This window comes from Coffea arabica, chromosome 3e, assembly GCF_036785885.1.
Source record: "Coffea arabica cultivar ET-39 chromosome 3e, Coffea Arabica ET-39 HiFi, whole genome shotgun sequence".
Classification (NCBI taxonomy): domain Eukaryota; kingdom Viridiplantae; phylum Streptophyta; class Magnoliopsida; order Gentianales; family Rubiaceae; genus Coffea; species Coffea arabica.
Window position 1 is genome coordinate 31,536,119 of NC_092315.1, and position 72,089 is coordinate 31,608,207.

The window sequence follows — 72,089 nt, forward strand, 5'->3', positions numbered from 1 at the left end:
ACACAAAGTCAAGTAGAGTTGGTCATGGCATGTTCCATCCCGAAGTCACTTGGACACTTTGTGAGTTTCCATGGAGTTTGTCTTTTAGGAACTAAATCTCTTTGGTATCAATTCATGGAACAATGTCCAATCAAATCTGTCCGCGCCATTGGAGGATTCATTCGAGCTCATCTTAAAAGGGAAATTCCAGATTCTACTTCTTGTCCTTTACCTATGGTTCATTCATCACCTTTGCCTTATTTTGAGCATGTTACTAGCACTAACTCTTGTTGCTCTTACGTAGATCTTGATGAGGAAGGACTAGCACTGGACTCTCAAGTTGAATCAATTGGTGGAAGGAATATTGAAGTGTCAAAGGGAGTTCTCACATTTCAATCTTGCTCTAAACCTTCTTACTATTTAGTTAATAATGTTCCCTTATTTCTTTATCCAATTTCTGAATTGTTTCAAGTTGAAGGTTATTTTGTGTTTGTAGGTTGTAAAGTTGGCCAAAATTTCCCAACTATGACTAAGGAGTTGCAACCTGATTTCGTACTTGTTCGAGAAGCATGTGGCGCGAACGCATGTGATTCGTATGGAGTGCGTCTTACTTCATTGCTACCGCTTATGTTGGGTGATGCACACAAATGTGTCAACCACAATCCGAATGCTACCCCTACCTCCCTGGGTCATGTTTATATGGGTGTACAACACGGGTGGTTCAGTGTCCTACCTCCAGCTTGGAAAGTTGAGTCGATTCAGCAATGCCTAGGGTCGAACTGTACCATCTTGCACAATCAGATTCGGGCCTTTTCTAGTCCCAACGAACATCGTTATCAAGTGCACGTGAATGCCCATACTCGAAGACAAATTAGAGAGCTTTGTGTTGCAACCTGGAACGTTCACAAGCCTTACACACGTTCTTTCTTACCTTGGCGAATGTCCTTGTTCGAGAGGCCCTTGAAGCTGACTAAGAGACATGTGCATCGAATTATATTAATCATAACATGTGCAAGTGTTATTCAATCAAAGATGGCCAATATGTGGAGATTTGAGGCGTCATACCGGCAACTCTTGTTAGTATCATTCATCTCCATCCAGATTTGAGGACAAATCTTTCTTAAGAGGAGGGGACTGATGTGTGCACGGATGGCGAGATGGATAGCGGCTTTAACTCAAGACTCTCATAGAGACCTCGAAGGCTTGAAGGATTTTAATCGAGTTATCTACACCATGACCCAAACCCATGAAAAGTCAAGTGGGCCTCCAAATGAGTTGGCCGAATAGGGCCTTAGGCCTTAGTAGTTATTTAGGAATTGATTAGTGTTTAAGTAAGAGCATGGGCCGGCCCATCTTGTCCCAATACCATGGGCCGACTTTTCCCTTTCCTAGTCCCTTTAGGGTTTCAGTCACTTTAGCCTATAAATAGGCTTGCTTTGTAAGGTTTTAGGGGTCAGACGTTTTATCAATAAAGTTTTGCATATTTTTCGATTCTTCTTGAGAGAGAGATTCGACCCTTTACTTGCTCTGGCAAGGGTTTTGAGCAGTCTTGCGTCTCGTCCTAGATTGTTCTACCGACCTATCCCGTGGAGTACCCACCTTCATTGGAGTCGTCGTCCTACTGTCTTGAATCAAATCGTGTCGTCCGTTTGGTTCTAGATCCCGCAATTCCAAGCGTTGGACATCCTCGCAAGATCCTTGGGCAAACGTGCTACGTGTCTCAAAACAAGTTGATCGAGGAACGTATCAGAAACCCTAACCACGTATAGGTTAGCGGGCTTGAGGAAAACCATTTATCTTGCTTTAATCCTAGACTAGCGGTCTTGAGGAGGCTTGTAGGTAGCTGACTTGAGGATTCAAATGCTTGATTATTGTTGTTTATTTGTTATATGAGAGGATTACGGTTAGAAGGACGAAAGAAAGTTGGAAAAACTTGTGGGATTCAAGCTGGCCGAAATTGTAGACACTAAAATTTTAGCCTTTCCTTTTATTTATTCTAGGTGATTTTTGTTTATTTATTTATTTTATTATTATTATTATTATTATTATTTCTTGCTTAGTTTATCTCACTCTAATTTTTGTTAAGAAAATTGTTTTTGTTTTTATTAATTAATCCACTGAAAAAAAAGAAAAAGGGGGAAAATCATCAATCAAACACAAAAATGTTAGCATTTTGTTTTTATCTTTTATTCCTAGTTTTATTCGATTTTATTTAAATTGCTATTTTTGTTTGTTTTGTTTCCATTTTATTAATTAACCGAGTTATTGCAAAGAAAAGAAAATCAGGAAAGCAAAGGGAAAAACAAAAATTAGGTACAGAAAAAGGAAAAAAAGAAAGAGACCCGTGCGCATGTTTGGACGTGCAGTATTCATCATCCTTCGGGTTTCATATGTAAGGAAGCAACAAGGCTCAACATTGCAGCTGGCTTTCGTTCCCATTACGTTTTTTTTTTCTTACCAAACATTCCTAGTACCAACTCAGCTCATCACTCAAGGACAAGATCAAAGGGGCAGCAATGAACCACATAAACTCATTTTTGAGCAGGGCCATCTAAGCCTTTCATCGTAGGTTTTGGGGCCTTTAAATAGATGAAACACAACCAGAAGATAGAGGGGGGCTCGGTTGGCGGCTGTGAAAAAAAAATGCTGGAGGCTACGGAGGGATGAGAGAAAATGGGGAGAAAACCAGAGAAGAGGGAGAGCTTCGGGTGAGGTAAAAACGACAGAGAGAAGGTGGAGGTTGCCAAGGAAAGAAAAAGAGAGGGGCGGAGCGAGGGAGAAAACCAGAAAGGAAAAGAGAGAGATAGACAGAAACGAGAGAGCTCTCGGCTGAAAAAAAGAAGGAAAAGAAAAAGTGAGAAAGGCTACGGGATCAACGGGAAGAGAAAACCCGGAGGAGGAAAAAGAAATCTGAGATCCAAGAGAAGGAGAGGAGCTACTTGATACGTTCCTCGATCAACACGTTTCGAGACACGTAGCACGTTTGCCCAAGGATCTAACGAGGATGTCCAACGCTTGGAATTGCGGGATCTAGAACCAAACGGACGACACGATTTGATTCAAGACTGTAGACGACACTCCGATGAAGGTGAATACTCCAGGGGAATAGGTCGGTAGAACAATCTAGGACAGGACGCAAGACTGCTCAAAACCCTTGCCAAAGCAAGTAAAGGGGTCGAATCTCTCTCTCAAGAAGAATCGAAAATATGCAAAACTTTATTGATAAAACGTCTTCCCTTATGCTTACAAAGCAAGCCTTTATATAGGCAAAACTAATGAAACCCTAATATCGCAAGGCTAGATGGTCGGCCACTCTTTGGACAAGGTGGGCCGACCCATGGACTCAATAAAAAGGGCCTACTGGTTCGGCCATCCTTAGACAAAGGTGGGCCGAATCCATGGCTAACAAAAGGACTAATCTAAACTTAAGACTCCTAACACTAAGGCCTAAGGCCCTATTCGGCCAACTCACTTGGAGGCCCACTTGACTCTTCATGGCTTGGATCATGGTGTAGATAACTTGACTCTTCATGGGCTTGGATCATGGTGTAGATAACTTGATTGTCTCTTTCCAAGCCTTCAATATCTCTATGAAAGCCTTGAGTCAGGGCCGCCATCCATCTCGCTATCCGTGCACACATCAGTCCCCTCCTCTTGAGAAGGATTTGTCCTCAAATCTGGATGGAGATGAATGATACTAACAAGAGATAGTAGCATGACACCTCAAATCTCCACATATTGGCCCTCTTAGATTGAATGATACTTGCATATGTTATGATTAAGATAATTCGGTGCACATGTCTCTTGGTCAGCTTCAAGGGGTTCTCAAACAAGGACATTCTCCAAGGTAGGAAGGAACGTGTATAAGGCTTGTGAATGTTCCAGGTTGCAACCCAAAGCTCGCTAATTAGCCTTCGCACCCGGACATTCACATGCACTTCATAACGATGTTCATTGAAACTAGAAAAGCCTCGAACCTGGTTGTGCAAGGTGGTGTAATTCAGCCCTAGGCACTGAATCGGCGCAACTTGCCACTCTGGAGGTGGGACACTGAGCCACCCGTGTTGCACATCCATAGAAACACGAACCAGTGAGGTAAGAACAGCACTCGGATCTTGATTGACACCCTTGCGGGCATCACCCAACATAAGCGGCAGGAATGAAATGAAATTCACCCCATACGAATCACATGCATTCGCGCAACATGCAGCTGGAACAAGCATGAAATCAGGCTACAACTCTTTAGTCGTAGTTGGAAAATTTTGGATAGCTTTACAATACTTCTCGTCAAAATAATGGGCTCGAATGACTCCTCCCATGGCGCGGACAGGTTTGAATGGAGATTGTTCCATGGATTGATACCAAAGAGATTTAGCTCCTAGGAGACAAACTCCATGGAAACTCGCAAAGTGTCCAAGTGACTTCGGAATGGAACATGCCATGACCAACTCTACTTGACTTTGTTTAATCTGCACAAAAGAAGAGGTACTAAACACAACACATGTTAGCTTGTTAGCAAACAAAACATCCACACTTTCAACTTTTGCGAACATGGCCAACTCCTCCTCTTTACTCAGCAATAAGGCCAAATTATTCTTGCCTTTTCCCACTTCATTCTTCTTGGACCTTTGTTCATTCATTGCACTTGAGTTCGGATTTTTATTGGCTAGCTCTTGTTCATGGCTCGGTGGCAACTCATTCGTACATGGCTCTTCAATCAACGAGGGACTAGATTGAATTTTCCCCTTATCACCACCAGTTGGCACATGGGTAAGTTGCTCCAAGTGTGAATCCAGCACTTGGCTAAGTCTTTCCATCATATCATCAATCAATGCTTTAGTCCGACTCCGGAATTTATCCTTTGATTCACGAAGCTTTGCCTCAATTCGAGAGTTCGTGAACGCCTTGCCTTGATTGTCAAGGCACTTCGTAGATGAATCTTGTTTGCTTGAGGTTGATCTCAATTTAGATGTTCGGTGCAAACTTCTTTGCTCCTTCTCATACTCATCACAATCTCGTTTATACCTTTCATATACACACGAAGCACGGTAACGTTCCATCTCCTTCCGAAGTGAGCGAAACTCACGTTGTGAACTAGATTCCATGGAACTGTGCTTGGGAGTAGGCCGCTTGGAACCCCTCCTCTTGAGAGGCTCATTCTCCAAGAATTCTTGGCTGTATGAGTACGAGGCAACTTCCCTTGGCATGATTACATGACTTGCAACAATGGTTAGCAAAGAAAAGGAGATTCCTCACGACACACAAGCTCACGTGTATGTACTCATCACTCGGTATCACTCAAAGCACTCAAATAAGCTTATCAAAATTCCTTTACTTGTCGGATTGGGTAGTTGAGAAATGCCGCACAAATCCAAGAGTGTAATCAAGAGTGTAAGACACAAATGTGGGTGGAAAATAAGGTGAAATGGACAAATTTGGAAGGGATGTTGGTGGTGGTTAGTAATGGTATGTGTGTCACAAAGAAAAGGAAACCCTAGCGTTCTAAAGTGTAGGAGTAGTTTCCTAAAGTGGATGAGAGAATATAGGAGAGTTTCCTAGAATGGAGGAAATTTTCCTAAAAATGGATGAGAGAATTTAGGAGAGTTTCCTAAAATGGATGAGAGAATATAGGAAAGTTTCCTAAAATGGATGAGAGAATATAGGAAAGTTTCCTAAAATGGATGAGAGAATATAGGAGAGTTTCCTAGAATGGATGAGAGAATATAGGAAAGTTTCCTAAAATGGATGAGAGATTATAGGAGAGTTTCCTAAAATGGATGAAAGAATATAGGAACGTTTCCTAAAATGGATGAGAGATTATAGGAAAGTTTCCTAGAATGGATGAGAGAATATAGGAAAGTTTCCTAGAATGGATGAGAGGATGTAGGAGAGTGTTCCTAAAATGTAGGAGAGAATGTAGGAGAGTGTCCCAAAATATAGGAGAGAATATAGGAGAGTGTTCCTAAAATGTAGGAGAGAATGTAGGAGAGTATCCAAGTGAAACAAAGAAACCCAAGCCGCAAGTAGAAAACCCTAGCCGCAAGGATAACCCTAGCAAGAGAAGGAAACCCTAGCAAGATAAAGAAACCCTAGCAGCCGTCACGTTATTGTTCTTGCTGCCCAAGCGACAACCAACTAACGAGACAGATTTTGGAGCAACGTTGAAACACCAACAACCAGAATTTTTTGATGCAACAAACGACTCAAACGCAAGAAACAAGTTGTGGACAGAAATTATCAACAAACTAGACACAACACAAAGGAGATAACACACCAACAGATTGTGTTCGGATGAACAGTACGTGAACAGTGTCGGGTGAACAGTACCGATGAACAGTACGTGAACAGTGTCGGGTGAACAGTACCGATGAACAGTGACGTTTTTTTTTTTAAAAAAAACAAGGCAGCGGAAACAAGGAAAACTAAGACAAAACTACGGATATAACGGAAGATACCTCCACCAAAGCTCTGAAGCCAACTGATACGTTCCTCGATCAACACGTTTCGAGACACGTAGCACGTTTGCCCAAGGATCTAGCGAGGATGTCCAACGCTTGGAATTGCGGGATCTAGAACCAAACGGACGACACGATTTGATTCAAGACGGTAGACGACACTCCGATGAAGGTGAATACTCCAGGGGAATAGGTCGGTAGAACAATCTAGGACAGGACGCAAGACTGCTCAAAACCCTTGCCAAAGCAAGTAAAGGGATCGAATCTCTCTCTCAAGAAGAATCGAAAATATGCAAAACTTTATTGATAAAACGTCTTCCCTTATGCTTACAAAGCAAGCATTTATATAGGCAAAACTAATGAAACCCTAATATCGCAAGGCTAGATGGTCGGCCACTCTTTGGACAAGGTGGGCCGACCCATGGACTCAATAAAAAGGGCCTACTGGTTCGGCCATCCTTAGACAAAGGTGGGCCGAATCCATGGCTAACAAAAGGACTAATCTAAACTTAAGACTCCTAACACTAAGGCCTAAGGCCCTATTCGGCCAACTCACTTGGAGGCCCACTTGACTCTTCATGGCTTGGATCATGGTGTAGATAACTTGACTCTTCATGGGCTTGGATCATGGTGTAGATAACTTGATTGTCTCTTTCCAAGCCTTCAATATCTCTATGAAAGCCTTGAGTCAGGGCCGCCATCCATCTCGCTATCCATGCACACATCACTACTGGAGTCTTTCTTCTTTCTTCATCGCTACTAAATTTCATCGAAATAGCACTGTAAGGTTTCTTTTTAGAATAGATAGTTTCTATGAGAATCATGGGTTGTTTGGTGTTTCTAATGGTTATGTGTTTAGGTGGTTGTATTATCTTGTTTGGTTATGAGCCCATGAATATGGCGAAAAGATTTGCAGTAGCTGTTTTCCTTATCATTGTAGCTTAAAGCTGTTGCCTTTTGCTGTTATTTTGCATGACAAGTTTGTTAGGGTTCCAAATCTGGTTGGTGTTGTTTATTTCGTTCCCAAGCTGTAATTTAGTAGCAAAGACGTTAACTTTGAAAGGAAACATGATATTTACTTGGCCAGTTCATTTGAAAATGTGTCTGAAGTCATATGTTGGATAAGTTGTGAAGGTCCCAGTTTGTGCGTGTTTTCCATTCTGATTTTTGTATGCTGAAACCTCAAGGTGTCATGTTGGCAAAATGGAAGAACGTTCGAGGATCTTGTTGCTCGAATTTAGATGGTTTACTTGAGGTTGCTTGCGCGTAAAATCGCTGCGACAGGGTTGGAGTTCTTTGCAGCAATGCCGACAGATGGGAGCTCCATCCTTTGTTGTAGCAATGGTCATTTCATTGTTGCTGAATTTATTGCTTTGCATCTGTGCTGCATTTTCGTATGAAGAAGCATTATTGGACATGTTGAGAGTAGATATGTGCATTTGTGTATTGCTAACAATACTTTTGAGTGAGTTTCTGGTCGAACGAAGTTGCTGCTAATCCTCACGTTGCTCTGCTGCATTTCATGCCTGGTTGCTTTGATTAGATCTTTTGGGGAACAGATGATTAGGTTTGGGGGATGTTAACGACAATGGGTTGAAGCCTTTGTAGTTGGGTTTGGTTGTTAAATTAGTATAACCTGCTCGAACTCTTGCTCACAAGCACAGCTCGGCTAGAATAAGTGAAACACACCAGAGATTGCAGACGCTTTTTCACAATTTGCATGTCTACATTTCTGTCTTGTTCCCTTAGCTAGCGTTTGTTTGCATTAAAATTTATCACTTGGTTGAAGATTGATTCATCATGTCAATTTCCAGTTTTCCAAATGCATGAAGAGCTCGCTGTTTGTTCTTTCTTTGTTGTTGTTCACTTGCTGCGATGAGGTTGTTCCGTGCCTTCATTCCCCTTTTGCCATAAACATTTTCCATTTGAATTCATAAAGCAAAAGCTTGGTCGAAGGTTTAAAGGGGGAGGGAGTTTTCCTGGTCTGTTGCAGCAGTGAAGGTAGACATCATTTTGCAAATGATCGAAACCTTTGTTGCTCCAAGTTCATTTTCTTTTGCTGATTTTATGTCCAGTTCCCTATTTGATTTCTGCGGGGTAAACAATGGCATTTGGGTTGATGCCTTGGCAAATCATGATTAGAGGATTGGGGTGGTTTTGTTTGTTAAAACCGTGAGTCGTGAGAAGCTGTAGGGGTTGGATAAGAGAGTTTCTGAACCATTTTGCGTGAGAATTTTCCAGAACTTGCATAATCTCTTGCTAAGTTTTTAGCCTGTTTAGATGTTGAAGTTATGTATTTGGTTGCTTAGTTTAGAGTTTTGATGTCTGGTGGAAAAAGTTTAGATCAAAGTCGTGCATTTGGACCAGAAATATGCGTTTGTCAACGAAAATGCAGCAAGCTTTCGGTTGCAGAAGCTTTCCTTGTAACATTTGCATGAAGTTTGCATGAAATGGTTTTTGAAAGTTGCACTTTGACCCATTGGCTTCTATCTAATGTTACTATGGCCCAATTCATTGGATAACTTAATCAATTTTGTCCTCTTAATGTGCCATTTTCTCTTTAATATGTTTTGACTTGTTTTTGGATAGCTTCTTAAGGAGTTTTAGGATGAATTTGTAGGTTTAATAACTTTTTATAGACTTATAGCTTTGATTTGAATTTTTAGTGGAATGTTTAAATCTTTGTCGTTTAATTGTAAAAATGGGGTTTTATTCATTTCTTATGAATTTTATCATTCGATTGGTAGGTTTCACCTTAGGTCCCTAATTTTAATTTATTTCCTTTTAGATCCTTAATTCTTATAATGATAATAAATAGACCCCTCAAAATTCTTTAATTTTTGCAATCAAAATTTCTTGAACGTGATACTTTGAGTGATTCAATTTCCTGTTTATTACCATTTCATGTGATTATTTGTTAATTAAAGTGATGCCTTGACCTTTTCTTTGTTTTTGGAGGGAAAATAAGTAATTTCACTCCATTAGGGCCCCAACTCAAGGGAGGTACCTTCTATCCCTTATGTTTACTTTATTTGACCCTATGTGTGCCTATGTGATTTATGTGTTTAATTGCATGCCTTTTGAGTGTTTTCATTTTATTTATTTATTCGCTTCAGTCGTCTTAATTTTGCATATTCATTTTAGCTTCATTTTGGTTATTTAAAAGGCATTTAAGTGCCAAGTTGTAATAGTTAGGTTTATTTTATTTTACTTTATTTATTTTCATTTCCCCTCTTAGATTGTAGTAGGCTTCCCCCGAATGTAATAGTTAGGGCTTTATTTGTTTTACTTGCCTTATATGTGTTTTGCATGTCTATGTGCTATGTGTTACCGCTTTCTTAGGGTCTTGCACCTAGATATCATGCTTATGTGTTATGTGCTATATGTGATTTATGTGTTTGCATGTTTTTATTAAGTCTTACATGATTTATTTGATTGTAATTAATGATTGGCGTTATCACACTCGTCCAATGCTAGTTGTGATTCATTTCTCGATACCACACTAGTCCCACGCTAGTTGTGGTTTCCTTGTTCGATTTCTCACTAGTCCAACGCTAGTGAGAAAGTAGAAATATGGGCTAGTCCAACGCTAGACCCTTAGGAGCCCCTTCGCGTGTTAGATCATGATTGCATGATAAAATCACTCCATCTCATGCATATTTTTCCACTTTCTAGGGCCTTTTATCATTTTGTATGATATTTCCCTTATACGTATATCCCTTATCCCTAATTTCCCTATATATATACCCCTTTGTATGATGCATGACATTAGACTTGCATTTCATTTTAGAATTAGAATTAGGGTAGTGCATTTGCTTGATTAGATTAGTGAATAGCCCATTGGATATGGGATATGGACGAGTTTGGCTTTTCTAGCATTAGCACGCTCGTATTCCCTCTATTAAAAGGGAAAATTGAGTCACGAACATTAGTCCCCCGTACCTGACATGATGCATTCCTTTAAAACATGTATATTTCTATAATTATTTTATCCTTTTCTTCTTCTTAGAGTCTCATATTCTTGCATTATTCGTGACCTCTCCAAAGAGTCATTATTGGGCATCACAATTAATGTGATTGGCACCATTCAAGCTTTGAAGAGAAATTTTGCCCCCCGGTGCCCCCTAGGTCTAGGGTTTGCATTCATATAGTACATCCAAATGTGATAATTCTTTGATTAAAACAAGAAAATCTTTGACTAAATCACGCAACTAGCCTTGGCTAGGTCGAAGGGGTGCCTTGGATTTTTATTCTTGCCTTCCCCTTCGTCAAATGTGACTCCCGAACCTTTTTCTTTGATTACAAAGACTAGGAGTCGTTTAAAAAGGGTTTTTCTACCTTTTCCTTTGAAAAATTCATTTTTAGGTGACTTGGTACACCTTAATACCAAGTGGCGACTCCGATTTTGTTTTAAAAACCCTTTTTAAACTATTATTTTGGGTCAAATCGTCGCATTTCAAGTCCCATTTAGACTCGTGCTCTTTATTCATTTTTCGAATCAAAAAATTCACTTTTTAAACCATAATTATTTTATTTTATAAAAAATGGGGCGCGACAGAAATTTCTGGTCTTATTGTTCTGTTTTCATTTCGAACTTTTGATACTTGGTGGACTGTGAAATCGATGGATATATGTAGTATATTGTGTGTATAAAGTATCTTTCAAAAATTGTATCTTTGGTTGTGCAAAACTTGAGTTTTGGGAAGAGTTTCAAATCTGGAAATTGATAACAGTGCACTCGAACAGTGCTTCTTTGTCCGAATCTATCTCTGTGTACAAAAGTCTAAATTGAGTGCCGTTAGCGGCATTCAAAACTAGACATTCATAGATTTCTTGTGACAGCCCCACCTTCCCCTAAGGCGAACCAAAGGGGTTAGCGGACTACCTGCCCAACTCTCACCAGGACTAACGGTTCCGTTTAGAGCGATCTAATACGTTCCGGAACATACAAACGCGCGTAAACAAGTCAAAATCACAAAATAAAAAAAATGACAACGGAGTCGGTTATGAATAGTAACCGACACGTCAAAATCCAACCAAACGTCAAGCAAATATTTACATCTCGAAATTAAGCATATACAACCCAAAGGGGCATACCAAAGTGACTCAATAGTGGATACATGTACGGTTTGCCAAATCCAAAAGAGAAACGGACCCCAAAGTACATTTAGGGTTTCAATCAATGAGCTATACAAAAGATATGTCCAACTACCTCAATTCCGCAACCAATTGTCAAATCCAGTCCAAAAGTATTTATTTTCCTGTAAGGAAAACAAAAAGGAACAGAAAGGGGTGAGCTTGCGCTCAATGAGGTACCAGACATATAGCAGAAAAATCATGACATTTCACATTTAACAAATCAGGTACACATGCCAGATGTAAAGTAAAGGAACCAATGATTCAAATAGGAAGGATACAGGTGGCTCTCAGCAGCCAAATTCCCATTTGCGTCACCGAAGCTTGATCGAAATAATAGTTGACACTCCGTCAACGCTAAAGGAGTAACCAATACCGTAGACTCCACTTTCTCCGATTCCTTCCACCTCACATACCCCTACCGGGCCCGAAATCCAATCAGATCAGAAATGGTAATACTCGAGTATACCGGAATCAAGGGTCTCAATATCCAAAGATCCCAAAACAGACTACCGTGGTTCGTTATCTAATCGACCAGGCCCTTGCCGGCCCGACTCGAGTAACTGGCCACAGCTGTTGAGGTCAGAGGTCACAGAAAGGTCGTTGGATACCAGCTTCCAAACGACATCAGAACAGATACAGATACAGATAACAGATTCAGATTTACATCAAAAATTAGCATATGAACAGACAAGAGAACGAGTGTAATAAAGTACACCCTCGTCTCCAACAAAATAAATAGATAATGCAGTCGTTCATATCACAGATTGCATGTACAGAAATCGAGTTAAACAATAAATGAGGGGAGTGGTACACTCACCGGTTCAAGTACAAATACTTCAAAAGTTTTCACTTCAGATTGGCTTTAATCGCCAAGAAATCCTAAAAGAACCAAAGTAAAACAATTGAAGGTTCCACTTCCAAAATCAAGTATACAGAATGCACATGTGAGGCTCAACTACCAGTCGTATGCCTCGCCAAATAAGTACTAATGCAAGAGGGCAAAAACATGATTTTTGGGAACGAAAAGGTAACATGAAGACCTAGACTCAAACAACCCACAAGCCCTTCATTTCTACCAGAAGGCAATTCAAACTTAAAGAGACTAAACGGCCTAGAAAATTGGACAGCATTTCCCCTAAATTTGCTTACTTTTCCAGCCGTCATGGCTTCATTATTTTCCTCAACCAGTCCCAAAGTCATACGAAATATAAATTCATCACAACAGTCATTCAATAGGTTCAAAGTCATGACCGGAAATGAAAGTCAAGCCCTAAAATATTCAAATAAACATAATAGGACTCGATTACAAGTCATAAACCAATTCCCAATACTATCACAATAGGGCTCCATAAGAATACATAAGCACTAGAGTAAACCAGGAAAATCCGGAAATGGAGTTAAGCGTTAACAAAAAAAAAAAAGTTTTTGACATCATTTTGCGGTTTTGGTACCAATGGCACTACGATTATCAGATGAAGGTGTAAGATCCACCGTTTCGAAGCTAAGAGATAGGGCTACAATGTTTAAGAAGGCAACTCTGTCCAGTTTCAAGTGTAACCAGGTCAAAAATGCAAGATACTACACCAGAACTGGAAAAACAGATTCACAGAACGCATTCTGGTTCAAACATCAATTGTCAGCCTACCTAAGTCCAAATCTAGAAATTCCAAAGCCATCCGAAAGCTAAGATATAAGGCTACATTTCATCAGAAGACCTCAAAAACCAATTCTGAAGCATTCCCAACCAAATTAACCAATTACAGACGCAACTATCAACTTCGGGTAAAACCAGGGCAGCAAGGGTAATTCCATCTTTTCTCAAGCTACGTTGCTCCGATTGACCTGAAATTTTGTAGGCATTTCTAAAATATCATTCTCTACAACTTTCATGTTTGAATCCAAGGCCAATTCGGCCCCTAACTATGAGCTATAGTGCCGGGCAGAATGTAAATCAAAGAACCCTAATTTTCCAATTTTCTTTCCAAAACAGAAATTGCTTGCAATTAACCACTTTTTCCACCTTCTAGCTTCCTTAAATATCATTTCCAATCATCATACATGACCACATAATCATATTCATATGAAAACAGAAAAATCACCAATAATTAAAAAACTTCACCAATTCAACCAAAATCAAGATGTAATCCATCAAAGTACATCTTAAACTACTACCAATCATGAATTAAACATCATTAGATGGAGGAAAGGGGTCCTTCACTACTCACCTTAGTAATACAAGAGAGGGAGCAACTAATCCTCTTAGCCTTCCAAACAACTCCACTAAACACCTTAATATCACCAAACTAAGAGGTTTTATGGGGAAATTTGAAGATTAAACGGTTGAATTGGAAGATGGGGCAAGATTGGAGACTAGAAAATTGAGAGCTTTTCTTTCCTTTTTGCTTGATAAGGGCCGGCCAAGAAGCTTGAAAAATTGAAGTAATTTTGGTAAATTTTTAGTTTAAATGGTAAAGTCATGAATAGTGGTCCAAAGGTCAAAAGGAAAGAATGAATCTTCAAGTGACACTTGTCACTTCATTTAATGCTAATCTATCCTTTTGTCTCTCCAACTCTTATCCATCTAGGTAATTTCTAATTATCTCTTAACACTTGATAACTTAAACCCGGTATACACAACTTAACCTAATTGGCCGAATTTTACCGAACTTTTCGTACTAACGGGTCCCACGTCCGGCATACGCTCTTAATTTCTCAAAAACTAACCGATACTAGAAAAATCATTTAAAAACTATATTTACTCATAAAATTTATTTTCACAATTTTTTGAATAAAGAAAAGGTGGAAAAACGTGTAATTAAAAGAAATTAAAACCTAGAAATGAAGAACATTACGGGTCCTCACATTTCTAACGGTATAAAAATCACCTACTGGTTCATTTTGTGTGAACCGTAGCGAGTCGGCAAAGTTGGCCGTTCTGTTTTGACTGTGTATGCGAACGAAACTGGAAGCTGCATCTTGTGGCTCAATCTTGTCCCACTTATGAAATGATTTTCAAAATGATGTCTTCTGATGAATTGTAGTATTTGGAACCTAGTTTCCAACGCCATAAACAATCTCAATTCAGAGTTGCACAGAGCTAGATATGGTTTGGTTTCGAAAATGCGATAAAGCTGGAAATTGAAGAATTTCCCTTCCTTCTTGACCGAATGGTCAAATCTGTTTTGGGATGTTATATTTCAAAACTTTTAGTGTCAATTGCTCATCAATTGCTTATTAAATGTTTCTGGAACTTTGGTTTCAAAATTGGAGCGAATTGGGGCTGATTGTGTCGGACAAAACATTTGAAAGAAAGAAAAGCAAGAGGGCAGATTAGCTTTGAAACATTTTACGAACTTTGGTCGTTTCGTTAACTGCCTTCTCGTATGAGTTTTTACCTGAATTTTGGTAGAAAAGTAGTTCATATATGGAAGTTTAAGTGTACCAGATTTGGTACGATTTCAATGCCATTTCAATACTCAAATAATGCCCCAAAAATTCTCCTCAAATCTGGAAATTCACTGAACAGGGTACAAAAACCAACCAACTTCCAACTGTTGTATCTTGTTGCTCGAAACTCCGAATTTGGTTCCGCTTGTGGTGTTTGAAACTTTGAATGGGACTCTTATTGTGTTACAAATTTCAAAGGTTATTTCACTTTCTGTGAATTTTGCCGAATTTCCAAATATTGCCGAAAACCAAGACTAGTTCTGTCTTGCCTTATTGAATCAGCAAATTTGAGCTGAAAAATGAATGCCTTCCATTTGGAATCTTTAAAAAGTGTCTTCTAGGAATTTTTAGTATCTTGAATCTAGTTTCCAATGGTATAAAGTTTTCCATTTTTGAACGTACCAAACTCAAGATCTGATTTTCCAAGTTTTGTCGCGTAAAGCTGAAATTTTCTAATTTCTTAAGAAACTAACTTTTAAGAACATTCAACTTCCTTTTGAGATTGATGGTTCATTTTAAACTTCATTTCATGGAGGATACAAGTTTTCCTTTGTACTTGATGTTTCCTTGGATTTAAATGAGAAACCTTAATGTTCTTTAATTATGCTTAGTTCTTGACCTAGAACTTGATTCCTCATGGTTTCATTCTTACTTTTGAACTTTAAGTTTGAAAAGGCTTAATTCAAGGCTATAACAACTCGCTTTATTCTTTAGTATACATTTGAGAATTATATACCAACCTCTTGTTTCTTCACTTTTTAAGTGCGAAAACCCTAAGGTCTTGTTTTTCACTTTCATATAAACTTGTTGGTTCTTACCTCAGGACTCGAGGGTAATCAATGGTGTTATCCAAGAACCGAGACATATCGCACGTAACTGTGAGTGTTCCTCGCGTGTGTGGGTGACATGAATAGTCTTACTACATGTTTACTTCATATTTATGGTGTGTTTAAGTGTTAAATGCTCCCTATAATTGCTTCTATGTAAATTTTCACCATTTTAAGGCGAGTGCGTACTTTATCACACTCGACCTATGAAAATAATAAATTTCGTGAATTTCTACCGCTTACCGGTTTATTTGAGTACTTGCGCATGTTGTAAGTTCTTAGCTGAACTGGGCCTTGCCCTTGGTTGCTAACCTGCTCGAGCCAGGACAGGGCTCGGTCGGGTAGGTTGAAACCCTGGGCCACCGTGACGGTATACTCGAGTATTACCACTGGAGGAATAAGGCGATGGCCAGACAAACCAGAAAAATTATTAGGGTTATAAAGTGCAGCTCACCGAAACAGTTATACGTGAACACCGTATCCTTTTAATGTGTGTTTATTTCTGTAAAATGATAAATATCTCATTTTAATGTGCCAATGTGAAATCTTGAACCATCTATGTGTTATGCTTAATTTACTTGATTTATTAGAACTGTTTAGGTGTTTTGGAACCTTACTGGGCTGTTTAGCTCATTCCACGTTTTTGTTTTCCTTAACAGGGTTCAAGACCGAGAGTGCTCGCGAATAGTACTAAATTATTTTCTTTGGAGACTTTAAGTTGTATTATAGCAGATGGTTGTAGTACATATTCTTTTGGGTTGTATTTAAGCTTGAAGATTGATGTAATTTTGAGAACTTGTGATGTAAGACTTGGAAGTTTATTTAAGGGAGAGATTTTTCCTTAATTCGACTTTTATTATTGGTTGTGTACCTTTAAGTTTAAATTTGACTTGTATTGAATCCTGGCGAGAGTTGGGCAGGTATTCCGCGGATACCCTTGGTTTCATCTTTGAGAGAAGTGGGGGCGTCACAGAATTTTAGAGGGATTTAACAAAATCAAAAGATTTGGCATAAGGAGACATTTCATGGCAACTTTATTTGCATCCCCAAGAACCCATTTACATCAATCAAGAACCCAATAACTAAAACGAGGATACGGCATTAGAATGACCGTCCCTGAACAATCCCCTCACAATCCCAAGTGAAAGGACTAGAAATAACCACGTCGACCAGTTTTGGGAAGGTGGAAAAATGACGTCACATAAATTAGTAATGGAAAAAAGAAATTGACGCTTCTGACGGACCTCGTCATGAAGCATTAGCTCCGTTCCACAAAATCCCGCGCAAATGAATCGTCAAACAAAAAGGTCATTTGCTTTCCCTCCACAATAATTGCCAATTTTTATTTGTCCACAACACTAGAAAATGAAAGCAAACAAAGAATACAGGAAAGTGGCTGGAAGCAGAACAAGAAAGTGGTTGGAGGCAGACTAGGGATAAGGGAAAGCAGGGGAAATACAATTGCCCTGAGGTATATAACAGCAAGAAAAAGGAAGAAGTAGCGACAGAAGAGCAGAGTTTCACATCCAGAAAAGAGATAAAGCAGGAAACACCCAGGTAACAAAACAACAACGGTATCACATAACTTTCGAAATTTGACAAGGTCGTGGAGCGATGTGAGTAGTTGTCATTGTTAGACAATGTTGTGAATGAATAGGTTAATTGATCTTTAATGATTTTGGTGGAACAGACTGTTCACTAGTCTCGGGTAGAAGAAGGTAGGTATTTTGGTAGCCAACATAGGGGAGAATAGGTGAGGAAAACTTAGTGCGCCAAGTGTTTGTAAAATCGTGTGAATGGGATGGGAAATTGCTTGGGTAATAATATAACAAGGGTACTGGTTGTTTCTATGAATTTCTTATAGATTTTATTAATTAGCAATGCCTGCGTGCAGATTATGCTTTATGTGTGGTTTGTACATACTATTCATGGCAACATACAAAGCGAAAAAAAAAGCATTACAAAGATAATTCCCTTAAAAATGCCTTTTACAGCATGTTTTATAAGAGACGTTTCACATGAATAAATAATGACGAGGAGTAAAATTATTATGTGAAGTAAAATAACATGACACTCAGATTGGTAGATGCATTACAGAGAAAAAAGTTACAAGTTTTTTTAGCTAGTAGGGTTGGACACCATGTTGAATAACTGTTACATGGAGTTAGTCAATAGTTACAATAGCAAAACTGATATGTAATATTGCGTGAACATACTGTGAAATTGCTACCTATTGTTTGTTAGTTAACTCGTATTTGCATAATCATAGGATAAATAGAAGAAAAGGTTGATTGTTTGAAACTTGATAGTTAGGGCACCAGACGACAATCTGAACAGAGTAGGCAGAATGAATAACATAGTTTTTAGCTTGGCATACTCAATGTGGAAAAAGGTTACAAATTTTACTTTGCTAGTGTGCTTGGACATGAAGTTGTATAACTGTAACACGCAGTGAGTTAGCAATTACAGTATAAGAACTGCTCTGTAAAATTTTGTCAACATAATTGTGAAATTGGTACCTTCTGGTTGTTACATTAACTCATATTTGTAGAGTAGGACAAGAAATAGAAGAAGAAGTCAATCCCATCAAACTTGATAAATGAGCGAAAGTAGATTGTAAGTGGCATTGGTGAAACAAAATAATTAACCTACTATTAATTTTGGCAAACAAAGTGTGAAAAATAAGTTACAAGTTTTCATAACTATTGTTACTAAGATTTGAAACTGATATCTTATCTATGTTAGTACTTTGTAATGCATTAAGAATAAGTTGGGAAAGTATAATGGAACTGAAGTGCAATTGTCTGTGTAAAACTCCAGTTTAAATGATAGGAAAAAATCGAGAACTTCCAGTAAGAAAGGTGGTAAAAATGAAGCAACAGGAAAGTTTGATGGCAGACAACCTAAGGCTCCATCTAAATCACTTAATATGTAAGTAGCTGGTGTTTGTCTCTCGCAACATCTATAGAACTCAATACATGAGCTTGGTGATAATTACGCGTAACATGCAGTGGAAAGAAGTTAGGGAAAAGAAGGAAAAAAAAAGAAGGTAAGACATCTTGTTCAAATTGCCTTTCTTAGTGTGGAAAAATGATTATCAGTTATCTTAGTTAGTGTGCATGTACATCTTGTTAGATAACTATTATATTCTGTGATAGAACAGTGGCAGTGGAGAAATACTTTGACACGATTGTAAATGTACAATCAACTAGCATAATGATATTAAATCAAGTCCTAGAAATTGATAATGGGACCCTTGTGAGGAAAGAAATGCAGACATAAGATTACTCTTGTTTATAAGTTGAAACCCCAATTAACTGTAGCAGACCAGTAATTGAAGCCCACAGTATGAAAGTTGATTGGCATGAATCTTGGTTCTAATGCCTATATATTGGGTTGAATATACTTGTTGTTCAAAATGTCTTGCGCATAATTGAATCTACTATATCATTACTTTATCTTAATGTAGGAATGTCTGGAGAAAACTTTATCAACATGAAAACAACCACATAGCTATACCTCCACAGAAAAATGCAAATATCAACTATACCAAAGTTCTAGAATACATGCCAGCTCACATAGCTTTTTTCACTGTGCTATTTTCAATCTACCTTTTACAGATATACACAGTCAAGTAACTAACACCTCATCGATTATATCTTATAGATCATGTATGTCTTGTTCAAAATGTCTATATATTAGGTTGAATGTACTTGTTGTTCAGAATGTCTTATTCATAATTGAATTTGCTATATCATTCTTAGAACTACTTTATCTTGATTTAGGAATGCTGGGAGAAAATCTTATGTAATTTAAATGTAACTTTTTATCACAAACTGGTGTGAATGACATGAAGGAGATTGAGAAGTTCGACTAAGAAAGCATCTAAAGAAGAAAAAAGTGAAAAATTAGGTAGTAGCGAACTTGAAGCACCATCAAAATCCTTGAATATGTAAGTTTGTCAAAGCTTTTATGTTGTACTAGTATGTTGGCAGGATAGTGAGACGTGACTGTTTGATTGATTGCAATTACGAGTTGTTGAATTGGTTTCACTTTGTTTTAATTTACATAGATAAGAGTATATGAAGTTTTAGCAAACTGACATGTGTCGAACAAAGTAAATAACCTTTACAATTTTCATGAGCAGTGGCAAGATGGCATGGAAAAGGACAAAGAAGAATCCATGTGAAAAGGAAGAAATATGAAAAGTGGGAACTCCTGAGCTTGCAGAACCAATCCCACCATTTATAATTAGAAAGAAAAAAAAAAGAAATCAACTTGAGAAGAAGAATAGAGCAAGTGAAACTCAATTAACAGCATTGTATAACTCTTTTACTTTCTTTTTATAGATTTTTGTTAGCACAATATTTGTAAATTTTCAATTTCGATTTATAAAAAATGTTATGTAGTGATAGGTACGAATCCTTGTAATCATCATAGATTTTTGTTCAATTTGTAAATTTGTTTGAATTATTGTATATATCTATTAGAATTATTGGACATATTGTTATAATTGGAGTGTATATTTGGTTTATTTTTATATGCATCATACCTAATAAACCCAAGGATATTTGTTAAAAGAGCAATTAAATGATAGATGTATGCCAAAATTGACATCCCAACCACATTTTTAAGGCTTTTAGTTTGGGGTTTGATAAAAATGAAAATGAGTGACACTATGTGTTACAATTTTGTGGATAAAACTAAAACGTGTACACTCCACAGAAAACGTGGATCAACTATACCAAGTTTCTAAAATACATTCCAACTCACGTAGTTATCTTTTACTGCACTGTATCTAATTTTCCTTTTATAAATATACAAAGTTAAGTAACTAACACCTAACATGATGTACATTTTTATAAACTGATTGTAACTCATAGATCACTCCGTGCAAAGTGCTCATAGACAACTAGTATTACTCATACAAGTAAAATTATGCATCAATTATAGGGAAATGCACAAGTTGATCAAACGGCCAATAACCATTCCAAAGTTATGTGTACCATTGCACTACCTTTCATAGATATACACAATTAAGTAACTAACACCTAACATGATGTACATTTTTGTAAACTGATTGTATCTCATAGATCACCTCATGTAAGTTGTGATACGAACGGCACCAACCTTATGATGCAACCCGTACAGAAAGGCTTGGATCTAAAAGGTAGAGACTCACGTTGAAGACGACGAACGCAGCGGATCACCTAAACCCATTGATCACTTGGCCAACGAACCTCGGTATTTGTAGAAGACGCCACAATCTAGCGCGGTCCTAGATTGATAAGTCAATTGAATACCTAAGATATAAATCTAAGATATTCAAGGTGCTTCATTGAAGCTTTGAGAGAACTCTCAATGTACTTTTACTAATCATCGAAAATTGAATGTAAAACAATGACCTAAGGCTATTTGTAGCCGTGACTAAGGCCCAACAACATATGGCCCGTAAGCGTAGGGACCCCCATACCGGCTCAGCGTAGGGACTAACTACGTGCCCACTAAAGTGCTATTGGTCCTAAGGCCCACATGGCCTAGCCCCTTGACCCAAGAACTAATAACGACTAAGGTCCAAACCACAAGCTAGTTGGACCTCTTTATTACACTCTATTAAACTAATAATGGGCCATGGCCCAGGCGAATCATGGGCAGCTAATCCTCATGGATGGCCGATAGTAGGACAACATCTCTAGCTTCGTTGAGGCCCTCAATGGCCCTTGGCTCTCCACTTGACTCACGGGCCGCACGAACCAATGTTTGTAGTGTCTCATTCGACCTCTTCGCGCGAGCTCGTGTCATAGGCCCCAATGGCACCTTCACTTGCTCCACTTGGATAGCTCCCTCGACCTCCTCATCAAGTTGCTTATAGGTAAATTAGTATTAGTCATACAAATAAAATTACACATCTACTATTGCCTGCAAGAAGATACACAACAAGTGAGTCAAAACACCAATAATCATTCTAAATATATGCGTACCATTGCACTATGCATGTGATTGCAATGACTCATTGCAATATGCATGGGTAATTACTACTTTTTGAGATTGTCATATATTGACAACTAAAATCTTACCTAAATCCACTATTTTCGTAATAGTGGTAAATGAATAATTAAATTTTTGTTCAATCAATGTGTATGTAACTTATAAGTAACCAAATATAACTAGTTTTTACCAATTTGTGAAATAAAAATCTTTATTTATTTAAACATATCAAAAATAGACTAAATAGTTTGTAAAGCATTAGCAACGGAAAGTCAATAAATACCAACATGGGGTACAATATTGGCGTGTTACTAATTAGCAATAAAAAATAAATATTTTTTTTACTAATTAATAGAATAGAGTTATTGCTCTGGATATATTGTTAAATAGATCGAGTTAACAATAAAAAATTAACAACAAATAGTACTTAAATACTAACTAAGTATACAACACTGATAAACAGAATCTAAAACTAATAATTTAACTTTTTTTCTGCTAATACATTGTAAAATGGATTGAAGATGTGGTAATGCATTAAGAACTAAATGTAAGTACATTCTAACTAGTATTAGAAGTCTAGCATAATGAACTATCTAATTGTCCAATCTAATTTCTTTACTCCACCAACATTGATTGATACCCATTGATTTGTCAAAAGAAACTATCTTTGCCCATGACACACTGCAAAATAAGATCAATAAGATATAATGTGTTAACAATTACATACAGGGTATAGTTAATCATATCCCAATTTATATGCCTATATGAATTCTATGAACCAATAAACAACTATATAGTAAATTCATTCTTACATTATGTGTATGTATGTAACAGTGGGTATGGGCTAATAACCAATTACAAATTCAAACAATAGACTAACTTCTGTAAATTTATGACCATATAAGCATACATAAGATATAACACTACTCCATACCTACTAACAACGTGTACACTCTACAGAAATATGCTAATATCAACTATACCAAAGTTTGTAAAATACATTCCAACTCATGTAACTACTTTTTGTTGCGTTATATCTAATCTTCCTTTTACAAATATACATAGTCAAGTAATTAACACCTAACATGATGTACAGTTTTATAAACTGATTGTACTTCATAGATGACCTTGTGTAATGTACTCATAGACAAACAAGTATTACTCATACAAGTAAAATTACATATCCATTACAGGGAGATGCCCAAGTTGATCAAAGGGCCAATAACCATTCCAAATTTATGCGTACCATTGCACTACCTTTCATAGATATACACAGTCAAGTAACTAACATCTAACATAATGTACATTTTAGTAAACTGATTGTACCTCATAGATCACCCCGTGTAAGGTGTGAGGACTCATGTTTTTATTTCTAAAATAGTTATTTTTATGATTATTTACCCTAATATTAGTTACTTATATTATCGTTGCAAGAATTTCTTTTAAGTTTTGTTTTATCGCGCGCGAATCGAAAGTTCGCGTTTTTCGCGTCGAAACGGCTAAGTGAAAATTTAAGATTTATACTAGACTACTAAGAATGAAAAATTATAGTGTTAAAGGAATTACATTGGAGGTTTAGTACACAAGTGAAACAAACCCGAGAGAAAACGGATACGAAACGCACGTGCGAGTACTATTCATAGTTGACTTTTGTTCAAAATTTTAACCACAAAACACTTAACCTTCCAAGAGAAGCTTCATTCATCAGCCACACTCTCTCTCCTCACCTCCATAGCCGGCCGAACCTCCAAGGGAAAAGAAGGAAAGAAACCTCTTCTTGTGTTGCTCAAATCTTGCTTCCATTTCTTACACAAATCACCATCCAATCTTCTAACTACTTGGAGAGCAACTCTAGCTTGGTAAAAGGCTCAATCTTGCAGTTTTTCTTGGGAGATTTTTGGCCCAAAATTTCTGGTTTCAAGCAAGGCTAGAGGTATACACATCTACTCACCCAATCCCTCCATTTGATTCAAGATTTATGGTTGTTTATGCAAGGGTTTGAACCCTACACATGGATTAGGCTAGAGGACTTGAGAAATTTATTTTCTTGCTTTTAATATTAGGCTAGCGGTCTTGTGGTGACCTCTAGGTAGCGGGCTTGAGGTGTAAGTGTTTGATTGTGATTGTTATGTGTGTAGATGAAAAGATTATGGTTAGAAACAACGGAAAAATCGAAGGAAGATTGCGCATGGATGATGGCCGAATCTGTCCTGTTTTTGCCATGCCTTTATTTCAAATTTTTGATGCTCAAATGACTGTGAAACTGATGTATATATGTTGTATGTGGTGTGTAGAAATTTCTACCAAAAATCATTTGAATTGGTTGAGTAAAATTTGAAATTTCGAAATGTGAAAAAACCTGAAAAATGTGTTCTGGCAGCTTGAACAGTGTCTCTTTGATCCAACATATCTCTTTGTACAGACGTTGAAATCGAGTGCCGTTTGCGGCATTTGAAACTAGACACTTGTATCTTTACAACAGTATAAAATACACTTTCTAGTTCTAAATGAGTGAACCATAGTGAGTTTGCAAAGTTACTGTCCTGTTCTGATGGCCTATCCGAGAGAAAGATAGATGCTGCATTTTGTGGCTCTATTTTCTCTCACTTATGAATTGATTTTAAAAATTTTGTTCTGATGAAATGTAGCCTTATGATTATAGTTTCCAACGCCACCAACCATTCTCAATTTCAAGTTGTATTGAGTGAAATATGGTCTAATTTCCATACTGCGACTGAACTGGAAAACCCTTCTTTTTGCTAGACGACTGGTTTAGTTGTTTGTGAGATGTTTTATTTTGAAATAGATGTCAACCAACTATCGATTGCTTATGAAATGTTTCTTGGACCTTGGGTTCACAAATGAACCAAAATGGGACTGGTTTCATGATGCAAAATGTTTAAAAAGGAAAAGAAAACAAGAAGACAGATTTGCTTTGGGAATTTCTTGAACTTTGGTAGTTTTGTTAACTACCATCCCGTACGAGTTTTTATGTGAAATTTGATAGAGGAGTATTCCTCCCATGGAAGTTGAATTGTACCAAATTTGGTTTTATTCTAAGGCCATTTTGATGCCCCCAAAATTTACTTGCAAATCTGGAAAATTCACTATTTAGTAGTGAAAATTTACCAAATTTGAGCTGCTATATCTTGACGCTCAAAACTTCAAATTTAGTTTTGTTTGTTGTGTTTGAAACTTTGATTGAAATTCTTATTGTGTTACAAATTTCAGAGGCTAGTTCACTTTTTGTGAATTTTGCCGAATTTCCAAAGTTTGCCCAAAAACATGATCGAAACTGTCTTGTATGCTCAAGTCAGCCATTTTGAGCTGAAATTTGAATGTCTTCTGTTTAGAATCTTGGAAAAGTGTCTTCTAGGAACTTTTATTATTTTGAACCAAGATTCCAACGATATAAAGTTTTCCAATTTTGGACCTACTGAGTGCAAGTTCTGATTTTTCTAAGTTTGACGTGCAAAACTAAAATTTTTCCGACTCGATGGGAAATGAGTTTTTGGAAACTCTTTCCTATCCTTTGATATTGATTGAACATTTTAAACTTGATTTCATGAAGGAAATCAGTTTTCTTTGTGTTATTAAACCCCACTTTTGAGTCTCGATTTACGAATAATTAAGGCTCTCTTTCATGACATTTCTTAGTATTGTACAAGTGTACAATCTTCCTTGTTAGCAAAGGGATTTGTAAGTAATAGTGTGTGATAGTCAATTATTATTTACTCAGGCGCTCAAGAGGACCTTCAAGAGGATCTCGAAGCGGACACTTAAAAGTTGTTTGAGCACTTACTCCCTATTTTGATTGGTGAGTGTCAAGTGTATGATTTGTTGCAATTATGTGAATTGCTTCTTATGGACTGAACGGTTTATGACTGTTGAGTCGAGTGTGTACTTTATCGCACTCGTTCTCTTTTAACTGATTGAACAACTGAATTGAACTGCTTGTAACTGAATTGTAACTGAACTGCTTGCATGTCATTGGAGTGAATCTGTGAGAACTCAAAAAAATTTCATATTTTCTCAACATTATTTTATTTCTTTGCCTACATTTTATACTTTCCTTGGAAATATTAAAATTTCTATGCATTTTTATAAGCAAGTACGGTTTTAAAATCATTTTTTCCAGTATGAGTTAGTGTACATTAATTTGAAGTACGTTATAGACGTGGGACCCGCTAGTGCGATATAAGTTTGGTGACTAAGTGATTTTTGTGCTAAGTGTTATTATTATACAAGGTGCTAAAGTTAATTGCAAAGATTAGAAATTGTTGGGGGCCATAGTGTGAGGATTAGCAAAGTAAGGGTACTAGTAATCTAAGAGCTTCTAGGCTTTTCTTATGCTCAAGTTTGATTGGTGGACAAAAAGCATACTCTGACCATTGATTTAAATATCTTCTAAGCTAGTAAATCAAAAGAAATACAAAGCAAAAACTAAGAGAAAATAGAGAGAGAGGGCCGAACCTCTTAGGAAGAAAAAAAAAGAGAGCTTCAACTTTCATCTTCCATTTCTTGCTTATAACTTGAAATCCAACCGATTAAATCTTGAATTAGTCCACAAAGGTGACATGCTAAGGGTGTATCAAGGTCTTGGTGGAGTTATTTTGGAGAAGGAACCACTAAGCTACTACCTTTCTTGAGGGGTTAAGGTATTTTGCTTGGAAACTTACTTTTGTTCCTAATAATGGTCAATTAGTGGGTTGTAGTGGCTAAGTATGTTATTTTATGGAAGATTTTATGGTTTGAGGTAGAATTAGTTTAATTTCAGATTTTATTGGGGATTTTTCTGATTTTATATGATCATTAGTGGCTGGCCATGAATAATGGTTTCATATGGTGTAAAATGAGGCTTTTATATGTTAGTTGTAGTTGGTTGCGGAAAATTTCAGTTTTGTGCGGAAATTCCAGGTTTAGGGTTTTAAATCTGCCCTGTTTTGACCGGATTTATTTGGGCATGTTAGAGACCGAATCAGTCCTTTCCCAAAACATAAAAGTTGTTGGTAATTGAATTATCTAGCTTCCTGTAAAATTTCAGGCCGATCTAAGTACTGTAGCATGTGAAATGACCGAAATACCCTTGACTGCCCATAAGCCCTGTTTCGCGGACAGTTTTCTGTCTTCGTGGAGATTTCAATTTTTGACTCTGAAAATGCATGATTTAGCTTTGGAGGCCTTCATAAGAAATGTAGTTATATGTCTTGGCTTCGAAATTCCATAAGATACACCTCAATCGTACTTCGGTAGCCTGAGTTATTGTCATTTACGTATAGTGCGGTTAACTAGCCCGAATGTGAGATTCTGGTTCTGTAATATGAAATTCTGACCTAGCTACACTACGAACTGGACTGAGTGGTCTTTATCAAAGTTGTAGGTCTTTGTCTTAGTTTCAAAATGGTATAAATTTCACCCTAATCCGATAAGTATAGCTTCAGTTGTGTCCGATATGCTAAGCGACGTCAAATCTGTCTTTTGTTTTTCAACTTAAACTTCATTTCCGCACATGTTCCTAGCTTGATTTTGTACTTATATAACTCTGAGCCTAATGAACGGCTATTATAATGAGCTTACATTGTGAATGACTTTGGGACTGATTGAGAAAAAATGAATCCATAAATGGTTGAAAAATAGGTAAATACAAAGGGCTTGCTGCCCAAATTTACGCTCGAGAACTAGGTCGATATACTTGAGACTTGAGTAAGGATTGAGAGCAAATACCACGTGAACCATCTAGGGTATTTACGTTTTCTTTGCCACTTCAACTCAAATAGCGATTTTAAAGTTTTACAAGTGAGTCTAAGTTTTACAAATATTTTACTTATGTCCTTTGGTTTCAATGTACTCTTTTCACTACCAAAATCATAATTTATACTTTGTACTAGTACGTATTCGACTTTTCCTTGACTTACTTACATCTTTGATGGTTGAAGCATAATGTGTTCGTTTGATTATATTAGGATACCTTGGTGATTGAGGATGTATCCGGAAGGAAACTTTGGACGTTATCTTGCTTAAATAGGTGAGTGTTCCTTGTTTGTTATATTTTCATTGACTATGTGGCTTGTTCTTGATTATATGGCTTGTTATGAACGAATGACAACATGTTAAATGTTTTCAATGATTGCTTAAAATGAGTTTCTAGGCGAGTGTGTACTTTATCGCACTCGATCTAAATGAATGTGAAATTTTCAATGATTAAATAATTAAATGCTAGTTGCGCATGAATGTAAGCCGTTTGGCTGAACTGGGCCCTTGCCCTTCGTTGCTGGTCGACTCGAGCCAGAAGCGGACTCGGTCGGGCGATTTGGTGACCCTTGGTGAACGTTTGGTATACTCGAGTATTACCTTGTTGTCGGGTGGAGCTTGGCCAATGTCCAGGAGGGGGTGAATGAAATGAACGAACGAATGTCAATGCAAACGAGGGTTTTATTTACAAAAATGCATTTTTAAATGATTGGAGGAATAAGGGGAATGACAGGAGAACGAACGAATAGCTCCATGTGAGCCCGTATCCTTTTAATGAATGTGTTGTTATCACTTTCCCTTGTAAATGTTTCTTGAACTGGATTGATTATTTGATTATGTGTTCGGAACCTCACTGAGCTTTTAGCTCATTCCTTTAGTTTTGTTTTCCTTATCAGGGGAAGGCGAGCCAAGACAGGAGCTTTGTATAGACTAGCTTAGGCTAGATCTCTGTTTTTGTAATAGTTCTCGCCCTAGTGCTTGGCACGGGTTGGATGTATGCAGAATTAAGAACTTTTGTGTATTCGATGTTTGTACTCCCTTTTGAGATAGCAATGTATATATTCTTGTGGTTTTATTCAGGTTTTAAGTGAGGACGGTGGTGAACGACTGAGTCCCAGCGAAAGCTGAGCAGGCGGTCCGCCGAACCCTTTGGTTCGCCTTAGGGGGAGGTGGGGCTGTCACAGAATCTCCTCAACTTATAATTGAACTGTGGGGACGTCCAAATCTCAATTGGCCGAACTTGCGACTCGAGCCAGTAAGGGCTTGGTTGAGGAGCTTGGTGAACCATGAGATAACTGTAAGCTTGATCTATTGAGAGATCTTGCTTGGCCTACTTGCGTAGTAGTGCCTTTTATTGATGTTTGGGCCCGTGCGGTGTATGGTGGATGGAATTGATGTTAAGTGAAATTCTACAGATTTAAATGCCGACCCGGTTGACGAAGTGTCATCGCGGAAAGGTATTCAATTGAGGATTGGCGAAGCAAGTGGAACTTAGCTCCTGAGAGCTCATGTATCCTCATTGAATGTGTTTAATTGAAAATTTGTGAATTGCTTGAATGTTACAGCTTTAATTCTTGCTTAAATGCCATTGCTACCTGAACTATGTGTTTTGCATGTTTTCTTGGCCTCACGAGCATTCGCTTATCCCGTTAGATTTGTTTTCCTTAACAGGAGTTGAACTGGAAGGAATTATGGAAAAGCCTATTTGATGGCTCTTTTGACTAGAATTTTGGAATGTATTTGTCTAGACATCCTTTTGGGAAGTTGTATATTTTGGAAAGTGGATGTATTTTGAACTTGTGGTGTAAGATTGAATATTTATGTATGGAAGCGACTTCTCTTTCTTACTTCGTCTTGTCTTATTAGTTATTATTGGTAATAAGTTTGAACTGGAATTGTACTGAGTCCTGACGAGAATTGGGCAGGCGTCCCGCGGATACCCTTTGGTTCATCTTAAGGAGTAGTGCGGGCGTCACATAAAGTGCTTATAGGCAAATGAGTATTAATTGTACAAATAAAATTACACAACCACTACAGCCTGTAAGAAGATGCACAAGTGGGTCAAAACACTAATAACCATTTCAAATGTATGCATACCACTGCACTATGCATATAGTTGCGATGACTAATTGCAAGATGCATGTGGACAAATAACTGCATGTTCAACAATTTCTATGCATCGTACTTGGTCAGTAACACAGTGTACATTATTTCAACCAGATTGTACATTTACTAAGTATTTATATATATATTGTGATGCCCCCACTTCTCTCAAGGGCGAACCCAAGGGTATCGGCGGGATGCCTACCCAACTCTCGTCAGGACTCGATACAATTTCAATTCAAACTTAAGGATAAATAACCGAATAATATAAGTCGAAGGTATAAAGAAGAGTCGCTTCCTTAATAAGTATTCAATTCATACATTTCAAGATACCAAGTACATCATTTTCCCCAAAATATATAACCTCCAAAAGGTGTCTAAACAAATACATTCAAAATCCTAATCAAAAGTGCATCAAGTCGGCTTCTCCATAATTCCTTTCATTTCGATTCCTGTTAAGGAAAACAAATCTAATAGGGTAAGCGAATGCTCGTGAGACCAAGAAACACATGCAAAACACGTAGTTCAAATAACAATAGCACTTAAACGAGAATTAAAGCTATAACATTCACGTAGTTCACAATTAACAATAAAACACACTTGATAAGGATACAGGAGCTCTCAGGAGATATATTCCACTGATTTCACCAATGCTCGATCAAATACTTCCTCGTGATGACACTCCGTCAACCGGGTGGGTATTAAGTCCCTAGAACTTCACTTACTCTTCCCCGTTCACCGTTACACCCCCTGCTCCTGGCCCGCACTTCTTTTATATAAGGCGATACTACTCGAGTATGCCAAACGAGATCTCTCCAATAGATCAAGCTTATAAATTTTACTCATGGCTCACCAAGCTTCACGATCAAGCCCATGCATAATTCACTATTGCAACACTTCACTTAATTCACTTAACAATTCACTTCAAGCAATTCAAATACACTTCACTTAAATGAGAACGAGTGCGATAAAGTACACACTCGAGTCGACACTTTCAAAATACTCAATCAATGATAACAATTAAGCACGTAACAACACTTCATACACTTGACACTCACCAAGTCAAAACAAAAGTGAGTGAGCAAGCAATTAGGCATCCACTTCAAGATTCTCTTGAAGACCTCCTTGAGCGCCTAAACAAATAACAAGTACTTTCACTCACAATCATGTATTAACCAAGAAAGAAGACACACTTAATTAGACTAGTCAATGCCTCAAAAGAGAACCTTAATCACTCAAAAATAGAGGTTCAAAAGTGAGGATTTATTAACACAAGAGAAACTAATTTCCTCCATGAAATCGAGTTTTAAAACAATCAATCAATATCAAAGAATAGGGAAAGGTTTCCAAAACCCATTTCCCAACAAGTCGGAAAATTTCAGTTTTGCGCGTCAAATTTAGAAAAATCAGAACTTGCACTCAGTAGGTCCAAAAATGGAAAAATTTGTACCATTGGAATCTTGGTTCAGAGTACTAAAAATTCATAGAGGACACTTTTTCAAGATTTTAAATAGAATGCATTCATTTTTCAACTCAAAGTTTCAGTTCCAGTAGGACAGGTTTGAACCAGTCTTGGTTTCGTAGTCATCATTGGAAATTTGGCATAATTCATGAAAAGTGAATCATGCTCTGAAATTTGTAACACAATAAGAGTTTCAAACAAGGTTTCAAACACGACAAATGGAACTAAATTCAGAGTTTTGGGCATCGATATATAGCAACTTAAAGTTGGCTGAAATTTGAACACTGATCAGAAATTTTCCAGATTTGAAGAGCCAACTTTGGGGCGTTATTTGGATATCGAAATGGTATTAAAATAACATCAAATTTGGTACACTTAAACCTCTATATGTGGACCATCCCTATATCAAATTTCACACAAAAATTCATGTGGGAAAGCAGTTAACAAAACTACTAAATTTTGAAAGATGCTTCAAAGCTAATCTGCTTTCTTGCTTTTATTTCTTTTCCAAATATTTTGCACAATGAAATCAGTCCAAATTCGATCCATTTTTTAAACCAAGGTCCTAGAAACCTTTAATAAACACTTGATGGTTGATTGACAACCAAAATTTTTGAAATAAAACATCCCACAACAAACTAGACCAGTCGGCCAACAAGAAGGAAAAGCTTTCCAGTTTTTCAGCTTTATTGCACTTTGAAAATCAGGTTACATCTCACTCAATACAAGTTTAAATTGGGAATGGTTGGTGGCGTTGAAAACTAGGTTCAAATACTTCATTTTATCAGAAGAAAACATTTCCAAAATCAGTTCACAAGTAGTTCAAATTCAAGCCACAAGTTGCAGTTTCTCACTTCCTCTCGGACAGATATTCATAACAGGGCAGCAGACTTTGCAGAATCACTACTGATGACTCAAAATGAACTAGCAGGTGATTTTTATACCGTTAGAAAGCTACGGATGTCTAGTTTTGAATGCCTCTAATGGCACTCAATTTTGACTTTTGTACAAAAAGATATGTTCAAGCAAAGTGGTACTGTTCGTCTGCCCAGATTACCATTTCCAGGTTTCTTTCAATTTCGAAAATCCAAGTTTTGTTCAACCAAATGAAATGATTTTCGGACGACACTTTGTACACATAATATACAACATATATCACTCAATTTCACAGCCAAACAACCAACAAAAATTAGAAATTCAAGCAAGATAACCATAGGACAGATTCGGCCAGCTTGCACTTCCAACTTTCCTTCGATTTTTCCTTCACTTTCTAACTGTATTCATCTCAAATAACACATAAACAACCACAATCAACTAGTTACACCTCAAGGCAGCTACCTAAAGGCATCATCAAGTCCACTAGCCTAGTGTTAAAACAAGATAAAATGGGTTTCCTCAAGTCCTCTACCTATTTCAAGCTTAGGGTTGTCAAACCCATGAAATCTAAGCTTGATTCTTAAAAAAAATGGAGAGATTGCAAGAGTTGATGGTTACCTCTTTACCCTTGAAGAAACCAGAAATTTTCGCCACAAAAACCTCCAAGAATTTCCACTAGATGTTGTTCTCCTCCAAGCTAAAGTTAATCTCCAAGTAGTTTTGAAGTTGGGTGCAAATTTGGATGTAAAATGGAAGCAAGATGAAATGGAGCTTCTTCCTCTTCTTCCTTTGCTGTTTTCGGCCGACTCCAAGAGAGAGAAGAGAGAGTGTTTTGTGTGTTGATGGTTGGTGGATGAAGTGTGTTAAGGAAGCCAAGTTAATGGTGCAAAAGTCAACTCGCAATAGTGCGCGAATAATGAGGTGCACTACCACTTTTCTCTCTTGTTTGTTGCACTTGTGCACTAATCCTTAAATGTAATTCCTTTAACACTATAATTATTCACACTTAGTAGTCTAGTATAAGTTTCTTAAATCTCCACTTAGTCGATTCGACGCAAAATACGCGAACCTCCGATTCGCGCGCGATAAAGCGAAATTTAAAATGATTCATGTAACGATAAGATAATTGACTAATACTAAGACAAATAATTATAAAAATAATTATTTTAACAATAAAAACATGAGCCCTCACATACATGCTACTTATTGAAGTAAACTATCTATCTACTAAATATTTAATGAATTCTCATAAGCACTAATGGTCAATTTAATAGGTGATTGGAACAAATAACCATCTAGTAAAAACTTTTGATATAATGTTATTGATGAATAACATACCATACATTCTGATAAACAAGGTGTACATCACACACCTTATCTAGACAAAATCCTACAAGTTATCAAAAGTTATGCCATACTTTAAAAGCAATTACAAGTAGCAAAATTTATACATGTACAGTCATATCAATAGATTGTAACTTTTAACTCACTTTCTGTATAATCATACAAACACAAGAATTGTATAATACATAACTCTTGCTTTATAACATAGTTTTCCTAACTATACTTAACATTTTTCTCCAGTTGTGTGAAAGTTAAACTCCTTTATCAATCTAATGACTTGGTTATTTTAAGAGTTACTAATCGACCTATGAATAACCAAAATTAAGGATAAGGGTTAGTAGAATTACCTTCGTCTACCTCTACCATTGTTTTTCAACCTTGCTTCGCCATCCAGGATAGTGGTGTATGTACTCAGTTCTATTTTGCTACCCAATATTTGCTTCATGATCGAAATTGTGAGGCGTCAATACCTGTTGCATCTGTGTTCTTTACCCTTAATCGTTAACAAATCTCCTCTATAATGATGAAACACTACTATAGCTTGCTTCTTCAGTTTGAATAGCCCTTGTCCATCAAGCACATATTCCTCATAACACGTTACTCCTCCAGCTTCAACAAAGAGGGAGAACATTATCTCTCAATAATTTTCTCATCCCCAGCTAGAGAGAGAAATTAGTTTCCTTGAAGGTAAATATGATGTTGAATTTTCAATTTCCGGTTAGAAAGACAAAGTTGTTTTCTTCAACATTGTGTTGAATAATGACTCTCCCAATTTTAACTTGAAACTAACCATCAAATTCCAAATTTCATTTCAAAATTTAAACTTTTGAAAGTTCCGTTTAGTTTAATCCAGTCCGTTAAGATAAGGCAACTCAAATTTTTTTTTTTTGAGATTTTACTAATTGGAACGACTACACTTTTGCTTCTCTTGTGGTCTTTGGTTGCGTGGCTCTTTTTCAGCCACTTATTAAGGCTTGTGAGGAGACCGTCCAGGGACGATCCTTCTGATGACCGTTCCTGTATCGTATCCCAAAAACGACATCCTCTGTAAAGTGTACAAGTTGAATGATTTCCAATGCATTATCTTCGATAGTAAAATACGGGATGAATAAATTCTTTGCAGTGAAGATAGCTTCCCAATTAAAAAAATGTTTAATTAATTTGCTTTTGAATCAAGCGTGAGGATGCACAAAGCCACCAATTTTGGTCCAGAATTGAGAGTTGTCATCCTTGTACAATCCCTTTCGAAAATTCTTCGAATCCATTAACTATTATCCCAACACCCACAATAAATTTCATTCCAATTCTTGGTTGACATTTCCTAGAACCAAATGCCCCTGCCCCCTGAAGAAAAAAAATCCCATGAGGCTGCAGATATGCCAAAGTTTGTTCAAATATACATAACACCCCCCTGTAATTTGAACAATCACATTCACCTCCCTTTTGGTTTTACAAATAATCTCTTCAATTCAATTGAATCAGAAATCAAAAGAAACAAGTCCCCCCCCCCCCCAACCCCATCCCACCAACAAACACACACACATAGGAGTTTTGAATGGAGGTGGTCGCGAAGCTGTCGGAAATTCTCAGCGTTTTTGAGTCTTCTCTTTCCCAAATTAAATGGAAGCTGCGTCCTTCTGCAAAGCGTCGGCTCGAGACAGGTATTAATGATACTATACCGTCGTTGTCAGCTGTTTCAATCTATCATTTAAGACTTGGTTGAAACTTGAATGATACTTTTCTCAAGTCCCACCAGGTCTTTTGCTTTCTGGGTCTCCTTTTTATTTGCTAGTTCTGTGTATCCATGTTTAGTGCTGTCTGCAAAGTAACGTTGATGAATTGAATTATCAGCAACTTCTTCTTCCCTTAATCTTCTAAGGAATATTTGAATTTCCCAAAAGAAATTTGTTGAAAATTAACGTTGATTATTTCTATTTTAATAAAATTCTATTTTTTTCTTTAAAATATAAAATTTCACTTTGTTAGCCAAGTTTTTTTTCTTGAGATCATTGGACAAGTGTGCTATAGAAATTTGAGAAATTTGGTGTAAATGCCACGCTAGGCTAGTTAAATGATAAAGACGGCATAATTTTGGGCTATTTATTTTTAAGGCTATTGTAGGTTTGTACAAAATTGTGCACTCTCTTGTGGACATTCATTGATATATGTTGTTACCATATATTCATTATCAACTGCCCTTTAAGATAAATAGCAGAAAATTAAGAGAAGTGATATTTGCACTCTCCAATTAGCCTCTAGCACTCCTTGGAGGCTATATTTTTAGTGAGTGAATTGGAGTGCAAAAGGCTAAATGAGGAGTTCGAATGTCAATTCCCAAAATTGAAGCTTTCTTGCCAATCGACAATTCTAGCCTCCTTTTTTACTTACTTCACTAGAAAGAGATTTCTCCCAAATACTGTAAAATATGATTCCATTTTCCATTTTCTATTCTAAAAGCCTAAGTGTAATTTGTAGTTGTTATTCTGCCAGTATTTAGCAAAGTAATGTGACAAACTAAGGCGTTCAGTATCTTCATGTTATAGCAAGAAAAGTGCTTTAGGTGCTCAAATGGTAGTTCTGTTATTGCCGATGGCTAATTTGTACTCCAGGATGTAGTAAGCATGTCCTTCTTTCGTCTTTTCTTAAGGCAGGAATTTGGCATATTTCCGATGCTGTTCTATACAAGTTTATATGATTGTGACTCTGCATAAAAGAGTTCACATGAACTGCTGTTTGTTATTAGTCCCTTATACGAGTAAAAATTCCTTGTCATTTTCCTCTTGTAATGCATCAATTTTCAACACTTTCTTTGAGTTAGATGTTTTGGCATTGATCACGGAGATGAGGCCAGTTGTAATGGTAGATTATGGTGGAAAGATGCCTGAATTGCAAGAACAGCTTTGTTCTTTTCTTGACAGCTGCCAAAAGGTTAGTGTCTGAATTAATTTCACTTGTTTCACTTTATCTAATTGTATCTCAATATCAGTGCCTGAAGTTTCATCTGTTCACTTTATCTGATTATTCGTGCCTTGAATAATTTCTTCTCTTCCATGTATCGAGTTTGTGTCCTATCTTCTTGTCATTGAAGCCATCATTTATTGGTTTGACATGAGATCACTAGTTTGAGTCTAGCTATGAGTAAATCCTGTTGGCTATTCTAATCATCAATATATGAGCTGCATGGTGATTCAGAAATTTTTAAGAGGTTATTGCTGCATCAATTAATTATTTGGAATTTTCTAAGCAAAAGGGGTGCATAGTTTTGGGCTCATTTTATGCTTATGGTACATGTATTCCGTTTTCATAAGATACTTAGCATGTGTGCCTTCTATTACTTGTTTTACACATAAACTGGGGATTATGGACAGGAAATTAATGAGTAAAAATTATCTACAATCTGTTAAATTTTGGTTACTGACAGACCTGAGTTTCTCTTGATAATTGTGAAGGGCTCATCTTTCCCTTGTTACATCTCCTTAAGGATCGATAGCATTATATCACCGCATCAAAGAGTGATTAGATTGTTAGTTTGGCAATTAGGTTGTAAGAACTGACAACTCAATTGGTATAATTGGCACTCATAAAGTTTGAACTTCTGGAAATTTAGGGGCTGTTTTTGTTAGCTTAAGGCAAGCCAATTATGGATTCTTATTAAACTAAACTAAAATTGTTTTGAGGTGTTTTAGTTTATTTGTCCATTTGGTGAATCTGGTGATGCTAACTGGTTGCACAAATGAACCAGCACCAACTAGGCAATTTTGGTGGGTTTAATGGATGAGAGGTGATGAGATGCTATGGTGAACGCGAGGAAGATGAAGAGATTAATCAGAAAAAAGATGGAGAGTATGTTTTTCATATCGAGGAAGATGAAAGGTTGAGTCTGAGGGTAAAGTTGGACTCAACATGCTGGATGGAGCAAACGAAGGAAAATAATAAGTGTTGGTCTAAAGTAACCTGTTGGTGATTCTTTAGTTGTTACTACTTACTAGTGCAATCGTTGGATATAAATAAATTACGTGCATATTTTATTCCTAGTTGCTATTCCATGTTATTAGTAACTTATGGGTGACTTTAGAACTTCGTGCCATCTGATCATCTAAAAGAATTAACTAAGAAAACTAATAATAGGTACCAATATCCAGGATAGAGATGGGATTTGACAATGATATCTATTTTGTATGGCAACCCCTGTATTTAACTATTTATTTATGTGTAACTTAATCCCTTTGCAATTTTGGTGTTTTCTAATACTAATTTTAGAATGATTTATTTTCGAATATCTTATGCACCTATGAGTATAGGAAACATGCCCCTGCACCCATATCTCAAATTTAGACACGTATCTGTGATCCAGTAATTTTGAAATATGCGAATCCAACACATCACCACACACCATTAGGCACCGACGCCCAAGGCCATGTAACATAGGGCGTGGCATATTGTTGGCCCATTTCAACAAGTTTTAGTAAGCAGTGGTCCATGGAGGTGTTGCTTTATGTACATTTAGTTTGCAAACTTGGAGAGATATTGCTCAAGGAGGTTTTGGGAAGCCATGGTTGTAGAATTTGGCAGCCATGGATGGCCCAATGCTTCTAACCTTTTTCAGAGTGTCTACCTCCTGTCACCTAAGCTTTTACAACCATTTTGACACAAGGTGACCTGTGTGCTTGGCATTGGGGCAATGTTGGTAACTTTTTAGGGATATACATTCATGTGAAGACGGTCATTCATGGTTTTAAGCAAGTTTAGTGTATTCTGTGTGGAAATTAATGAGCAGGCTGTACATGGGCAGGCTGTATGTGAAATTAATGAGGTTAGTGTGGGCCATGAGGTAACATTGTGGTTTGACAAGTAGTGCATTCATTGGCTAAGTAATTGGACTATTGTCACATGGGCCTGTGGTATGACGAGAAATGGGCCATGATATAGGCACCAGTTTCTGTTACATAGCTTGGTTTGACAATAGGATCTGACCAAACTATTGACAGTTACAAGTTGTTTATGGAATTTGCCTAGATTTTGGAATGTGGCACTTGGAGGCCATGTGTCATGTTTGTAATATGTAGGCTAACACTTGTGATTGGCACTATTGGCGGAATATTTGATATTTGAGGCCCTAAGATGAGATGCATGTGTGATTGAGCATGTGCTTGAGGAAATTGTTCTATTTAATAAGGGTTCTTTGTACTTAGCTCAGGCATGTCAAGAAGGTTGTGAATCTTGATTTTTTTAACATTCTTTGAAACTTGTAAGTGCTAGTGTGTTAGTTTGGTGAATAGAGCCTTGAAGGAAAATTTTTGCTGTAATTGTGTTTATATGTGAGACATTTTAGCAAATACCTTGTGCATGTTTTGTTGACTACTAGCTTTGAGGGACATTATTGGCACCACATCAGGTCAGAGGAATGTTTGTGACAACAATCCATTTAATTTAAGGCCACAAACGTAAATTGGTATGAAGCTTTCTTTTATTTCTTTTTCCTTGGTTGCCTACTTGCCTAATATTACTCCAACTTCTTTTTAATGATACATACTTCCAAAGACACCTATTAAATATCAGATTTTTTATTTCATGGATTCTTCAATGGTTCTGATTTAAGTTAGACTTTTTATGTGCTAAAGATAATTTTGATATGTAACTGATCTTTATCTGCTTGTTTGTCAGGAGTCACCTGTTTTTGAGCTTCTGAAAGTCATGGTTATAGAGGATATGATATATTTTATTCATGCAAGAGCACTTGCAGAATTTGTAAAGTCAAGTTTAAATTTGGAAACAGAAGTGGTTCTCATTGATGTTGAACAGGATCCTCCAAAGGTTTTGTTCTATTGAAACATTATCCTTGAAATCTGTTGTTCGTTTCATACTCAAATTCCTGATGCATTGTGATTCCAGATGATGGCACAAAATTATAAAAGCTCTGCAGCTGCAGAATTTCTATCAATTCAGAAGAAGTTTTATTCTCTCTTTCATTCGAATCCAGTGAAAAGGGATCTCTTGCAATGTGAAGGGACTGAAACAAGGACTGGTACTGGGACCTCCAACTCCACTGGGGTAATTGATCTCAGCAGCTGGATTCAGGAAACTGAGGTCACAATTCCAGCCATTAATGGGTACCAACCTACTTTCACCTCATCTTTCATAGCTTTTATTTCTGGATATATATCTCATTATTTACTTAATCTATTAAGTTACCTCCTAGTCTTCAAAAAGGCTTATTTCAATTGTATCATCCTTGTTGCCATGCATATGATTAAACTTACACTGTTTTATCTTCATGTCTTGCCTAATGTCCACAAACTGCTAGTAACATGTAGGGAATGACCACTTGGACCCTTAAGTTTGATGTCAGATGTGCTTGCCAGCCAAAAGAGCAAAATGTGATCTGTAGGTGTTATGCATATAGATTGTGATCAGATCTGGAGTTTGACAATTCTGTTTCCCCAATAACTTGGGTATAGCACTCAATGCAAGAGAAGTGTTGGACCCAGAATTTAGGAGGGTCAAGTTCTTTCACTTTTCCTTTGTATGATGTATAATTTGCTTGTCATCAGCTTGAGTTTTCCTGTGCCACCTATTCTCTATTTCAGGTACATGAGTACAGCAATACCAAATGTTGCTAAAAGTTCTTGAAGTTATGAGTTGTAGATGAATTGCTTAATTTATTGGTCTTAATCACATATTTTTATTTGACTTCCCAACATTTAGATTTTTTGTCTTGATTATCTCTTCTCCATCCTATTAATGCGGGAAACCTGATATTGAAAATTACTTTTTTGTAAAAGCTACACACTGGTTTTCACAATTACTAAGTTACCAGGCAGAATGGTCTTTTGTATGGTTTGAGAATTGGCCTTTAACCACTTGTTTAAGTCTTTCCACTTGGCAGCTATGGAGCCCATATGTAATGTTTTTGTCTTTATATCAAGTGTTACTGGGCTTTTTCGAATATTTCTTTGTGGATTACCAATTGGGATCCTTGGAAAGTTTACTACTGTTTCCTGCTTTCCTTGCTTTGCCCATGGGTCCATGAAGGTTGTTAATTACAAATCTTTTGCTCCAGATGGCTTCTTGGTTATCCAGTGGTATACTTGTTCTGCAAGGAACATATTGAGGACGCTGTATGTAACCTCTCCACCAAGTCCCTAAATCTATATCAAATTTTTGTTAGCAGGTTCGTATAGACACATATAGCTTGAAAGTCAACTTCTTGCAGTTTTTAATTTGTTTCATTATGTTTGGTTTTTACTACAAGTTACTTCATCTTCTTCACAAATTGTTGACGTCACAAACAACTGTAGTGCAGGATACACTGATGTTATGTGAATGACACGTATTCTTTGTTTGTTGTAATTATTAGTGCTTTAACCATTCATGCAATAATGAATGTACTCAATGAAACTTCTACTAAATCACTATAACATGGCCGTTTTTGTGATCATGTGCATTTCTGGTTGTTGATAAATTTAAGCAGGAAAGCTATTAGTCAGGCTAATTTCAGGAATTGCTGGGCAAAGATGAATCTTAAATATTGTAGAGATACTGCTGTAGAAGATAAAGGAAAAATTGGATAACATGGCTTGCCACATTTTAAGCATATTCATCAATCAGAACTTCATATAAAGTGCATTTTATACCTTCTCTTCCCCTGTCATTGACTGTCCAGACCCACGATACCCTTATCCTTGAAAGGTGCAGGTCTTGCTTTTGACTAAAGAAAAGCAACGGTTATAGGGATACTCTCCTGGAACTGGAATGCTTTTTCTCAAAGGTAAGCCAATTCTGGATGCTTTGCTAGTAGCCAAAGGATGAACCTATTGAAGAATTATTAGCCAAGAAGGTGATCTATGTAAATTGGACATTGGAAAAGCTTTCGATCATGTTAGAGTTTCTCTTGTACCTGAAAAATAGGATGGGATTCCAGACAAATGGTTCAAATGGATAAAATTCCACATCTCAATACCAATTCTTTATACTTTTAAATGGCTCCTCTGTAGGCTTGTCTGTAGCTTGACCTAAGGCAAGGAGACTTTTCATCTCCTTTCCCTTTGATAAATCACCATAAGAGCATTGAACAGGGTCATCATGAAAATGGAGTCCATGAGATAATTGAATGTTTCCCTGTTGTAGTGATGGAAAGGAGTTGGCAGGATATTTTAAACTTTTAGCATATGGTACTGTACTGCATTGTGAATTAAGAACTTGCTAGATAAGAGTGATTAGATGTGTAATGTGTTCTGCACCTTTATGCATTTTGTTGCTGATTTTGGAGTTTAGGAATGACAAGCTGTCAGTCCCGCATAGGCGAATAGGCAATGCAAATCAGTTCATTGGAACAGCATTTACTTTTTGATTCAGGAATATTGACCAAGAGATTCCTTGTGATTTGTTGATTTTATCGGCCAAGCATGTAGATCTCCTGGTAGATAGTTTTTCTTTTGTAATTCTGGTTGCACCTCTTGGTGCCTTTTGATATGTTTTCTACCATTGAAACAAATACTACAAAATAAAGCAAAAGGTCAACACCATTGAATAGGGGAAAACAGAAGGATTAATGACTACAACTATATTTTAATTATTCTTCCTTCATTTTTATTTTTATTTTTTTGATTTTGTATTTCTTTTCCCTGTCCCCTTACCCTTTCTCCTGCTTTCTCTTGACCTCCTCCAGTCTAAGACCTTCTAACCATACTTCGCACCTATCCCTCTCTTCCCCAGCACCACAAGCTTTACTTCCTCCATTTTCCTACAGTGTTGCTTCCCCTTTCGTCATTTGCAACAACACCTTCCCCTTTTTCAACTTAGATCTGAGGCCAAAGTCCTTATACCACTGTCCCATCCTCATCTCATCTATTCTGATTGAAGCATTACTAACTTGTTACTGCCCCCTGCTTTGCCCTTCCAACCAGACTTGCAAATGGTATTCTGTTATTCTGTTCAAGAGTTGCCAATGCTTGCTATTGTTTGAATTTTTTTGAATGGCCTAATCAGAAGAAATTTCTTGAGATTTATAATCCATGTCAGGTAACAACTATTTGGATTAGAAATTTCATTTCTACTTTATTATTATTTGAGTTCTAGCTTGATCTTCATCTTTTTGGTTTGAGTTGAGTTTTATGTATTTGGCTATTTTGAGGTTGATTGTCAAAGTTGTGGTGTTTCAATATTGTGTAGGATAGTCTGACATCAAAAATATGAAATTTTACTTTTATTTGGTGGTGGAGATGGTGGTGATATTGGAGGAAGCACTGTTTGTGGCAAAGTGTTGCTTTTTCTTTATTATTTTTGTTAGAGTGAGCATAGGATTGGATATACTGCAACATTGGATTGCTTTGATGTATATACTGCAAAGATATGCTCTGGTGGCATACGGCAATGACCGGCAAAAGGAGCTCATGCCCAACATGCTTGCACCTATACTATTGTGAGTGGTTTTGGGAAATGAAGAGGAAGAAGAAGAAGAAGGGACAAAGAGAAGAGAAACAGAAATGAACAAAAGTTAAAACTTGTTCAAAGCATACAGTTTCCAAGTTTTATTCTATAAGTTAAATAATAACAGAAAATCCAATCATTACCCTTTAGTCAAATGTTAACATTAACATTTTTGAGGTTAATGTCTTAAAATGATAGAAATCATTTAATTTTGACAGCTCAACCATGAGGTGTAGAATAAATATTTCTCTAATAAATAATCAATTGTAAAATTAGAGGTAATTGGATGAACAAAAACATAGATGGAATGGAGAAAGAGGTATTGTGTAGTTGACCCATGATTGCTTTTTTTTTTTGTTTTTTTTTTAATAGCACTTACAGCCCTTGGTTTAGTGGAATGAAGAAAGATGATTTGCCTAGCTGAGCAATGAGGTCTGGGCTATCGTAATTGATTGAGTTGAGTTGGAGTAATTAAACTCATCATTCTTTGGTGTTTATGCATCCGAAAAAATAAACCTGACCTTGAAAAAAAGATGCCTTATGTAGCCATGATGTGTGGTTACTACTGACATGTTTCCTGGGAGTCTAATAATGATTACTTTTCATTTTAGCGTTGTCTTTCTTGGATCTTGCTATATTTAAACTGTTTTTCAATACAGATGATGTAGACATAAACCTTTAACTGTGCCTAAACTTTTTTAATGTTTATGTTGTCTGTTTAAGTATTTAATCTTTATGTCTTTTTCTCTGTGCAAATAACATTCTTTTACTTCCTTAGTGCCAGTTCTTTTTTTTTTTTTTTTGTTGGGGTGGGGGTAGGGGAGGGCTTGGTTGAGGTTATGCCTAACCATATGCTGATATTTTTGTATTTGTGATTGTAGGAGTGGGATACCTAGTAGAGGAGCTCAATGTGAAGAATTAATGAGGTACACTTCTCTATGCATATTCTAAGTTCATGTGTTTGGGGTATATATTTTTGGGTAGAAGAGAACAGGGAAAATTACATGCAGAGCCCAAATGCAAACTCTTTAAATTTAGGATTTTTTTTTTTAACTCACTGAGGTTTGAATGGAACTGTTAAAAGCTTTGGGCTGAGATGATCCAACTGTCTATTACCGACCTGAACGCACTAACTGGCTTGCTTTCGGTTTGACTTCTAACTCAAATTTGGTTCCATGTTTGCAATTTAAGTTGGGATGCTTCCTGGCAGAAGGATCTTGAGATCAAACTTTGCTTCTACTGATTATAATTTTTGTGTTTGTTGTCGCATTTTAAAGGCATTTAGCTTGCTACCTGAGTTTTTTTTTTTTTTTTTCCATTCTTTCTTTCTTTGCTTTCTTCTCTGTGACTCCACTTAAGGTTTTTTTCCATACGCATCTAGTTCTGAGTTACATCATGCTGAACATCATGTGAAACGGGCATGCCTTTTTTCCAAAATTGATGTGGTTTATCAAGAGTTTCTATTGCCTATATTGACTTCAAAATCCCAGCCTCCAAAGACAATATTGCTGATTCTTCAATTCTTTGTGTAAATTAGAGATGCCAAACTACTAGCTCCATTCAGCCTCTGCAAGTCACCTTAAAGAAACTGAAGACTTGTAAACTACAGTGTTACTTTTGACAAATATAGCCTCCTTGAACACTGCAATTGATTGATCAACTTGTGAGCATTCATGAGTGATAACATGGCCTCCGTCCCTTGACTAAATTTTGAGTTGCTCATTTCTGCTTCTGTTTTTGTAACAAGTCATTGAAATAAAATGACATCTGAATAATGTAAACAGGTTCATGTAACATTGATTCCCTGAAATAGGAATAAAATAGCAACTAAGATAAGGGTTGAAGGCGGGGGATCCAATAACAGCTACAAGATTTTCTAGTGAGCAAAAGTTATAGAAGTTACTCTTGGTATTTCTTCTTGTTGCTTCAGCAATTGTTACCTTGCATAGAAAGTAGTTCTTGGTGAGCTTGCTGTGGAACGAATCATAAGAGTGATTTTTATGAGTTTTAAATTATCTGCAAAAAAACCGTTAAGCTTTGGTTTCAATATGAGTTTGTTATGGCATCACTTAATTGTCACTCGTGATAAAGCAGCTTCACAGTACCATATGACCTGAGCTTGGAGGGGCGCAATGAACCATGGGCAAAGTCATTTTTGCTCCGTATGCAGGCAAAATTGGAAACATGCAAGCAAGTTTGGGGATCTTTGAAAATGGAGGTCAGTGGTTGTTATCCACAAGCAATTGTTTTGTAATAATTTCCTACTATGCCATCCAAAACAAATACAGAAGACAAAATTCTTTAGCAAGTACAGGTAGTGTTATCGGGTTTTGGAATTTTTAACTCAATATGATTAGAGTACTCAATTAAGGTTCTTAAATAAGTGTCAACTTTGCTGCAGTTTGGGTAAGAACTGCATTTGAACAAGTGTAAATGTGCACTTAATTGATGTACGGTGAATTCGGCATTGCATCTGTTCGTGTGTAGTCTGATGCACAATACTCCTATAGAGCGTATGCATTCTTTCACATTGATATTTCCCCCAAGTAGAATGAAATCTCTTTGATGTCAATCAGATTGTTTAGATTTAATGTGGTCTCAGATTGAAATTGTTCTCGATTTGGTATTTACGAAGTGTTCGTTTGCATATGGCACCAGCGTTTAGTTTGTTACCCCCCTTGAGGCATCCAGCACATGATGGCCGCAGATATGCTGAAGTTCTAGCCGAGACCCGAGCACTTTGCTCCTCAGTATACAAATACGAGACTTGAGTACCTCAATGTACAACGATTGCACTAAATCTTTGACAAAGCATCGATAGAAGCTAGTAGGTTCATGGAAGCTTCGTACATCACTAACCGACTTTGGAGTATGTCATTCTTGTATGCCTTTGACCTTTTCTTCATCTACATAAATGCTCTGCTCACTAACAACATATCCTAGAAATACAAGATAATTAGCGCAAAAAATGCACTTCTTGAGATTAACAAATAGCCTTCGAAGTACCTAAAAAATAGTCCCTAAATATTCAAGCTATTGAGCAAAACTCTTGCTATAGATCAAGATATCATTAAAATAAACAAGTATAAATTTTTCCAAAAAAGGTTGCAAAATATGGTTCATTAGTCTCATGAAAATACTAGGTGTATTAGTAAGTCTAAATGGCATAACTAACCATTCATATAAATCATGTTTTGTCTTAAAAACTATTTTTCTCTCATCTCCCTCTCTCATCCTAATTTGGTGAATGCCATTTTTATGGTTAATTTTAGTAAAAATGACTGAATCATGCAATTCATCTAACATAATTTACCGTTATCGTATTTACAATCCTACAATTGGTGCACATTCTCTATGTTCCATCCTTCTTTGGCACTGAAATGACTAGAACAGCACATGAACTTAAACTCTCACGAGCCCATCCCTTTCTCAACAGCTTATCTACTTATCTTTGCAACTCCTTGATCTCCTCTAGACCCATGCTATAGGCTGATTTGTTTGGTAATGGTGCGTCCGGAACCAAATCAATTTGATGCTTGATGCTTCTCACAGGTGGCAGTCTATTAGGGATCTCCTCAGGAAATACATCTTGAAATTCTTGCAAAAGAGATGAAACACTAGAAGGCAAAGAGTTATCAAGTTCATTAGAAATAACCAACACGTTTTCGTACAAGAGTACAAATAGGGGCCGATTAGAAATCAAAACTCGCTTGATATCTTTGGCTTTTGCAATTAAGCTTTGTTTCCTTTCTTTTTTTCCTCTCTTGGCCGACTCTCCAATTGCCTTTTCCCCCTCAACTAATTTGGTCACTCTCTCTTGCTTTTGTGTCTCACTTTTCTTTCGATTTTTTCTCTCACTTTCCCTCTGAAGTCTCAGTTGATCCTCATACACTTGTCTAGGAGCAAGTGGTACAAAAGTGATTTTCCTATTACAATGCATAAAAGTATACTACTTAGCATGTCCATCGTATTTATCAAACTGCCATGGACAACCCAAGAAAACATGACTAGCTTGCATTGGTACTACATCATATAAAACTCCATCTTTGATTAACCTTTATTTTATCCATTCTTAGTTAGGTTTTAGGTTAATTTTTGGTGTGTTTTAAATTAAAATGGAAGAATTGAGTTCTTTTATAAGTTACTTTTCATACAAATAGCATTTCTTCATCAAAACATGTAAAAGTGTGGGCTAATATGCAAAATTGTGTTGTTTTGTAGGTTTCGGTATCATAGGAAAAGATTCAAGTCAAAAGGAGTTTTACAGTTTTAACACACTTTGGCATTTTGGCTATATCTTGAGTTACAAGTATCGGATTGAAATGATTCTTGACCCATGTTAAAGCTAATACATAGCTCTACAATTCATATGAAGACATTGAAATCCAGTCTGTTGAGTTTCCTGATCAAAAAGTATAAATACAATCGACAAAATTTATGTCAAAAGCTGAAATAAAGCATTTAACAGTCAAGAGTATTTTGGTCATTACTCAGCCTACAGAGATCCAAATGAGATGATTCTTGATGCATTGCAAAGTTAACTCAAAGAGCTATAACTTTTATGTGTGGTGCATGAGATAATACGGCCTCCATCATCAAGAAAATTGTAATTGAAATTGGACCAAAAACAAAGCAAAGTTGAGTTTTGAGCTGAATGTGCAGAACTGAAGACAAAGAAGATCCAAGAGGCAGATCCAAGAGGCATACACCTCACAGATCTCTGAAACAAAGCTGCAACTTGTTCTGTAACTTGCACTCTGTTCACATAAACTTTTGACCAATTCCTCTGTAAGAAAAATGGTTGGAACTAGCTAAATTTGAGTTGGAGAAGAGAAAAACAACTTTGTGACTACATTATGAGAATATCTTCTCTTCCAAAACATCTATAAATACCCTTTCAATCTCATTCATTTGAGCATCATGTTAGCAAGATATAGCACCTTATTGTGTGAAGTAGAGTAGAGTAGAAGTAAAAATAAAAATATTTTTAGCTTTACTTTCATATTGTAAGTTTCAAAATTAGAAGGTGAAAACACTCTTGTATCAAGGTTATTTGAGAGATCAACTTGTGAAGGAATCCAAGGATTCAAGTTTCAAGACATTGAATAAGAATTTTTCTTCCCAACTTTGTCTCTTGTTCTTATTTGTCATGCTTTGTTACAAGTTTGTTTCATACTTAAATGTTCTTAATATGATGTCTAGCTAAACTTTTTCATATCCTAGAGTGAAGATGAACTTGTTATAATTTTCATTTGAAATAGTTAGGGAATGATTGTGCTTTTTTATGATTTGTTAGTTTGAAAACTTATACTTATGCTTTATAGTTGTTTGGCTATCAATTATGAATAATTTGATAATTGTTGAGCAATGACACAAGACACAAACAATGAAACGAAAAGGGATATAACTTTGATACCTTCAACTAGCTCTGATGCCAGCTAATACGATCTACTCCCTATTTCAGATGTAACCCATAACACACAAGCCACAGTATCTAGAATGGAGTATTAACATTTGAGTAGTGGAAATCAAAGTGAACTTGGACCGCACAAGAACATATATATTGATAGACGATGCCACAATCAAGGTGACTACTTGATTGATGAATCAATGAGTACTTTATGAACCACTCTAAGATGTTCAAAAGTAACTTTCACAAGTCAAAAGAATTATTTCTCTCAAGAAACAGTTTACTGGAAAATTCTCAGAGTCGTTACATAATGCTTCAAAGATTCGGCTATTTATAGCCAAGTTACAAAACAAAATGGGCCTAGACTAAACAACTTAACTAACTAACTAATGAACTAATTAAGGCCTAACTTAATCTAAAGCTGGCTGATTTTATTCTCCTAACCAAATGGCTCAAAGAATTAAGCAACTAAAAGAGATCTAACTTACATGCAAGCTGGCCCAAATTTATTCCATACAAATGACTAAACTAATCTCATGAAAACTAAGTGAAAAATTACTCAAAATAGCAAACAACTCGATCTACTCCTTGATTTCATGACCTAGGGTTTGTGGCAAATCCTTCATCAATATCTTCAATGTGAATCAAAGTTTTGGTTGGTTGATGTTGATTCTCCAACTCGACCCCTTCAATATACTTATAAGCACCTTCTTGCTATTGAACAACTCGAATGAATGCTTGAAATGAGTCTTTAAGCTTTTTAGCTTGAGCTATTGAGATTGGACCAATGGGAACCTTTATTTTATCAAAACTTGAAACTTGAACATCACAGGCATCTTGAGCTCCCATATCATAATATATTTTGTGTAGGATGGGACAGATGACAAATATGGAGAGGTGACTGAACATACATACATTCCATCACTCCTAAACTCAATGCTAGCTATTACATTCTGCATAGGAAGGATCATAGCTTTTGCCGTCCTTTCTCCTGATATAATCATTTGGAGATGCTAGCTGCAATGAATGAAAACTAACCTAACCTAACACACTTTTGGTATGCATGTGTGCTAATACTCACATGTGTTTATAAATCTAAATTTTAGAACATTTACCTTCCTAATACGCTGCATGAAACTTTTCTTTGTGTTCCTTTTCTTCTCACTTGAGACACATTTCGCATTCCACAAGCTTCCCTTTTCTTCTGCATATTCACTGTCCTATGAATAGAAGAACCAATGGATGAATCTTCTGACTCCATTTGCACCAACCTCCTCACCTTGACATATCATACATTGGCACCTACTAACATCAATTTTTTTTCCTGCTTACTCCTTCAGGCTTAACCTTTCTTCTCATATCTTCAGTCTCCCTAGACCAGCTACTTTATCTCCTTACGAACAGGTCCTCTTTATTGTTTCATACACTACTAAGGCTTGTATTTGAGTATACTTTGCCCTTGTGACTCTATTTTCCTGTCAGTTCACTAATAGTCTAAAGTATCATTGTTTGCCTTTCGGTTCCTATCTACTTTTTACACTTATTAAACCCAAATTTGTTCCTTGTGCTTATCCATAGCATAAGGCCATGATATCTAGTTCTTGTCTGTCCATGAAATTATATACAAAAAGTCCAATAACTTGCCTTCTTGTGGAGTCAATTTTCGCTAGATCTGACAATTGGGCCACAATTACTAGAGTATGTTAGACCATTATGTTTTGCCCACAAATATTGCTTCAAATACACCCCTTAGTCATGAAACTAAGAATAAATATCCATCATGAAGTTATAGGATCTAAGCCAACCCTTTTCCTGACATCTTTTATGACATAAGCTACTGCGCAAATCCTTTTATCTCCCCTTATGGTTGTTTCTAGTTTTCTATTCCGATCCCTCACTTTTACTCCACTGACAATATTGATTTCAGTGTTGCCATGTGTCGCTTAAGAATTTTTTCCTCACTACATAAAACCTAGTTCATTTCCCCACCATAGTTTGATCTTATTTTTAGGTCTATAAACCATTAGTTTTGCTTGAAGCATTCAAATTCAGTGCATTACTACCAACACTATAGCCACCACAATCTGCCCCGTCACCATTAACACCATTGCTACTATGGCATGCCTGGAGTCCAAAATTAGCTTCTATGTCAAATCATATTCCAAATCAAGAATATGTTTTGTTTTCACTACAAAATTTATTTAATCTTTCATGTGCTATTCTTTTGTTCTAACTATGATTAAAAATTCTAGTAACCACCAACAACAGTAAGAAGACTTTTTTAAGCCAAATATGAGATTGTATAGAGATTTAACATAAAGAAAATTTCAGATTTTTTTGGCTGAAATTATTAGTCTTAGGGATAATTTATTTTTGCACAATTACATAATTATCCCTTTTAAAAATGGGTAGATGACATATTTGCTCAAGTGGACCCTATGATGACTTAGCACTTCCATATCATCATGTGTGGGACCCACCAATAACCCATTCGATTACATGGAATTTGACCCAACATCTCCTACAAGACCATTTTAATACATAATTCGACCCTTGGTTGTCTAGGCAGGAGGAAATATTGGAAACTAATACGCTTAAGTTTGCTTTCATGCTTAAAGGTTGCCTTTATTTAAATAAAAAATTTTTCCTTTTGATATTATTTCCCTGATTCAAGAAAAGAAAAGATAATACAATTTTGACAACACCAAATAATAGATAGTTTCGTGGAATGTCTAACTACTTTGGGAAAGTTTTTTTTGTGTCAATCCCTTTTCAGTTGGACTTCTTTTCAACTTTCAATTCAATAGTTTGGTTGCACAATACTAAATTCATTACCACAAGAAATGATGTAATGGTGCATAGTTTTAAATATCCTAAAGTAATACATGGATTTGGGGTTTTTATCTAATCTCTTTCTTTCTAAAATTCAAAATTTTTAAAAATGGTGTAATATTTTTTAAATTTTTGAATGGCATGCAGTGAAAACGATTCATAACTTAAAAGCTATAGGAAATAAATTCTGAGTAAATCAATATTGTAAGAAATGTAGCCTTATGTGCACGTATGATAAATTGTATGTATGTACATAAACACTCATAATCTGAAAAAAAAAAAAAAATTCCGTGAGTTGCATTGGTAGGGTTTCTAAAAATAGCTTTGGCTTGCATCTTCTTCTTGGACAGCCGGCGGCGTTCCCACGGCCATGGTGGCCCCTCAGGCTTTGGCTGATGTGCATGACAGGTCCCCTTATGCGGCTAAATCCTTCGCCCATTATTCTCCCAGCCTGCTGACTCCCCAATCCAGGTGAAGCAGTCAACCACCTACAAAGGGGAGGCGGCTGTGGTATTTTCAAAGGAGGAGGTTGACAAGCTTGCGGCGCTGTTCCGCTAGGCACTGGTGGGCAAGTTTTCCCATGGGTGGCCAAGCTTAGAAGAGATTAGGAAATTCTTTTCATCCCTGGACTTAAGAGATCAGGTTTCGGTTGGCCTCATGGACTACCGCCATGTTCTCCTTAAGTGCGCAGCCGAAGCAGATTTCAATCACATCTGGACGCGAAAGCTTTGGCAACTGGGGAAGTATCCCATGTGAGTCTTTTGGTGGACAAGGGACTTTCATGTGCAAAAGGAGTCGCCTCTGGTTCCTGTTTGGACCTCATTACCGGCTCTCCCTATCCATTACCATGATAAGCATTCACTGTTTTAAATTCTTTCTCCAGTGGGGAAGCCTCTCTTTCTGGACTCGGCAACAATAGCAGGAACAAGACCTGGTGTGGCTAGAGTTTGCGTAGAGGTGGACTTGCTCAAACATATTTGTTCAAGGGTGTGGGTGGCTGTTGAAGGAAAGGTGGGGTTTTGGCAAAAAATTGTGATTGAAAACCTACCCAACTATTGCAACAATTGCTGGAGGTTGGACCATTCGGCAGAGGAGTGCAAGAAAGCTAGGTATACTGAGGTTAGGTTTCTGAGTAAGGGTGAACATGGTCGACGAGATGAGCAACGTGAATAGCCTTGCGTTGGGTCTGCTACGGGTGAGGAAGGAAACCGAACGCAGGATGGCATTTTGGTGCTCCTTGGGGCTTCAGAAAATACCAATCCAGCGGCAGCAGTAGCAGCCCCAGCAAGTAACCTGGATGGTGATGGAGGAGACCGCCCAGCACAGGAGAACGCTCATAGGGCGACAGGGGGGCAACGCATGAAGGAAGAGCTGGTTGAAGAGGAGATTTTCAGCCCAGCCATGACACAATCGCGGTCTGGGATTCTGGTTTTGTTGGGGAAGGATGGGCATGCAGTGGATCAACCTATGTGCCAAATCTCGTGTCTACGGGAGGGTAGCATGGCTAACCATGGAAGGGGAGGAGAAGACGGTGCGGAAGAGGAGAGCTGTGAGAATGAAGTAGCGCGATCAGTGGCAGCGGGTAATCTGTCTCCGAGACCCAAGACAGGTCATGGTGAACAGCGTGCAGCCCTCTTGATGCATCTTAATGTTGATCAGTCCTTGGCATTGGAGAAAGGCTTCAAACAAGTGAAGTTGAAGGGTACACGGGCGATCTTTCCTTCGGACAGGCAGCTACGGTCGGTGTCAACATCATCCAAAAACTCATTCCAGGTTCTTCCCCATGATTAATGCAATCTTTTGGAACATTAAAGGAGTCTCTAAACCTCCTAATTTTAGAAGACTTAAAAAATTAATTCGTTTACATAATGTTCAGTTGGTGGCTATTTGTGAACCAAAACTAGATGTTGTTAACATAGAATCCATCCGTTTAAGATTATCTTTTGATGCTGTAATGCTAAACTTGTCGGAAGACATTTGGGTGTTTTCTAGATTACCATTTGTTTGTTCTATTGCTGGGAACTCTTCCCAACACATCTCACTCTTGTTGCACCATCCGTGGTTACCACATGCCTTGCGCTTCTCTTTTGTGCACGCCAAATGCACATTGGAAGAGTGATGGGAGTTGTGGCAAGCCTTATTGCTTGAGAAGCCCTGTTCCCAACCATGGTGTATTTGCGGGGATTTCAATGTGGTTATATCTCCCTAGGTAAAAAAAGGTGGCCGTCCTTTTGGCAACTCGGAGGGATTAGAGCTTATGTCCTTTATGGAGAATGCTGAGGTATTTGACGTGCGATTTTCTGGCCCTAACTTCACGTGGTGCAACAATCGCCACGGTAGGGCTAGGATCTGGAAGAGGTTGGACAGACTACTAGTTAATACGGAGTGCTTGGATTTACCATCAACCATCTCTGTATCTCACTTAGCAAGGCATCCCTCCGATCATGCACCGCTAAAAATCTCCTTTGCCTCCCGTACAGATAACAAGCCGCATGCCTTCCGTTTTCTTAATATTTGGACATCCAAGGCCTCCCTACTGGATGTCATTCTCACAGCTTGGCAGCGGAAGCAACAGGGTTCCCCCATGAAGGTTCTGTGCTCCAAACTGTTACATGCTCGACGAGCCATCCAAGAGTGGAATAAGCATACGTTTGGGAACATATTTGACGCTTCGCGTGAGGCAGAAGTTGCAGTGCATCAGGCGAAGGCAAGGTTGGAGAACGAGGGTTCGGATGTTGCTCAGGTGGAGCTTAATATGGCTCAGGCTCAGCTCAATCATGCTTTGTGGGTGGAAGAGCAATTTTGGAGGCAGAAGGCTAGCGTGAAATAGATACGTCACGGTGATTGCAATTCCAAGTTCTTTCTTGCTGTCCTAAAGCAGAGGCGGGTGCAAGGAGTAATCTGTAGGATTAGAGATGCGCATGGTGACTGGGTGGAAACGGACGAGGACATCTCAAACGAAGCTGTACGTTATTTTTTGGAGCTATTCTCTGAGCCTGCTGGCAATGCGATAGACCTGTTGCATGTGATCCCATCCATTGTCACGGCAGAGGAGAATAGTTGTTTGGAGGCTGACCCATCTATCGAGGAGGTGCGTAAGATCATTTTTGCAATGGACGGTGAAAATGCAGCTGGCCCAGATGGCTTCATGGGGAGGTTTTTTACTTTTGCTTGGGAGGTGATTGGTCAGGATGTTTATAATGCAATTTTGAGTTTCTTCTGTGGGGCTGAGCTACCTCGCTTTATTACGTCTACCTCCATTATCTTACTCCCGAAAGGACCGAACCCTCAGATTTCTCGAAATTCAGACCGATTAGCCTGTGCAATTTCTTCAACAAAGTATTGTCCAAGTTATTGGCAGATAGAATGGCCCCTCTCTTGCCGAGCCTGGTGTTGCCCTAGCAAATTGGTTTTGTTAAGGGCAGAAACATCACAGAGAACTACCTTCTCGCTCAAGAATTATTCTCAGGGATGCGCAGGTCTTCGAGGGGTGGGAATGTAGCTTTGAAGTTGAATATGACCAAGGCGTATGATAGGGTGTCGTGGATATTCCTTGTGAATGTTATGCGGCGCTTGAGGTTTGGGGAAAGAGTTATTTACATGGTTTGGCGACTGATCTCCAATGTATGGTTTTCGGTTATCATCAATGGAGCTTCCTATGGGTACTTTAAGTCTCGTAGGGGATTTCATCAGAAGGATCCGTTGTCGCCCGCATTGTCCTTTCTAGGACTTTAAATGACCTAGTTCTTCAGGCAGGCTTTCAGGGGTTCAAAGTTCCGTGGGGGTGCCCTCCGGTAACGCATCTGACCTTCACTGATGACGTGCTGATAATTGCTAATGGTTCGGCTCTTGACTTACACAATATCGTTCGGGTGCTGGACTTGTACCAAAAATCATCGGGCCAGCTAGTGAATGGGCCCAAGAGTGGCTATGTGGTCCACCCCTCTGTCTCGATGGCCCGACGGAGGGTAATTGAGCGTATCACTGGCTTCCCAAGACAGCATGCGCCCTTCTGTTACCTAGGGTTCCCACTGCATTTTGGCAAGGGTAAGGCCGCTTATTATGGAGAGGTGAGTCAAACTATACTTGGGCGAATCCTCTCGTGGAAGACCAAGTTTCTGTCTCAGGGGGGCAAGATTGTGCTCATCAAACATGTGCTATTAGCTATTCTTTTGCATTTACTATCGGCTTCGGTAATCCTGGCCTCAGTGTTCAACGTCATCGAAAAGGTTTGCTCGAATTTCTTGTGGGGGTCGAATGAGATGGGCACCAGGTATCATTGGATCCAATGGGATCAGTTGTGCTTTCCGAAGGATGAGGGGGGAGTGGGTTTCAGATTGCTATAGGATGTGTATACTGCCTTCTCTTACAAGTTATGATGGAAGTTTCGCACGGGATCTTAACTCTGGGCCACATTTTTACGAGCAAAGTACTGCCGACACTGTCATCCCTGTCAAGTGGAGTATAGTGCAGGGTCATCGCCTACATGGAAACGGCTGGTCAATATGAGCCGACAAGCGGAATTATCCATGCGGTGGTTGGTATATGCGGGAACTTGCGACTTCTGGTATGACAATTGGTTGGGTACTAGAGCTCTTTTTCATAGAGCTCCGGTCAACGCGTTGACATTCAGGGATTTTCTTAAAGACAAGAGGTGGGATTCACTATTACTAGCCCAATATTTTCCAAGTGACGTCACGGCTTTGATCTTACGGCATCCAACCCCTAAGGGTGAGCGGCCAGACGAGGTTGTCTGGATGCCAACGACTTTTGGGCACTTCTTCTTATCTTCCGCCTTCCAGGAGGTAAGGCAAGCTCGGAACGCCTCTTGGCTCTTTTCTTGCATTTGGCATCCCCAGATCCCATTGAAAGTGTCCTTCTTTATGTTACGGCTTCTGATGAGGAGGCTACTGCTGGATGACATCCTGGGTAAGTTTGGTGTCCAAGGTCTGTCAAAATGCTTTTGTTGCCTTATGTCTGAAGAGGAATCTATTGAGCACTTTTTTGCAACGGGACAACTAGCAATGGAGATCTAGGATTCCTTTGGAGCCACTTGTGGAATATTTATGCCTCAAGTTCCACTGCGCGATAGACTGGTTGCTTGGTGGATTTCCTCACAGTCTGATGCACAGAGACGACTTGTGGTTTCTATTCTCCCAAATTCTATATGTTGGCATATCTAGAAGGCGAGGAGTACAGCGGTATGGGAAGGGCTCCAGCTGTCGTGTGGGGAGATCTGTCATGCCATCCTTCGGGACATCTCCGAGGTGGTCGCGAGTAAGTTCCAAAAGTTGACGGTGGCATTGACTTTTAGTCAGTTTTTTGACTAAATTTCCCAACACAAGCCCTTACAGCAGTGCAGACTAGTCCGGTGGCAGGCAGCAGGTAGGGGGTTAGTGTTACTTAATACAGACGGGTGTTCCAAGGGCAATCCAGGTGCTAGTGGTGGGGGTGGAGTACTCCGGGATTCAAATGGTCAGGTATTGGTGGGGTACTCAGCTTACCTGGGGGTCAATACTAGTCTGCGTGCTGACGCCTTGGCTCTTCTACCGGGTCTCCGCCTCTGCGTTCAGAAAGGGTACACACAGGTTCGAGTACAGTCTGACTCGTTGGTTTTAGTGGGCATCTTACAATGGCGGTTCCAGTGTTCTTGGCACATTCGTAGAGAAGTAACCCAAATATGGCTGATCGCTGATGATCCAGGGCTGTTCTCTCATTCCTTTAGAGAAGCGAAAAAAGTAGCTGACATACTAGCTAATGTAGGTATTTTGCACCCGCATGACCCTGTTAAGGTCTATGACCAGTCAGACATCTTTCCACAGCTAGCTAGAGGGGAAGTCAGGATGCAAAAGTTAGGTTTCCCTTCTCTTAGATATGTTAAAGGACTGTCGTTATGACTGGTCCTATGCTCTGATTGTAAGTTTGTGTTGTGGTAATAAAACATATTATTTCTATAAAAAAAAACACTCATAATCTGAGTGTATATGTGTGCATATACATAAATTCAAATGTGTATATTCAGATCACTAAAGTGTACACTTGCATTCACTAGATTCTTATGTGTGTGTGTATATAGACACACACTTGTATATTGTAATATAGGATAAAGTATATGAAAAAGGCTCAAAATTTCAAAGAAATTTATGCTTAACATGTTCAAAAAAAAGTTACTTCGTGAGTACAAAATGGACTTTCTTAATTTTAATATCTTAAATAAGTTGAAACCAAAATTTATTTACCTATTGTCTGTCAATATATGATAACAATTTGAATAAAATAATTTATTTTATAATGATTTACACGATAGAGCAATTGTAAACCTATTTATCAATAGTTGACAAAAGATATCAGGTTATACCCATTTATAAAAATTTATAATATAAAAAGCATAAATTATAACTAATTAATTTTCCTTGATTTTAGAAAAAATGTTTTCTCCCATCTTGTAACACTAAAATTATTAAGTACTTATAGAATAGTGTTCTTCATAAACTTAAATATAGATTAAAAAACTCTTTTAAGATGTATTGTTTGAGTTTTTATAATTATTAAAAACTATCATATCATTATTTCCATCCCCTCTTATGTGCCAGTTGGCCATCCACTATCTCCTTTGACCTTCGCTTCTGCTACCATGTGCCATCTTTCCTATCATTTTTTACCACTTCTGTAATATTCCCACAATTACTTTCTTTCTTCCCCCTCTTTCCACCCAACCTTGTAGTTCACCTTTTTTCTTTTACTTTTCCCACCATTATTTAACCCCTCACTATTCCCTTTCCTCCGCCTCTAGCTAGTCTCTAACTTCCAATCCCTGTTGCCCAATTTCCTATCCCTTTCCCCGCCCACCATTCTTCCAAACCATTGGATAGCCACTAATATTTGTCCTCCATACCCAACGTGCTTCATTTTCCTTCCATCTACTTTCCCCTTTTTCTTCTACTAGGCTAACCAGAATAAAGTAATATCATAGTTTTTTTTATTTGAGACATAGTGTGCTATCAAAAATCTATAGTTTTCTCTTATATACTTATGAGAATTACACATATACATGTGTATATAATATGATGTGTGTTTTAGGGTTTTCTTTTTTAAATAGTAGTAATTACAATCCACATTTCTCACATCTATTGGTATGAGAGTCATAATTTCTCCATTTTTAATCAAAATGTAACTTAACATATTGTCAATGTTACACAATTTTAAAGTAAATTTTGTGAGTAAAATATAAAAATTAAAACTCAATACAAAAGTATAACAACACCAAATTTAGTTATTTTCATATTAAATTTGGATTGAATGATTTCAATTTTGAAAGGAGAAATTTTGTAGTTGAATCCATATTCAACCTCCAAATTGAAGAGTTAAAATCTGAAGCAAAAGAAAAAATTTACATAACTTGCAATTTCGTTTTACACTTCAAATATACTTATATTTGTACTTTCAAAATATAATTGAAATGATAAAATTTGAAGCAAGAGAAAACCATAACCTACAATTTGGTTTAACATTTTTACAACATATTTAGCTTTACCTCTCATAATAAGAAATCCATGTAAAATTAAAAATTGATCATAATGGTTGCAAGTATTGGTATCTAAAATTGCAAACAATAAACTAACAATATCTTATAATACCCCTAACTACTATAATATATATATATATCTGTATGTATGTATGTATGTATGACATAGCAATTACATGTTTACATATGACGAAAAAATAAGAATACATAAAATAATCAAAATACCTAGGGCTATTCTTAGCGTTTTGGTTTTGTACTCTTATTCAAATTTAATTATGGTCAAATTTGGATAAGATATATGCAAATTAAGTAGATAAATTTTAGGGTCAAATGTTCTATATCTTTTCCTTAAACTATATTGTTTTTTTATTGTTGATATAATTGGTGTTGAAATATTTTTTTTTCATCAAACACTAAAGATTTCAAAAAAAAAAAATTGATGTTGAGAGGCTAGTAGTACTTTGTTTTTATTTAGTGATTTCATAATTTAGACTTCATGAATGGAACCATTCTTAATTTTTTAAATCCATGACAATGAATATTATTTCCTTATTGTTTTCTATATAATTTGCCCTTTTAGTTAGAATTACTAAATTGAAGGATAAAATATTATTATTTACTTTTTAACTTTTAGTAGGTTTGGTGATGTTTCCTCTTTATTTGCTCTCACATTAATAAACTTCAAACCAAATTCCTATATAAGTGGCTCATTTTTTTACTTTTAGTTTGGTGATCTTTCCTATTTAATTACCCTAACATTAATGGGTTTCAAATCAAATTCCTATATAAGTGGAACCAATTCTTATTTTTTGAATCCAAAAGACATGAAACGATGGTGTGCCAGGCAAGGATGATAGATCCAACAACCGTCCCTAGGCGGTGTAACATTTTTTGAACGTTTTGTAACTGTAAATGAACTATTTGTACATTCTTACAATAGAGATGTGATATTCTATTACTGTTTATATGGATCCTATACATAATAATTGTGTCTCTGTTGTGAAATTTTACAAATAGTTCACGTAAAGTAACACCCCATTCAAAAAATATTACACCGTTCAGAACAGTTGTTACCGGATCCTAAAAGGATATATATAACAATAAAAAAATCAAAATTCTATAAAATGAAAGCATGAGTTGGAAGCAATTTGATTTAACTGTGCTAAAAACCTTTTCTGCAATATATATATACATATATATATAATGGCTTGTTTCATCCCTCATGTTTAACAGTAATATATTTTTCATCTCTCACTTTTAAAATGAAGCAAATTCATCCCTAACATTTAAAAATTGAAACTATTACATCCCTGAACGCAACTTTCAATATGAATCAAGCTATCCAATAATTTGGTAACACATTTTGGGGATAAAATTGATGGATCACTTGGACAATTTCATCACATTCACATGACATTTATTGAACAAAGAAAGAAAAAATCAATAAAATTATAACATAAAAATTGAATCAAGCTATCCAATAATTTGGTAACACATTTTGGGGATAAAATTGATGGATCACATGGACAATTTCATCAAATTCACATGACATTTATTGAACAAAGAAAGAAAAAATCAAAAGAATTATAAGATAAAAAGGTCATTCCTTTGTCTTGAAATAGTAGGATTTCTTTTTTGGGTAAATCTTTTCATAAACCGTTAGTGCATACACTTGTGAATCTAGATGTATATCATACATACAAGTTTGGTATTTAAATTTAAATTGAAATGATGTAATAGTTATCTAGACCCATCAATATATACAATGACAATATATGAAAGATTAATCCTTCTTTTTGTGTAATAATATTTTATTTCTCCTTTTTATGTTCATTAAGTTCCATGTGAATATCAAGTTGAGTTAATTAAGTGATCTACTAATTATACCCCTAAAGTTTGTAATCAGGTTGCTGGGTGGTTAGATTCAGATTGAAAGTTGAGTTCAAAGATGTAATAGTTTTAATTTTTAAATGCCAAGGGCTAACTCACTTCATTTTAAAAGTGAGGGATGAAAGAATATTTTTATGAAATATGAGGGATGGAACTGGTCATTTTTTCATATATATATATGTATATATGTATATGAATATATATGTGTGTGTATGTGTATATATATGTACATATGTATATCTGTATATATGTATGTGTGTATACATGTGTATATGTGTATATATGTATATTTGTATATGTATATGTGTATATGTGTGTGTATATACTATGGAATTGCTTCCCACGCAATGCATGGGAGCGTTAGACCTATTAAGAGGGGAAATTTGATTTTTTTTTGTTTGTTGACTGTCTAGTGAATATTTTCTACATATTGCACAAAATCTGGAACGTACTCAACATACAACACTTAGTCTATTGATGTAGAAAATAGAAAATAAACTTGTTTTGTGGTTAGCAATTAAGCAGTTGCTAGGAGATCCAAAACCAAAGCAATTATTCAATTGCTGCAAGATTAAGGTAAGGCGGTCATGGTGCTTGTCTTAGAGAAAGAAGCTGGAATCTTGGGAAGGCCACTTATTAGTCTCTTTTATAGCAGCCCTGCAAGTAAGAAATTATTTTACCCTCATTAGTAAGCATCCTTTTTTTCTCAAAACAGCAATCAATTTTATGTTTATCTCAGTTCGTAGGTTTTGATAATTACAAAACAAATGGATGTTACTAATGTTCTCTCAATAGACCCTTTCAGAAATGGAGCAAAACAGGTTCAAAAATTAAGCACAAAGAATGCTCAACCTGCTGTCGGACGCACAAGAAAACTGGATCGGACGTCCGACAACCTTTGCGCAACTTCAGACGCATGAAGAACTTCACCCTCAAACGTTCGAAGATATTGAGTCATTCCCTCTAAGCTCACTGACCTCGATCGGACGCACATCATCAGAGCATCGGACGTCCGACAAGCGTTGCGAAACTTCGGACGCAAAACCTTGGAGGCACTGGACGTCCGAAAAGAATTAAAGAAGAATTCACAATTTCACCTCCTACCTTCGGACGTATAGATTGAAGGTACCGAACATTCGAAATAATTCAAGAAAATTTCTTGAGCTCACTGCCTACGTTCGGACGCAAGAAGTTGGTCTACCGGACATCCGACATTACAACGTCTAGTTGACTCTTCAGCTGCCTTCTATCCGTTGAAAGCATTAATTGAGAAACTTTTTGGTCCCATATAAATAGAACAAAGTCAATCACTTCAAAATAACTTTGAACATTGAGACTACATCAGATCAAGAGTGATTTTAGTGGTAAAATACTCTTCAAAGAGGATTTGTACTCTTAGTTGTGTAATTTTCGATAAACTTTTCTAGTGTGATTCAATTACTTCAATAGTGTAGCTTTGTGAGGGTTATCCGAATGATAGTAAAACTTCCTTGCTTGATCAAGTGTAGCTTGGGTAAGGAGGAAGTGATCCTTCCCTTGTACACAAGAGATTGGTTGTAAGTTGATCAACTTGAAAAAACTTGCTCTATAAAGTGATATTCAAACTCAAAAGGAGTTTGGTATTTGGTTCGATTCTCTATCTCTTTTACTTACTGTCTTGATATATAAATTGCTCATCTCTTCTACTCACAAGCACTTGTGCTTTCTTATCAATTGCTCCATTGTGTGGCCTTTTAGAAAAAGAGGTCAAATTCTCAAAAAGTGACTCACTACTACCTAATTCACCCCCCTCTTAAATTGTCTTCGATCCTTAAATTTTATAGCTCAGGAAACATAATTACATAAAGTTGAGCAACTGCTCATTACATCACTCTTGGCTGCATCTAATAGCCAAGTTGGGAAGGATTCCTTCCAGAATATCTCAGTGCAAGAATCAGTGGCGAACTTTGCCAACTTGTGACCAACATAGTTGTTGTTCCTTTTGATGGAGGAAAAGCAATGTTCACTAAATAGCTTTATAAGTTTCCTTATATCCTCTAGTACGTTATCCAGTAGTGTTAACTTCTCTTGTGAGTAGTTTAGCTTTTTGATCAGTTGCTTGCAATCAGATTGGCACTGACTCTACTCTACCCAGTTTTATTTGCTTTAACTGGAGCATACCTAATTGCTCTAGCTTCTTCAACTATTGGGCTTATGCATCCTTGCTCTACCTTGCCCAGCAAGCAATGACTTCCCCCTTTGGTGCTCTCGCTACCATCCCCCAACTTGCTTGTTGTTTTTCAGAACTTAGAGCTGCATCTGTATTGAGTTTGACCCAACCTCTCTATGGTAGTTCTATTTTTCCTCTATACAGTCTCCTTCAACATGTTAATCAGTTCTTTCCTTCTCCTGTGCTTACCTGTATTCCTCCCATTCATGCATAGCTTTGTTAGTATCAACCATAGGATGCCTCTTTACTCCCCAGAACTGTCCCTCATTTCTTGTTTTCCAAACTTGCCATAATAGGTTCCCTATTAAGCAAATATGCTCATTTCCTTCTTCTTTTTTTGTTGCCTCCATTAACTCATTCCACGATAACCAAAAGTTCTTTCTTAAGTCCTTTATACCATTCCATTTTATAGAGGCTACTTTCCCTATCATATCAGCACTCTGGCAAAAGAATAAAGCATGCTCAAGTGTCTCTACCTGTTCTCCACAGCACCTGCACATTGCATCACCTTTACCATTCTATCTTTTACTACCTGGTTTACTGCAAGTATTCCTTGTAACCATTTCCAGAGGAAGTGCTTTATTTTATGTTTCGTGTTTATGTCCCATAGCACTTTCCACACATTGGTTCTACTTTCCTCTCTGCTTCAACTACCCTGGTTACTCCTATCACTTGCTCTTCTTCCCATAGGTTTACTGGTTGCTACATATCTTGACTTTATAGTGTAATTTCCTGATGCTGAATGTATCCAGTATAGTTTGTATTTTGTGTCAAATATACTGGTATGAATCCTTGCAATCTTGGCTCTCTCCTCATCTCCAAAAACTTCATTAGCTCACATCCCACTGGCTTCTTAGTTAATATTTTGTCATCCTTTCTATCTAGTAACCATCTGTCAGTCTAGATTTTGATAGATTTTCCGTCACCCACTTTCTTCCTTGCCCCTTCTTTCAGTAGATTCTTGGCACTTAACAAACTTTTCCACATCCAAGAGTCATTTGGCCTACCTTCCATATCCCATAGGGATCTCCCTCTAAAATATCTACCTTTCCGCACCCTACTAACTAACAAGTTGGGTTGGGTAATTATCCTCCAAAGTTGTTTTGCTAGCATAGCCATATTGAAATTTTGAAGGTCCTTAAAACCAAGCCCCCCTTTTCCTTTGACCTCAGCCAACTTGTTCCATTTGATCCAGTAAATTCTTTTCTCTTCACCTTTTTTGCCCTACTGGAACTTTGCCATTTCTCCACAAATATTCTTACACAAGGTCTTTGGCAGCCTACAACAAGCCATTTCATATGAAGGCATGGCTAAAATAATAGATTTTAGTAAGGTTTCCTTGCCAGCCTGACTTAAGAGTTTGTTCTTCTATCCACTCAATTTGCCCATCATCTTCTCTTTAATTAAGTTGAAGACTTGTATTTTGGTTCTCTCAATCACCATAGGCAATCCCAGGTACTTACTTTGTTTGGCATGATGCATGTTCCCCAGCTTTTCCAATATCTCTTCTTTTTCCTCTTTATTTAGATTTTTACTAAACATCACAAACGATTTGTCAATGTTTATCACCTGTCCTGAGGCTCTTGAATATCTATGCAGAATATGCATCACTAGTTTAGCTTCCTTCTTCTTTGCCCTGCAGAATATTAATGAATCATCCACAAAAAAAAGAGGTGAGATAGTGTAGGGCCAGTAGTAGAGATTTTCATTCCTGAAATTTTCCTTTGCTGTACTGCCTTTTAAATAAAATTGGTTAAACCTTCAGCACATAGTGGGAACAAGTATGGGGAAAAAGGGTCCCCTTGTCTGATAACTCTAATTGGTTTACTATACCCCTTTTTTTCCCCATTGATGTTCACTACATAAGAGGCAATAGACAAGCACTCATAGATCCAATTAATCCACTACCTACAAAAGCCCATTTTCTCCATAACTCTCCTAAGTAAATCCCACTCTACTCTATCGTAAGCTTTAGACATGTCTAACTTAATCACCATATGATCCTTTTTCCCCGGTCTTTCATTATTTATGGCATGGATGCATTCATGAGCAATCAAACATTATCTATGATCTGTCTTCTGGAATAAAAGCCGACTGAGAGTTATTGATGTATTTTCCAAGCAGAGGCTTCAGCCTGTTTACTAGAATTTTTGTTATGATTTTGTAGAAGATGTTGCACAAACTGATGGGCTTATAGTGAGAGATTTTACTAGGAGCTTCAACTTTAGGAATGAGGGTGATTAGAGTTTCATTTATAGCTTTTAGCAATTTTCCAGATGATTGAAGAAACTCTTGATTGCTTAATAGACATCCTTGTTGATGACATGCCAGAACTTTTGAAAAACTAGAGTTATACCATCAGTACTTGAGGCTTTGGTAGCATGCATTGAGAATATTTTCTTTTTAACCTCCTATTCTATCACATTTCCCATTAGCCTTGCATTTATCTGATCAGTCATAAATAGTGAAATTCCTTGGATAATGTCTGCTCCATCATCTGGGTGAGAGGTAGTGAACAATTCCTTGAAATATTTGGTTATTTCCTCCTCCAGCTCTTCATCAGTCCTGCACCATTTCTTCTTCTCATTCTATAAGACTGAAATATTATTCCTTCATCTTCCATCTTCATCGATGCATGGAAGAAAGCTGAGTTCTTGTCCCCATTCTTTAACTATTTAATCCTAACTTTTTGGCTCCAAAATTGCTCTTCTTAACTTCTGCTGGCCTCTTGTGAAGTCCAACCAGTTTGATCCTTCCTTCATCTCTCCTCATTTCCTTGGTTTCGTCAATTTCTTTTTTAATATCTTGAATCATCTTCCCAAAATTTAAATTCATCTTTCTTTTCCAAGCCAACTGCTCCATCCTATAGTCTTTGATTTTCATGTGCATTTTGTACATATTTGAACCTTTATGACTTTTGTTCCACCCAGTGACGACCCCACCTCCTCCTAGGGCATACCCTAGAAGTTAACGGATCGCCTGCCGGCTCTCGCCAGGGCTCACTCACTTACATTAACTTTAGAGATAACATTTTGATAAACCAAAAGCAAACGCTCAAATCTTTTACAATACCAAATTCAATACAAAAATTTCAACTATAATATGAAACTAAAGGATTTATAATCACAAAAGTCTTCACGTTAACTTCCTAAGATCCCTCGTTCGTTCCCCGACCACCAACTCCTGTAAGGAAAATAAAACTAAAGGGCTGAGCTAAAGCTCAGTGAGGTTTGCCGAGCAAGTAACATTTAATAAACACTTAAATCAGTACAATTAAGCAAGTAGTGCACATTTCACTGTATAATCACTTTCAAAAGGATACACACTCCACCTGGGAGTCATTTCAATGTCATTGAGCATTCATTTCAGTGTCAAGAGACACTCATTTCAATATCATTGCACCTTCATTTCAATGTCATTATACATTCATTTTAGTGTCACGAGACACTCATTTCAATATCATTGCACCTTCATTTCAATGTCATTGTACATTCATTTCAGTGTCAAGAGACACTCATTTCAATATCATTGCACACACTCCATCAATTCACCTCCTTATGTCCTCCAAAACAATAAACAATCCCCTACATTCAATAATCAGTTCAATAATCTCCCAACTTCAAGGTAATACTCGAGTATACTGAAACATTTACCCAAATCTACCGTCCTACCCGACCAAGCCCATTGCTGGCTCGAATAGTCCATTGAACAGAGGGTTTTTGGGCCCAGTTCAGCCGATGCGGTGAGGCACAAATACGACTTACATTCATGCACACTTACAGTAACATTCAGTCAATTATCAACCTTCAAACTCAACTAAACCGAGTGCGATAAAGTACACCTCCGACTTAGAAGGCGAGGGACAATTGAGATACACTTTACAATGAATCACTTAGCAATAATTTATAATAAGCACATTTCATCACATATTCATAATAAGCACATTTTGTCACATATTCATTATAAGCACACATAAACAGTTAACACATAATTCGGAAAACACTCACCAAATACCCAAATAAATTATTCTCGAGCCACGAGTTCGTTTCCTGACTCACAGCTACTTCCTGAGACAAGTTCATAATTCCAAAGTGAATATATAATTTGTAGATGTTCACTTATTATTTATTATCCTATTATTTGATCGATTAAAGTCAAGTTTGACTTTAAAATACAAAATATAGTATTTAATATTTATTTTACACTTTATTTCAAAATTTATTAACTTTATTATTTTCAACTAAGAATTATACATTTTCCCAGGTTTGTATCCTTGTATAATATTTACATCAGGAATATATCTTTCTCAATTCAATATTCATTAATTATAGCTTTTTAAATCAACTGAATTTAACATTAACCTTTAATAAGGTGAATTTTAGAAATAACTACCTTTAAGGTACTTTATTGTCCAATTATTGACGTTATTAAAATCAAGTTTGACTTTAAAATATAAAATATAATATATTCAATATTTATTCCATATGTCATTTCGACTTATTGACTTTATCATTTAAACCAAGGAATATACTTATTTTTCAAGTTTATAATTTATAAAATGTCTAAATTAAGAGTAGACTATTTTTCACTTAAGATTCCAAGATTAAAGTTTAGGAACACTCCATTGGTCCCCATTTTAACTAATTAACTTTAAGTCATTCGTAACTTAAATGTTATTTCTTTACACTAGTTCTCTAAGTTCTAAAATGATATACAATTTATATATTATCACTTATCATTTGTTACTTTATAATTTAAACCACTAAAGTCAAGTTTGGCTTATAAAACAAGATATAACAAATCCAACAACCTATCCCACATTTTCTCTTGAACTTATTAACTTTTCATTTCAAATCAAGAAAGATATATATTTTCAGGGTTATAGTTTTGTAAAATGTTTGGACTAGGATTAAACTATTTTCTACTCAATATTTTAAGGTTAGAATAAATAGACCTTTCATTCCTTCTTTTTTAAGTTAAATCAAATACTAGATTGCCTGTGGTTTACGTCTTGTTAAATTTATTAGTTTTCTAGTTTTAAGTTCTCAAAATTGTTCATATAGTTAGTGTCAAAATGCTATGAGATGTTTCGTATAAATTCACCACTAATTTTTTTCTAGCAATGTACACGGTCCAGCACTCATTATTCCCTCCACTCCTTCCTCTCAATCTCATGCTCTTACTAGATAGGCAACTCATATTCATTAAGCTACAAAGTAGCCTTAGCTATCATCTATGAAAGCTTACAAAGTTGGAAATTAGATGAAATACTGGTTAAAAGTTGATTCTCACGGCTAGCATTATCGCAAAAATGCATTCGGGAAACAAAAGAAAGGCAAAGAGAAGGGTAGCTTTGCCACCCTCTGGTGTTTTGATCATGGAGCTACACTTATCGGATTGAGGCAAATTTTATAGTGTTTCGAAACTAAGATATAGATCTACATTTCTTATGAAAACATCGACACCCAGTTCTCGCATTTTTAGGGTCAAAAAGGGGCGGACAGAAGCACATTCTGCTTCACTCCCACCTGCACTCATTCCTCCCTTAATGTTTAGTTGAGTTTCTACTTGTTTCTGTCTTTCTTGTTGAAGTTTATGGACTTTATGATATGTTACAACTTACTACACAGGTCTAAGAGCTAAGGGTTGCAGGTAGGGGTGTCAACGAATCGAGCTACTCGCGAATAGTTCGCGAGCAGTTCGAGCAAAAGATCGGCTCGAGTCTGGTAAAATCGAGCTCGAGTCGATCTCGAACTATTCGAATATTTCAACGAATCGAATTCGAGCCTAAAAATGCTATATTCGATAGGTTCGCGAGCTTTTCGAGCTTAAGGTATATTTAAATATATATAATTTTATATTTGTAAAATTACTTAGATATATATAGTTGTAAACTTAATTACATGTTTTACCTATTAAAATTCAAAATATAATTGGGGTATTCTTGTCTTTCCAGATAATTCCTAAAAAAAAAAAATTCACATGTCAAAGTATCAAACTCTAATTAGGTCAAGCCGTTGAGAGCTTCAATTCAATCTCTGTCCAAAACACCGTTTTCTTTCTTCTTCCTCACCTCAGTGCACGGCTGTCCCTAATTACCTATTCCTTAATCCCTATTCCTCACCTCAATCCCAAATTCCAATTTCAAATCAAACCAATTTGGGTTGCTAGCTCCAGCCGTCCAGCTCCAGCCGTTTCATTTCGTTGTTGCTACTCCACCCATTTGGATTGTGCAGTCGGTGCAGGCGTGCGGCACTGCGGTGACCGGGAGCTTGGAATCCTTGGATCTTGAAGCAGGTGCAGTCGTGCAGCAGGTAAGATGTTATCCTTAAGTAATTTGGCTGGTCCCTTAAGTAATTTGGCTTAAATTCTGTGATCTCTGGAGTAAAGAACGATTTGGGGGTGGGTTTTAATCACGTGCATCATCAGCTGCTTAGTCAGTCTGGGACTCTGGGGTGAGTCGTACTCCTAGGCAGGTGGTGTGCTTTTGTAGTTGTATTTTGGAATAGCCAGATGGCCATCACATGAATATCATCATGTTGTGCTTTTGCTGAAGCTAGCTAATGGTAAATGTGAATTTATTAGCAATCACCAGAAATATTGATCTACACTTTCTTTCTTTTTTTCCAAGATTTCTTTTATTGTGTAGGTGGGTGTTGTGGTTGTTTAATTTAATGCCCAGGGGCAGGCGGGCAAGCAGGCCGGCAGAGGGTATTCTATTCTATTACTATAGCAGCAACCCAGAAATTAATTAGCAGAGATGCAACCATACAACAACTAGCTAGTGTTATTTATAGCTACTAGTTGCCAGCCAATCATGCTCCACTGGAGTGCTGCATTCTTTATTACTCCATGTTTCTTGGACGTTTTAAGGTGAACGGCGGGAGTATATTACTACTTAGCGGTTATTACTACTGCATTGCACAGTAGAAACATAAATATTTCTCCAACTTCATGCCCAGCAGAGCAGTTAACAGTAGTAAGACTTTCAGGAATGTTTTGTCCTGGGACTTGGAGTGAGAGTTACTGCACGTATATACACGTAACTTGGAGAAATGCGTACTTCAAATGGAGGTCCAGTAAAATGGGATGGTATCCGTAATATTTTAACCCAATCACATGTTTTAGATTATTCAAACTTTTGCTAAAGTGAGAGTTCTTTCTTTAATACATTTCTTGAAGAAATTTACTCAATACATTTATTTAATACATTTCTTGATGGAAGTACTTGTAAATTTACTCAATACAAGGATGAACAGAAGAAAAGTTGCTTCCTTCATCTATTTTATTAGGTAAACCTGTTATGTTAGCTTCTGCTGTTTACTTCTTATCATGCTATCAATTGGAAATTTCTATCAATCCTTGTGTACTTAAACATATTAATTAAGTTCAGTGGAAAGATATAGCTAGACATACTTACGGATGTCTCATTTGATGCATTTAGCATTTGAAGAGTCAATCTTGATTGTATTTTTTTGGTGACTAAAACTTATTCTTTTCAGAACAAAGCCTACTCATGTGGTCTTCAGTGGTTTTCTTCCCTTAGTTCGCACACAATAATGGAATGAAATTTCTCTGAAACCAGAATGTTGAATTCACTGCTTATTCTTATGGAGATCTTTGTCCTCTACAATTTGATAGTTCTTTTTTAACTCTCTTGATTATTTTCAGGTTTGTTAAGTATAATTTTTTTTATCTTCATTATTAAATTTCCTTGTAGTATAGGAATTCGCTGTATTAGTTAAAAATGTTCAACTACTAGGATGAACTCGTTATGGAATTCGCTGTACTAGTTAGAATTAGCTCTTTTTTCTCATCCAAGTGCAGCTTTTGATTCGAAAATTAGCTAAAATTTATTTTATTTTCAGGTCAGCCTATAACCACACTTGATTCTTATTCCAATCGAGTCATGTCAGGGGCAGATTCCTCTAATGCAAATAGTGCAGAACAAGATTTGGTAAGAATGGAAACCGATCCCCAAAACTCACACAATATTAGTGAGGAAGTTCATGAAACAATAAATCAAGAGGCTAACGATGACCAACAAGCTGAAAATAGAGAAGATGGAGATGGAGAAAGTGGGCAGCCAGGTACGGAGGAGGCTGAAGAAGGCAAAAGAGCAAAAAAGTCTAAAGCTTGGGATGACTTTCGAGAGGTTGTAGTAAAAGGAAAAAGAAAGGCAGAATGTATTCACTGCCTAACTAAATTAGCCCGGACTGCAACGGGGACCACTTCTAATATGATAAGACATAGCAGCACTTGTGTGAAGAGAAAGATTCATTTAAGACAATTATCACAAGCTTCTCAACAATCAGTGCTCAATTTTCCACCGGCTGATGCAGCTATATTTCCTATTCCTCCACTATATTCTGGGAAGTTTGAGATGGAGATGATGAGGGAGGCAGTTGCTAAATGGGTGTTGATGCATGAACACCCATTTAGCGTTGTAGAGGAAGAGGGATTCAACTACATGCAGAAACTAGGGATGCCGGAGTGGAAAAAATTTACTCGTAATACTTGTAGAGCTGATTGTGTGAAGATTTATGAAGCTGAGAAAAAGATATTGAAAAATCAGTTGAAGGAAGTTGAGAAAATAAGTTTAACCACTGATTTGTGGAAGTCCAAGAACCAGAAAATCGAGTATATGGTGATCACAGGGCACTAGATTGATTGTTCTTGGAAGCTACAAAAGAGAGTCTTGAACTTTATCAATCTTCCTCCACCTCGAAGAGGTATTGACATTTCGGACGCTCTATTCAAATGTGTCAAAGAGTGGGGCATCGAGACCAAAATTTTTACAATTTCGGTCGACAATGCCTCAGCTAATGATGTGGCTGTCCGGTTACTAAAGGATATGTTTTCGAGGTGTAACCCCTTAGCTTGTGGTGGCAAAATTTTTCATGTTCGATGCTGTGCTCATGTGCTGAATTTAATGGTACAAGATGGTCTCGGGGAGATTGTAGACATAGTAGAAAATATTCGTGACAGTGTTGACTTTGTAGGCCGAAGAGAAAGTCGACAAATTTTATTTTCAGAAATTGTCCAGCAGCTTCGACTCCCCGGAAGAAAGCTTATTCATGATTGTAGGACACGGTGGAACTCTACATTCGACTGTAGACACCAAAATTTTAAGGTATTTTTGTTTACTGGTATTTTTATTTTTGATTAATTTCATTTACTTTTAGTCTTTTATTTTTAAGTCATTTTATCATTTAATTAAACTTTAATCATTTAATCATTTTATTTTGTTTGTTTCGATTCTAGGTTTTTATTTTATTTGATTTTTTGTTTTGATTCGTGTCTCTTGTCTTACTTTAATTGAATTAGGAGTTTTTTGCACTAAATTTTCGGAAAAAAGGAAAAAAGAAAAAAAAGAAAAAAAAGAAAAAAGAAAAAGTCAATCAAAGGGACAAGAATAAAACA

At 37.0% G+C, this 72,089-nt stretch overlaps 2 protein-coding genes and 1 long non-coding RNA gene across 6 annotated transcripts; all 3 read left to right on the top strand.

The window, feature by feature from the left end:
* Positions 1-34,566: 34,566 nt before the first annotated feature.
* LOC113737152 (uncharacterized) lies at positions 34,567-45,272 on the top strand. 4 transcript variants are annotated; one of them, XR_011842068.1, is made up of 8 exons: positions 34,859-35,032; positions 36,190-36,299; positions 39,036-39,185; positions 39,264-39,481; positions 40,432-40,542; positions 41,061-41,139; positions 43,682-43,726; positions 44,895-45,272. XR_011842068.1 is itself a non-coding variant. In XM_072083356.1 (7 exons), exons 1-7 carry the CDS (start codon positions 34,927-34,929, stop codon positions 45,052-45,054), a joined length of 900 nt encoding a protein of 299 aa, XP_071939457.1. In that variant the 5' UTR covers positions 34,567-34,926; the 3' UTR covers positions 45,055-45,272. The 4 variants fall into 4 exon arrangements, 2 of the variants coding, with proteins under 2 accessions (XP_071939457.1, XP_071939458.1); XR_011842069.1 differs by having other exon boundaries at positions 34,860-35,032; positions 41,067-41,139; positions 44,895-44,976; XM_072083356.1 differs by lacking the exon at positions 41,061-41,139 and having other exon boundaries at positions 34,567-35,032.
* A 258-nt stretch (positions 45,273-45,530) lies between these two features.
* Positions 45,531-47,234, top strand: LOC140038256 (uncharacterized). Its single transcript, XR_011842070.1, has 2 exons — positions 45,531-45,669; positions 47,022-47,234. It is a non-coding gene; the product is annotated as an uncharacterized lncRNA (long non-coding RNA).
* An 8,337-nt stretch (positions 47,235-55,571) lies between these two features.
* Positions 55,572-56,939, top strand: LOC140038468 (uncharacterized). The gene is made up of 3 exons (XM_072083830.1): positions 55,572-55,971; positions 56,175-56,319; positions 56,405-56,939. The coding sequence occupies exons 1-3, from the start codon at positions 55,572-55,574 to the stop codon at positions 56,937-56,939; spliced, it is 1,080 nt and encodes a 359-aa protein (XP_071939931.1).
* The last annotated feature ends 15,150 nt before the right edge of the window (positions 56,940-72,089 follow it).

Excerpts from the sequence above, each read along its gene's own strand:
- LOC113737152 (XM_072083356.1), top strand. The coding sequence starts at position 34,927 with ATGGAGGTGGTCGCGAAGCTGTCGGAAATTCTCAGCGTTTTTGAGTCT. Across the intron at positions 36,300-39,035 it reads TTCTTGACAGCTGCCAAAAG|GAGTCACCTGTTTTTGAGCT; the intron begins GTTAGTGTCTGA and ends CTTGTTTGTCAG. Across the intron at positions 40,543-43,681 it reads TATCAAATTTTTGTTAGCAG|GAGTGGGATACCTAGTAGAG; the intron begins GTTCGTATAGAC and ends TTGTGATTGTAG.
- LOC140038468 (XM_072083830.1), top strand. The coding sequence starts at position 55,572 with ATGCGGTGGTTGGTATATGCGGGAACTTGCGACTTCTGGTATGACAAT. Across the intron at positions 55,972-56,174 it reads ACTGCTGGATGACATCCTGG|AGACGACTTGTGGTTTCTAT; the intron begins GTAAGTTTGGTG and ends TCTGATGCACAG. Across the intron at positions 56,320-56,404 it reads CATCTCCGAGGTGGTCGCGA|ACTAGTCCGGTGGCAGGCAG; the intron begins GTAAGTTCCAAA and ends ACAGCAGTGCAG.